Source organism: Anolis sagrei, chromosome 2 (genome assembly GCF_037176765.1).
Source record: "Anolis sagrei isolate rAnoSag1 chromosome 2, rAnoSag1.mat, whole genome shotgun sequence".
Taxonomy (NCBI): Eukaryota; Metazoa; Chordata; class Lepidosauria; order Squamata; family Dactyloidae; genus Anolis; species Anolis sagrei.
The window spans coordinates 188420135-188492223 of NC_090022.1; the positions used below are offsets into that span (position 1 = coordinate 188420135).

The window sequence follows — 72089 nt, forward strand, 5'->3', positions numbered from 1 at the left end:
AGGAGATTCCATCTGAACATTAGGAAGAACTTCCTGACTGTGAGAGCTGTTCAGCAGTGGAACTCTCTGCCCCGGAGTGTGGTGGAGGCTCTTTCTTTGGAGGCTTTTAAACAGAGGCTGGATGGCCATCTGTCAGGGGTGCTTTGAATGCAATATTCCTGCTTCTTGGCAGGGGGTTGGACTGGATGGCCCATGAGGTCTCTTCCAACTCTATGATTCTATGATTCTGCAGAAGTGGTACATATTTATCTACACACATTTGCATGTTTTTGAACTACTAGGTTGATAGGAGCTAGGGCTTGACAGACATGAGCTCTCATGGATTTGAACTGACAACCTTCAGATCAGCAGTTCAGCCAACCTTCAGTTCAGCAGCTCAGCGGCACAAGGGTTTAACCCAATGCACCACTATGGTCCCGGGATACTTGGTATGAAGGGAAAATAGTCTTTTAATGTTCAACCAAATTGTACCCTCTCAATGTCATACAAAAGAGGACAAAGACTTGTCCTTTGCTGCTCCGCTCTTTGGGCAGCAAAAAACAAGTATTTGTCCTCTTCTGTATGATATCTTCCAGAGGTATGATAAAAAAAAATTAAAGAATCTGTTAAACCTAAATCAACTCTCTACCAGAGAGGCTGCCTTCTGTGTCCATTTAGGAGTCGATGTTTTGGTCATGCCTCTTTCCAACTTCTGAAGTCAGGTCATTCTGCTACATTTCTGCATTTAGTATATCATTAGATTGGTCAGGCTATTCACAAATGGGAAAAATTTCCTGGCCTCAGAAGCATCATCACAATACTGCGCCTTGTGCAGAAATACAGGACTCTTTCCCATTTGAGAAACAGTCCTTTAGAAGATAAGTGCAAACTCGGCACTTTCAGTTTTATGGGACAGAAGTGTTCTTTCACTCTCAGAAGTCTTCTGGCCTCTATAACACACTGTCTCTCTGTGCTGCTGAATTTGTCATATGGCAATGACTAATTATGTTTTGATAATCCAACCCAATCCAAAATATTTATTAGCATTCGCTCTAGGCCACTGCAAACAAAATATACAGCCGGATCACAATAAAAGGTCCATTGACTTCGACACAGATCTAAAACGCAGAAAGAAGCTCTTTGCCTCCAAAACTGTTCAAAAAGTACAAACTGGATATTTAGACACTTGACGAAAGTGAAGGCACCAAGATTCCTTACGGTTCTAAGGCCGGTTGAGTCAAATGGGCCAAAACTAACAAAATGAAGTTCAACAGTGACAAATGCAAGATGCTCCACTTTGGCAGGAAAAACGAAATGCAAAGATACAGAATGGGGGATGCCTGGCTCGAGGGCAGTACGTGTGAAAAAGATCTTGGAGTCCTCGTGGACAACAAGTTAAACATGAGCCAACAATGTTTAGCCTGAAGAAGAGAAGGCTGAGAGGGGATATGATAGCCATGTATAAATATGTGAGAGGAAGCCACAGGGAGGAGGGAGCAAGCTTGTTTTCTGCTTCCCTGGAGACTAGGACGCGGAGCAATTGCTTCAAACTACAAGAGAGGAGATTCCACCTGAACATGAGGAAGAACTTCCTGACTGTGAGAGCCGTTCAGCAGTGGAACTCTCTGCCCCGGAGTGTGGTGGAGGCTCCTTCTTTGGAAGCTTTTAAACAGAGGCTGGATGGCCATCTGTCAGGGGTGATTTGAATGTAATATTCCTGCGTCTTGGCAGGGGGTTGGACTGGATGGCCCATGAGGTCTCTTCCAACTCTTTGATTCTATGATTCTATGATTCTAAGGTTCTTGCTCTGTTTCTTTTATTTTATTTTTTCCTGTTTTCACACACAGAACAAGATGGCACAACATATACTCCTGTTCAACAGATGGAATGCTGGTTGGGTATCCTTCACCTGAAATGTTTGGGATCAGAGCTATTTTGGATTTTGGGGTATCTGTGTCAGCATATGTGTACATAATGAGATATCATGAAAGAGAGACCCAAGGCTAAATCTGAAATTCATTTATGTTTCATATACATTCACTGCACATAGCTAAAATGTAGTTTTATATAATATCATTAATACAGTTGTGCATGAAACTAAGTTAGTGCACACTGAACCATCAGAAAACAAAGATGTCACTATCTCAACTACTCATGTGGACAGTTTTGGATGATGAAGTATTTTGAGTTTCAGAATTCTGGGAAAAGGATGATCAGTTAGTACTACATGCTCAGTTGTCCAACCACTACATTGTCACTACAATCTGACACTAAACACTGTGGGGAGAAGGCAGAGGAGAGCAACTAGGAGGCCACATCACCACTCCCCACTCCAAGTCCTTGGAGAGTCACACACAAGCCCCACCACAATCCTCTAGGACAGAGGTCCCCAAACTAAGGCCCAGGGGCTGGATGCGGCCCTCCAAGGTCATTTACCCGGCCCTCGCTCAGGGTCAACCTAAGTCTGAAATGACTTGAAAGCACACAACAACAACAACAACAACAACAATCCCATCTCATCACCCAAAACAGGCCCACACTTCCCATTGAAATACTAGTAAGTTTATACTTGTTAAAATTGTTCTTCATTTTAATTATTGTATTGTTTTTAAGTGTTTTTGCACTACAGATAAGATATGTGCAGTGTGCATAGGAATTCATTCATGGCTTTTTTTTCAAATTATAATCCTGCCCTCCAACAGTTTGAGAGACTGAGACCTGGCCCTCTGTTTAAAAGGTTTGAGGACTCCTGTTCTAGGACAGTGTTTCTCAACCTTCCTAATGCCGTGACCTCTTAATACAGTTCCTCATGTTGTGGTGACCTCCAACCATAACATTTTTGTTGCTACTTCATAACTGTAATTTTGCTACTGTTATGAATTGTCATGTAAATACCTGATTTCATTCACTGGACCAAATTTGGCACAAATACCCGATCTGTTCAAATTTGAATAGATTTGAATAGAGTTGTAGTTGCCGGGATTTATAGTTCGCCTACAATCAAAAAGCATTTGGAATTGAACCAAACTTGGCATACAGTACTCCCATGACCAACAAAAAATATGGAAGGGTTTGGTGGGCACTGACCTTGAGTTTTTGAGTTGTAGTTCACTTATATCCAGAGAGCACTGTGGACTCAAACAATGAGGAATCTGAACCAAACTTGGCACAAATACTTAATATGCCCAAATGTGAACACTGGTGGAGTTTGGGGAAAATAGAAATTGGCATTTGGGGGTTGTAGTTGTTGAGATTTATAGTTCACCTACAATCAAAGTGCATTCTGAACCCTCCCAATGATAGAATGGGGCCAAACTTCTCACAGACAACCCCATGACCAACAGAAAATGCTGTGTTTTCTGATGGTCTTTGGCGACCCCTCTGAAATCCCCTCATGACCTCCCCAGGGGTCTCGACCCCCAGGTTGAGAAATGCTGCTCTAGAACAAGTCTTTCTTAACAATAAAAAATGAACTAGAAGTCTCTTTCTATTCTCTTTCCACTTCAATAAAAAGGCCTCTCCTGAGCTAAAATTAGCCTGGAGAAATGGAGAAAATGTTTTGTACAGTCTCTAGACAGCATTTGGGGCTATATATATATATATATATATATATATATATATATAAATAACTTCTGGAGACTCCTGAGTGCCACTGAGGCTGGATCTACACTGCATATAATCTAGATTATTAAAACAGAAAATCAAGATTATCTGCTTTGAACCGGATTACATGAGTCTACACTGCCATATAATCCAGTTCAAAATAGATAATCTGGATTCTATATGGCAGTATAGATAAGGCAAGAGAGCCACAAAAAGAAAATGGGAATGTGAGCTGCTGGCTGCACTTGCCCACGGTATGTCTAGGACAAGATTACAGCAATATATAGTGCATTATATCTTCAACACAACAATTTTTACAGATAACACTATATGTTGGTTACAAGAATGCACAGATGCCTACTTTTCAAGAAGGTAGATCTGTAAAAAAAATCTGCATCAAGGAGAGGGGATGAGTAAGAGTAGAAAGAGATAATGGGATCGGATGGTGTTCTTAAAAGACCAAACCACAAAGAATCAGGATTTTCATATATATATTCTCTATTATGGTAGACAATAACACCAGTTCAGATATCGACTGTCTCTAGGGCAATTGTCAAACATTCTTCCTGCAGGTTTTTAGTGGAAAGGGTCACTATCGTAATTAAAGATAAAAGATTTCTGAAGATATTCTAAGTGAAAATATCGGGTTGGGGGGGGGGGAGCAGACTGAGAATATAGATTCTTTTGTTATAAAATGCAATTTTCCAAGCCCTGTACATTTGATTCATTTTGATAGGCTTGATCTGTGCATAATATCCAACTCCTAGTTAGCAATGTGCTGCCAGTTATAACTCATTTTTCAATTCTTTTGGATTTGGTATCTTTTGGAAACAACCTCCAGGTGGCATGTTAGTTTAAAAAGGATAGGAACATGCTGACCCATTTGGAGGTATGATAGTTCAAAATAGCCAGGAAATCCTTTTAATTGCACTAGCTCTAATACTATGAAACCTTGGATGAATCACATAAAGGAAATGACAACTCTCTTCTGACCAAATCTAGCCAAGGGAACCCTGTGATAACTTCACCCGAGGGTCAACAGTAGGTCGGGAATTACTTGAAGGCATACTGAAAAAAATGCCGTGAAAAGAAAAAGGGAAGAAAGGCACAGGAGAGAAAATGGAAACTCAAAGACACACAAGATCAAAATTGATATTGCCCAACAAATACGAAAATTACGGGATAGCTTGTAGCACTTCCACAGCACTCAAGGATTGCCTTCCAAATAATTGTTGTATTTCAACTCCTAGCTTTCTGACTTGTCATTGGCTGTGATTTCTAGGGCTCTTAATTTATTTATTTATTTATTTCAGGTACTTCTACCCTGCCCTTCTCAACCCCCTAAGGGGGACTCAGGGCAGCTTACAACCGGCACAATTCGATGCCAACAATTCAACAGATAGAATACATAACAACAAATAACCACAAGTTAAAACATTCAATTAATATAATAACAACTAAAAGCCAATCTAGTGGCCAACGTTCACCGAGTTCTAAAATCCGTAAGTCCATTCAGCATTACTATAGTCCTTTCCAAATTCTGGTCGTCATTACCTTGTCAGTCTGCCAGATTACCCAAAGGCCTGGTCCCATACCCATGTTTTCAGCTTCCTTCTGAAGGAGAGGAGGGATGCTGATGACCTAATTTCCCCGGGAAGTGAGTTCCACAGGCGAGGGGCCACCACTGAGAAGGCCCTGTCCCTCGTCCTCACCAGCCTCACTTGTGATAGAGGCGGGGCCGAGAGCAGGGCCTCTCCAGAAGATCTTAAGCTTCGAGGTGGGACATAGAAGGAGACACGTTCGGACAGAGCTTTAGTCAAAAAACATTTCTGGAAAGTCACATAATTCTCAATACTGGGCTAAATCGAGGTTTGCTTACTGACAGCAGACTTTGCTGAAATTAATGAGACATGTTAGTTATTTTTTATTATTGTAAACATGTTAGTTATTGATCACACTAACAAAGCAATTAGCGCATAATTTTTTCTGATTTACAACACTGCTTTGTAATGAAGTTACTAAAATCTGAGTTACATATGTGTCTTTAGTTATTGAACAAAAATTTAAATATTATTTAAAAGCACACAGACATCTGGCAACATTCAGGTGGTTCACGGGGGGGGGGGGGGGGGGGGGGAATGGGTACCAGAACCATGATCCATTCAGTCCCCAAATCTGGCTGTACATGCTTCTGGAGGAAATATCTTCAAAAAAGAGCTGGGTGGGGTTGTTATATATTTTTTTATTATACTTTCTGTATATTTCTGAGAGAGATTAATACCACAAAACCACAGGAGGGTCTCAAAAAGGAAACAAAGCAGTGAGGGGAATGGTCCAACCAAATGAAGTGAATGTAAAAGGATGCTATTATGAAAAATGAAAAGAATCATATGGAAAGAATTGTCCTCGAAATAAAAGAATTCTTAACCTAAAGCAACCAAAATCATAAAAAGGTAACTAAATTGCGTGTGGTGCACAACAAACAACTGCATCAAGGAATTATTTTCATAATATTGTTACATTTACATTCATTTATCCATTTGGTTTGACTATTTTCACCAGTATTTTTATTTAATTATTTATTTAATTATTATTCGAACTTATATGCCGCCACTCTCCTGGGGCTCGGAGCAGCTTACAAGAATGGCTAAAATCTAACACAATTTAAAAACAATTTAAAACAATTTAAAACATTTTAAAACAAATTAAAAACAGCAATATCAGAAATCAAAGCCCTGTTGAAACAGGTATGTCTTACATGACCTGCGGAAAGCTGGTAAGTCCCGCAAGGCACGGACTTCAGGTGGCAGAGTATTCCAGAGTGATGGTGCCACTGCTGTAAAGGCTCTGCGTCTGGTTGCTGTTAGACGCAAGGTCTTGACACTGGGAATTTCCAATAGATCTTGGTCCTCAGAATGGAGGGATCTCTGGGGTTGGTAGGGGGTGAGGCGGTCCCTCAGGTACATCGGCTCCAGACCATGCAAGGCCTTAAAGGTGAGTACCATCACTTTGAAAGTGATTTGGTGCTCAATTGGTAACCAATGCAGCTGTAGTAAGATTGGTGTTATGTGGCATCTCATCGGAATTCCCGCAAGAAGCTGAGCAGCTGCATTTTGTACCAACTTGAGCTTCCTGATCACCGACAGAGGAAGGCCAATGTAGAGGGCGTTACAGTAGTCCAGTCTTGAGATGACCGTGGCCTGGATCACTGTAGCTAGGTCGTCCCTGGACAGATAGGGGGCCAGACGTCTGGCTTGCCGCAGATGAAAAAAAAGCAGTTGTGCTAACGGTGGAGACCTGGGCCTCCATCGTCAGCAGAGGGTCCAAAAGGACTCCCAGACTCTTTACCAATGATGACGGGCATAGCGCCTCGCCATCCAGGGTAGGCAGCTGGATATCCCCACTGCCCAGTTGACCCAGCCATAGGATCTCCGTCTTTGCTGGATTCACCTTCAACCTGCTGGCACGCAGCCATCCAGTAACGGCCTCGAGGCACTGATGGAAACAATCGGGTACAGAGTCCGGTCGGCCTTCCATCTTCAGCACCAGCTGAGTGTCATCGGTGTACTGATAACACTCCAGCCAGCTGGAAACCTCAAACCAGCTGAGCAAGTGGTTGCATATAGATGTTAAACAACAGAGGGGAGAGAATGGCCCCCTGAGGAACCCCACAAGATAGAGGGGACCTCTCAGAGACCAGGCCTCCCCTCCACTCGCTGTCCACGGTTGTGAAGAAAGGAGGACAGCCAGTTTAAAGCTGTCCCCCTGACTCCAACAGCAGCAAGGTGGTGGATCAAAAGATTGTGGTCGACTGTGTCAAATGCTGCTGTGAAATCCAATAACACAAGCAGCGCTGACCCGCCCTGGTCAAGCTGGCATCGAAGGTGATCCGTGATGGAGACCAGCACAGTCTCTGTCCCGTGCCCCGCACGGAAGCCGGACTGAAAAGGATCTAGTCCAGCTGTGTCGTCTAGGAATTGCTGCAACTGCTCCGCTGCTGCCCTCTCAATCACCTTGCCCAGGAACGAGAGATTCGAAACTGGGCAGTAACTGGAGGGAACCGAAGAATCTAAGTCTGGTTTCTTCAGCAGGGGAGAGACCACCACCTCTTTTAAACCCTCTGGAAAAACTCCTTGCTCAAGGGAGCTGTTTATAATCTTCAACAGAGGGTCACGTAATCCCTCCAAGCAGGATTTCACCAACCGGGAGGGACACGGATCAAGAGAGCAAGTGGTCAGTCTAGCTGCAGCTATGAGCCTATTGACAGCCCCTGCGTCCAGCGGGATGAACCAGTCGAGGATGGGCCCAGCAAGTGGCCACAGATTCTCAAGTTCTCTCACTGTATCAATTGTGGCTGGGAGGTCCCAGCGAAGTAGCGAGATCTTGTCTGCAAAATAGCTCTGAAAAACCTCGGCTGAAGGGGCCTGATCACCACTTTTTGGGACGGTAGGAACCGTCGTTAGAGATCGAATTATTTTGAACAATTTTGTTATACCTCTGAGAAATAATGCTAGAGCAGTTGAATATTGGACTACAACTCTGGAAACCAGAGTTTGAATCCCCACTCAGGCATGAAAACTCACTCAGTGACTTTCCCTTAGCTCAGGGGAAGGCAAAGACAAATCTCACCTTCAAGGGGACTCAGAGCGATCTCACAGGCAGCAATTCTATGCCATAAAACATATAAACTGTAAAATAACATATACAATATGTATAGAATTAAAACATATCAAGAATTAAAACATATCAACATTAAAACAATTATTTAAAACTGCACCGTTCAAACTCATAAGGCTGTTCTAGTGATCATTGCACTAATCTGCATTCATTTATTCACATAAGAAGCTGCTCTATACTGTACAAATTTGGAGCTACAACTCCCATAAGTCCTTGAACATTGGTCATGCTGGCTGGGACATCTGGGAGTTCAAGTCCAGAACACCAGGAGGACCAAAAGCTTCCCAACCCTGATATAATGCTTCTGTTTCACCTTCAAAGATGGGACAGAGCATCAGTCCCATTAATGGTTGTACAAAAGAGGGAATTTCAGCAGGTCTTGATTATCCCAGGAATCTCTTTTATACTTGGAAGATTGTGTTCAGTCCCAGGCATCACAATTCAAGAAGCATAAGACCAAGCTGGAAGGTATCCAAAGAAAGGTGACCAAAATGGTCAAAGGTCTGATAGCCAAGCCCTATGAGGAGTGGCTTGGAGCTAGGAATGTTTAACTTGGAGAAAAGAAGGTTGAAAGGGGAACATGATGGTCATATTTAAATGGATGAAATAATGTTATTCTGAAGATGGAGTAGGCTGTTTTTCTGCTGTGCAATGGATTCAAATGGAACAAAAAGAGATTCCATCTGAATATTATCCATTTGACAGTGGGACACACTAATTTGGGGTGTGATGGGGCTTCCTTCCTCCAGTTTTCAAAGAGAGGTTGGATGCCCATCTATTGAGAGTGCTTCGCTTGTGTATATCTTCATGGCAGAATGTCTTCGGACTGGATGTCCCTGGAAATCTCTTCCAACTCTTCTATGAAACAGAGCCAATAATGGATCAGGAGCCTCAAGCCTTATTTCAGCTGGCAACCTTAGCATTGTTAAAGAATTATTCTCAAATTCAGGGTAGAGAAGGAACACTTTCTCTAAAATTTATAGAGTCTAAAATTTAGAGTCTAATTGGTGGCTCTAAATGTTACACTAAATGTATTAACTCTAAATACATCTCAGCAGCATTGTTGTCCGTATGACAAGGGGAAAGTCCCTCTTTTGAAGGAAAATTGTTGTGTGACTTTTGTGCTGTGCTATAGGACCAAACTAGAGGAAATTCATATGGAGAATTTGCCTTAATTATTTATTTTCCTTTTGGGGTGAGAGGATTCTTAGCCGCATCTTTTGCAGAACAAATGGAATACTTGTTTTTACTTTGGCAAAAACAAAACCAATATTTGGGTCACCGGAATTAAAGCAGGATACAATTTTTAAGGGTCCCTGAACCTTTAATAGTTTTGTAGAAGAGAGCATTTCTGCAGGAGCTGAAACCATTAAAGGAACAGGAGTCCTTTTCTATTGTTAGTCAGGCAACAGAGGCTGAACCTCATACCATCTGTATGTGATGCATTTGGTGAGCTACAAGCTTTCCATTAACATCTTTCATTGCTGGCTACAATTGTGTCATGAGGAGTCCCACAATAAAATACTGCAATGCAACATGCTGCTGCATCCCCCTTTCCCTGGTTGTCCCCAATCAGCCAATCCCTGCTTCTGTGGCATTTGTGTCAAACTCTAGGCCCGCGGTCCAAATCTAGAGCCATATAATATTATGTAGTCTCCCAGATGCTGGACAACAACTCCTGCATTCCTCATCAGGAGACATGCTCGAGGTGATGGGAGTTCTGATACAGTAACATCTGGAATGCTGCAATTTGTTCTGTTTACTCAAGAATGTGGGTTTTGAATTTAGATACAAGGCTTGTGGATATGGTGGCTTTATTTAAAGTGTCCTTTAACCTTTCCCCAATCTCAGAGCCACAAGTCCTGTTGGGTTGCAATTCCCTTTATACAAAGACCACATGGTGGCTAATCAAAAGTGATAGAAGTTGTGGTTCAGTAATATCTAGGGACCCAAACTGGGTAAAAACCAAAGGGCACCAACCACTATGTTAAAAAAAGATCATAGTTGGTCCTCTGTATCCACAGATTCTTTGCCTATGGATTCAATGGCCCTTTGAGGTAAGGTAAAGGTTTTTCCCTGGCATTAAGTCCAGTCATGTCTGACTCTGGGGTGTGGTGCTCATCTCCATTTCTAAGCCGAAGAGCTGGTGTTGTCCATAGACATCTCCAAGATCATGTGGCCGGCATGACTGCATGGAGCGCCGTTACCTTCCCACTGGAGCGGTACCTATTAATCTACTTACATTTGCATGTTTTTGAACAGCTAGGTTGGCAGAAGCTAGGGCTGACAGCAGAAGCTCACTCTGCTCCCCGGAATCGAACCTGTGACCTTTCGGCCAACAAGTTCAGCAGCTCAGCGCTTTAACCCACTGCGCCACCGGGGGCCCTTTGAAGGCAACCCTAAAGCTAGAGTGGCCCTTGATGAAAATGAGTTTGACAACCCTGCTATATGACATGATCATTTTTCACTTAGAATATAGTTCCCACTTTTGCCTTAGAAGGTTTTCGACAAGGTTAAACTTGTGTTATATTTCTGCAGATTTTCAGAATGCCTTTTATACTTCATTTATTTGTTTAGGCATCTTATCTATCTATCTATCCATCCATCCATCTACTTACATACCATATTTCATATCCTGCATTTCTCCCAACATGGGGCCATGCTCTGCTGAGATAAACTCAATGTAAGGCAGTGGCCTATATTCCTAACTATATATTGGTTACATTTTTTAAAGAAGAGACTTCTAGAACAGTCCTTGAAATTTAATTTCAAGTGTGCAGAAACTATCAGGATTTAGCAGGGCAGGTAGTCATTTTTGATGTCTTCCATGTATTCTGTTGTTTGTAAAAGAAATCCCAAACTCTTTTCTAATTTATTGGGAATCTTGAGTTTTTACATCCAACCCTGCCGTCTGGCTCCTTTGGAGAAAAAATGGTACTGTTCTGTTTACCAAGTGGAGGCCACAAGGGGGTGCTAGAGAGAGAAGGACAGTCCAATTTATGGCTGGGAGGGGGGAGTTGAGGGAGGAAAACCATTTTCCGTAATTTTGCTGGTTATTCCCCCTCCCCACTTCCCATTTCATAAACGAAGGTAGATTCCATGACGGGGACATGGGTGGAGGGAATAACAGGAAAGCAAGGGAAAATGGTTTTCCCCCTTCAACCCACTCTTTACCCCCGTAAAATGGACTATCCTTCTATCTCTAGCTCTGCCTTGTTGCCTCCACCAGGATAATGAAACAATACCGAAAAAATATTTAAACTATTAAATGGTATACACGTAGCCCTCTATTTCCATGGCTTCTGAATCCAAGGGTTCAACCATCAATGGCTTAAAAATATCACCCAGTGGTGCAGCGAGTTAAACCACTGAGCTGCTGAACTTGCTCAGCGGTTTGAATCCAGGGAGTGGGGTGAGCTCCCGCTTCTACCAATCTAGCAGTTTGAAAACATGCAAATGTGAATGGATCAATAGGTACCACTTCTGTGGGAAGGTAACGGCGCTCCATGCAGTCATGCCAGCCACATGACCTTGGAGGTGTCTACGAACAACACCAGCTCTTCGGCCTAGAAACAGAGATGAGCATCACCCCCCAGAGTTGGACAGAACTAGACTAAATGTCAGGAGAAAACCTTTACCTTTATATCCCCCAATTAAAAAAAAAATAAGAAAAGCAAACCTTGCTTTTGCCATTTTGTATAAAGAGCACCATTTTATGACACCATGGTATACAATGGGATTTCATGTATGGATGTTGATATCCACAGAGATCTTAAAACCAAAATGCATAATGTATACCAAATGCCCACTGTATCTTTCCTATGCATATTTACTTGAGTGTAGGTCTCATAGAGCAAAATGAGACTTAATTCTTAATAGCTCTGCACAAGGGTTTTGCAAAAGGAAAAAAGGAGAGCTGGCTTGCTGGGTTAAGAAAAGACAGTGTGTTTTATCCTGAAGAACTAATATAAACAGAGTGGCAAAAGAAAAAAATGTATCTGCAATTATTGATGTAAACAGACGGTGGCACTGCTGCTCCACCAATGTGCCTGCATTAGAGAATCCTAATAGGTAAGAAGGGTGGGAGGTGTGAATTCCCACAGAGACCTTGCTGCCTTGTAGGGGAAGACTGGAAAAATTCTGATTTTGAGTCTTTAAATAAGAGGTTTTCATGTACAAGGGCTTTTAAGGATGTGCAGAGAACACTCCTTTCACATCTGAGCATCTATAGTTATCCCTGTGACATTTAAAACTCAGAAGCAGTGCAGGGTAAATTATTCATCAACATCCCCAAGATCCTAACTCTTTAATAACAACAGCAGGAATTGCATCAGATGATGCTTTACTCAGTACTTGGAGAAACTTGTTAACATTATTATTACCACAATTTGTTACATTCCCCCTTCACTTAAATTCAAAGTAGTATACCTGGTCCTCTTTCCCATGTTTATCTACAAAACCACCATGTGAGGTAGGAAAGACTGAGTTCACACTGCCATATATCCCAGTTCAAAGCAGAAAATGTGGGATTTTATTCAGATGAGTAGAAGGGGCCTTAGAGTTCAATTAAGTCTTTGTTGATTCCTCCACACTTTGAAGAGGTCAGGCCTTGGATGGCATGTGTCTGCCTGCATGGGTTGGACTGGATGGGATTGCAGGGTGGGAGTTAGAGTACATCTGGTGCTCCAGGGTAGGAGTTAGAGTACATCTGCAGAATGGGCTTAAAAGTACATCTGGGAATGTAGGGTAGAAGTTACACTACATTGGGGTTGCAAGGTGGGAGTTTAGAGTACATCTGGAGTTTCAGGCTGGATGTTAGAGTACATCTGGAGTTGCAGGGTGGGAGTTAGAGAACATCTGGCATTCCAGGGTGGGTGTTAGAGTACATCAGGGGTCCCAGAGTGGGCATGAAAGTACATCTGGAGTTTCAGGGTGGGAGTTAGAATACATCTGGGGTTCCAGGGTGGAAATTAGAGTACATCTGGAGTTGCAGGGTGGGAGTTAGAGTACTTGTACCTGCAGGGCATTGAGGATTAGGGTAAGTAGAAGATGTTGAAAGCACAATGCCTCCTCATGCCCATCCTCATGCCCATCCTCATGCCCATCCTCATGCCCATCCTCATGCCCATCCTCATGCCCATCCTCATGCCCATCCTCATGCCCATCCTCATGCCCATCCTCATGCCCATCCTCATGCCCATCCTCATGCCCATGCCCATGCCCATGCCCATGCCCATGCCCATGCCCATGCCCATCCCCATCCCCATCCCATGGTCTTCCTCACACAGATAAGAAGAACCTACCAGGTCTCTTTATAGCCCTACCCAAAGCTTCCTTGATGCATTGCACCTGATACCTCTGCAGGGCAGGAAGGACCTGCGACCTCCAATTGAGGAGGAATGCCCTGCACATTCCTTTCCATGGATCGCACTGGAAAGACATTCACCTCCTCCCTATCTGGCACACTCTGCCCTGTCTCTCCAGTTCATCTACCAACCTTCCAAGGAAGGCACTGTTTCGATTTGCAACTTCCATTTCTCTTTCCCACTGCCTCATCTGCATCCCAAAAAATTCCTTCTGCAACCGAAGATTATTCCTTCTGAAGTGCACCCTGTCTTTCTAATTGTATTTTTTAAGGTGCTAAAGGGACTTTCCACACAGCCCTCTATCCCAGAATATCAAGGCAGGAAATCCCACAATATCTGCTTTGAACTGGGTTATCTTAGTCCATGCTCAGATAATGTGGGATTTTCTGCCTTGATGGTCTGGGATATAGGGCTGTGTGGAAGGGCAATACTTTACATCAGGGTAAGCAAGAAGAAACTCTGAACTGCTATTGATCCCAGTGTGTGATCAATCGCAGCCATAACATTACTCCCTTCCATACATACTGCTGAAAGAAAGAAAGAGCACAGAGTAACCAGGATTGGGTTTTTGTGTGTGAAATAATTGTGAGCTTCATTCCTAGGTCTTCTTCTAACTGAAAACAACACCTGGCCTTTGAAAACTTTGATTGCTAGTGAATGAAGAGAAAAGTCTTTTGCTCCAAGCTCAAATGAGAGGATCTTCTATTCCAGTAGAATACAAAGAGTTTCCCTGGAGTCTCAGGTTTGCTTGTGTGTGGGGGAGGCACAACAAGGGAGGGGGCAGGGAAAAGAGAAGGGTGGCAAGAAAGGGATGTGAGCAGATAAAAAGCCCAGGTGCTTTGACTTTGCTTACAGTCATGAGTGAGGATTAAGGAGTTAACCCAAGCCTTCCCAGGAAAAGGCGAAACTTGAGATCTAAAGGAGGAGATGCAGCTGTGGGCAAAGCAGCCCCTTTCACCAGAAAAAATAAATTCTTAGAAGGCTCTCTTCTCTGTTACTGCTGGAATCTCATCTCCCAACCAGTGACTGCAGTGTGCAGGGGCATAATTTTGAGTGCTAGATGGAAACTTCTGGAAACAGTAAAGGTAAAGGTTTCCCCTGACATTAAGTCTAGTTGAGTCCAACTCGGGGGGGGGGGGGTGTTCATCTCCATTTCTAAGCCGAAGAGCCAGTGTTGTCTGCAGACACCTCCAAGGTCATGTGGTCAGCATGACTACATGGAGCATCATTACCTGCCTGCCAGAGCAGTACCTATTGATGTATTAACATTTGCATGTTTTTGAACTGCTAGGTTGTCAGAAGCTGGGGCTAACAGCGGGAGCTCACCCTGCTCCCCGAATTCAAACCACCAACCTTTCAGTCAGCACCCGGGGCCTGTACTTCTGTAAATAGTAAGGGGAAAAATAAATTATTGCATAGGAGCTTCAGAGTTGGGTGAAAGATAGCTCCATCTCTGGCTTGGAACAAGGAACAAAGTACAACAAATCTCTGGCTAGGTTTTTCAATTAATGCTTCAGCAAGGACACATCACTTCCTCCCAGGGATCCTAATGGCAGCCACTCAGGGTGAAGTGTGCTGGTTACTGGAGGCTTTTTCAGTTAGTTAAGCAGCCCTTTTTGCCCCAAATGCTCAATTAAGACACATCTGGCTGGCTGGCCAGGTGGAAACCATGGGATTTACTGGAGATCTATTGGGTGAGAGAAAGTCAGAGTCAGTGCTTTACAAAGATTCCTGTTTTTTTATTTGTTTGTTTCCCGAAGCTCACCTATCTGGACAAAAAGTGGGTACTAAAGAGAGTTTAACCAGGTTGAAGAGGAATGGTTTTCAGATTGAAGGATACTCCCAACAGCCTTGACCTCTACCACTGTTTTGCTGCATTTTTATAAGTCAGGTACATAGACACACAAAATGGACAGAGTTTTTAAAAGGACAGCTACTAAAACATATGGTACATAGGAATGGATACAAATTTGAGACAAATTACACTTTTAGACATCTTACTTTTTTGAGTCCAAAAGAAATGTTTCCCAGATCTGAATATTTTCTTAAATTAAGTGTTTTGGTTACATTAATATCACGTCTTTTCTGTAGTGAACTCAAGGCAACCTCCATGATTTTTTCCTTTTTTTTTTTTTTGGTCGTGTCAGGAGCGACTTGAGAAACTGCAAGTCACTCCTGATGTGAGAGAATTGGCCGTCTGCAAGGACGTTGCCCAGGGGATGCCCAGATGTTTTTTGATGTTTTACCATCCTTGTGGGAGGCTTCTCTCATGTCCCCACATGGAAAGCTGGAGCTGACAGAGGAAGCTCATCCGCGCTCTCCCTGGATGCTAACCTCTGACCTGTCGGTCTTCAATCCTGCGCCACTGGGGGCTCCCAACCTCCATGGTGCTCCCTCCCCATTCCACAATTTGTCTTCACCACAACCCTATGAGGTACGCCAGGCTAAAAGAGAGAGATGTTGATGCAGGCTTCCCAGTTCATTTCACTCCTCAATGGAGAGAAAGTACAGTGTGTTCCCAGTTCAGCACTCTAACCATTATACTGGCTCTCTGTGATATAATCAAGTATCCCATTTCCATTGCATCTGATCTCGTAAACAATCAACAATTTCCTTATTGCACCACACCAGCATTCACCCACCAACTCCAGTGATCCCCATATTCTGAGCAGTGGCACAAAAGGTAGTGAAAATATCCCACAGTCACATAATCTTCTAGATACAGTGGAACCAGGCATGTAGCTGGGGAGGGGAGGGGCTTGAGGGGCTTCACCCCCCCCCCCCAAATTCTCAGAGTGGTCCGCGAGAAGGCCTTACTGGTACATTATTTCAACTGTTCTGTTTATTCATATCATGATCTGATCACCATGCTCAATATATCCCATATGCATGGGGGTATTGGGGTAACGATACAAAAGGTTTGCTAGGGTAGACCCTCTTTCACTCAGACTCAGCCCCCCCCCCCAATCAAACTCAGCTCCCCCCAATCAAAATCCTGGCTACGGGCCTGTCCCACGTAATCCAAAAAACTCCAAAAGCAGACTCCAACCCAGAAAAATGGGCAGAACAAGAACTCATCTTCTTTAGGCTCACGGGGAACCAAAACTGTTAAGGGAAACACCATAGGTATGTTAATTATCTCGTCAATGCATGCTAATGGCCATGGTTAAGGAAATAACTGCATTCTTTGTATTGTCGAAGGCTTTCATGACCGGAATCACTTGGTTGTTGTAGGTTTTTTCGAGCTATATGGCCATGTTCTAGAGGCATTCCCTCCTGATGTTTCGCCGCATCTATGGCAAGCATCCTCACTACTTCTGAGGATGCTTGCCATAGATGCAGGCGAAACATCAGGAGAGAATGCCTCTAGAACATGGCCATATAGCCCGAAAAAACCTACAATAACCCAACTGCATTCTTACCCAAACAACTGATTCACCTAAGCAGTATTTGCTTAGGAAAATACTAGACACCACATGAATTGGCCAAAAGTAGTTTTGTTATTCCTTAAAGTGATACAGGAATTTATTGGGCCATTTTTCCCAGGACATGCTACTGATCTAGAAAATAGGGGGGGGGGGGGGGGATTTTTTACAGAGCTATAAAAATTTGCAAGGCAATACCAAATATATCCCTGAAAGTACAACTGTATCAATAAGTCAAAACTATACATACCCTTCACATCCAACATTTAAAAGGGTGACTTCAAAATGTGGCTACTGCTTATGTGAAGTTACCATATGACAAATGTTTATTGAAGTGGTAGATTTTATCATCAGTTTTGTTTCAGCTCTGGGATGTATGGGGACAAGATCGCAGAATCCTCTTAATCCAACCCCTTGCTGGAACACATAGATAAAGCACTCCAAAGAGATGCCCATCATGCCTCTGTGTATAATCTTTCAATTAATTTGTTTTTCTGTGTCAGGAGCAACTTGAGAAATTGCAAGTCACTTCCAGTGTGAGAGAATTGGCTGTCTGTATGGACATTGCCCAGGGGACATCTAAATATTTTATCATCCTGTGGGAGGTTTATCTCAAGTCCCCACATGGGAAGCTGGAGCTGACAGATGGGAGCTCATCCCTTTCCCCGGATTCGAACCTCTGACCTTTCAGTTGGCGGTTCAGCCGGCATAAGAGTTTAACCCATTGTTTGTTCTACCCAGCCATCCATGTATCTGGGACCAAGTGATGGAAAAAGACAAGCAAATAACACCACTGGGGCTCCTCTTCAATGAATGAGAGTCCACCTCTTCCTAAGGCAGCCCATCCCACTACTCTTACCATCAGGGAAATCTTGCTAATGCTTAGATGGAATTAATTCTTGCAATTTGCATGCAAGTAAGATGATGTATACATGTCATCCTTAAAAGTCAGGTAGCTCCATTGCTTGGAAATTTATTCTTTTGGCCATGTTCTTCAATTGTCTTATATTGAGCCAAACCATTTAATTCAGCACTGCCTACCCTGGCACACAGTGACACTATTGATTCAGTCTTTGTGCCCTTCCACACAGCCATATAATCCAGACTATCAAGGCAGATAATCCACAATATCTGCTTTGAACTGGGTTATCTGAGTCCACACTGCCATATAATCTGGTTCAATTTTGTTTTCGTGCCAGGAGTGACTTGAGAAAATGCAAGTCGCTTCTGGTGTGAGAGAATTGGCCGTCTGCAAGGGCGTTGCCCAGGCAATACCTGGATGTTTTGATGTTTTACCATCCATATGGGAGGCTTCTCTCATGTCCCCGCATGGGGAGCTGGCACTCACAAAGGGAGCTCATCCACGCTCTCGCTGGATTCGAACCTCCGACCTGTTGGTCTTCAGTCCTGCCACCACAAGGATTTAACGCGTTCAATGTGGATTTTATACAACTGTGTGGAAGGGTCCTTTCCTAGCTCTACCAGGAATAAAATGAATGCAAAATATGCCCTCTGTCACTCTGCTATGGCCCTTCTCCTCCTTGATCAAACACTGTTGACCAAGCTTTCTCCTTTGTCCTCGTGCCAATTATAGAATTGCTGCTAAAGGGTCTGGACAAATGGAGCCTCATTTTTGCACCTCAGTCCCAGACACTCTTGCACAAATACCAGTCGCCTCCCTAACATAGTTCCTTTTTGTTGATTTGTTTGTCTTTTTCCATCACCTGGTCCCAGACACCCGGATGGCTCAGTGGAACAAACCTGTCTAGACTTGAAGGAGTCACTCTTTAGCAAAAAATAATGCACTCTCTCTGACAACAAACAACTCTTGCCAAAGTGAGAGGATGCCGGATATGTCATAGAGAAGAGAAACATGTGCCTCTTTGTACAATGGGAGATGGGAGAAAATATTCACCCCCAGTCAGAGACACATGCACATATATGGCTACAGTACAAACCACTGGCACGAGTTGGGGATGGAGTTGTTTGTTGTTGAATGCCTAGCATAACATTCCACATTTTAAAAACCAGCTAAAAGCAAACTGAGAAAATAACTCTCCTGAAGCTGGTTAGCATCTGTTTAGTCTACATAACTTCAGAATCAAAATAGGGAAGGGGGGCATATACAGAGGCGGCCCTAGGTAATTTTCAATGGTAAGCAAACAGTATTTTGCCCCCCCCCCCCCCCAACCAATCACTGATATATATTTTCTGTTCGTCGTGGGAGTTCTGTGTGCCATATTTGGTTCAATTCCATCATTGGTGGAGTTCAGAATGCTCTTTGATTTTAGGTAAACTATACATCCCAGTAACTACAACTCGCATATGTCAAGGTCTATTTTTCCCCAAGAGCGCCTCAAGAGCGCCCCTGGGCAAAATCAACTATACTGCAAATGCTTACTTTGCGTAATGGGTTGAGTTGCCCCTGGGCATATAACTAAATATTTATCTGCATTAGAGGGGACCAATAACAGAACTACACAATCGACCTTCTTTAAAGCAGGAGTTCTCAACCTGTGGTCCATACACCACTAGCATGGACACCCAAAATGGGTCCGTAAATGGGTTACCAATTTTTCCCCATTTTTGTTTCCTTCCGGTAATTTTGCAAAGGATTTTAAAATGCATTTTATCCTGGAAAGAATGCCACTAGCTTTCATTTAACTTTCAAGTATTTATGACCCAAGAAATTACAAGTTTTGGAATGGCAAGTTCCACCAATGGGACCCTTGTGCAAAAAAACAGAGGGTCGCTGTTTATGTTAGTCTCTTGCAGCAAAATATTTTCATTCAAATTAATAGATTTTCCTTGGATCAAACTGTGGAGGGCTGTAACCCACTTCACCAGATCATTCCTGGAATACTGCTGTCAGATTTTTCCATCTGGAGAGACTGTCCTGTTTGTCCTGAGTAGAATGCAGTAAGGTCCCTTCTACACTCACGGCCATATAAAATCCAGATTATCTACTGGATTATTTGACAGTATAGACTCATATAACGTGGATTGTCTGTTTTTGTAATCTGGATTATATGGCAGCGCAGAAAGGACCTAAGGTACAGTTTACAAATGTATTCTGGCATTCCTCAGTTGGATCTGAGCATAGGGGCTTTAAAAAAAGTCCCTTGGCCTCTTGTATGTATTTCAGCCTGATGTTGATCGCAATCTTATATTGGAAAGTCAATGTCTGAAAATAACTAGGGCCCCTTCTACACTGCCATATAATCCAGATTATCAAAATAGATAATCCACATTATTGGGTTGTTGTAGGTTTTTTTGGGCTATATGGCCATGGTCTAGAGGCATTTTCTCCTGACGTTTCACCTGCATCTGTGGCAAGCCACTCTGGGGCCAGAATAAAGAAGGGGAGCCAGGAGGACATTGCCATCTTGTCCCCTGTGACATCAGCACCCCTCCCCTAGCAATAATGTAATATTATGTAGTACTAGTGTTATTAATGATGTAATAGTACTATGCTAGTTATGTATTATGTAGTATGTTGTATGTACTTATGATTTGTAAGCCGCTCTGAGTCCCCTTCGGGGTGAGAAGGGCGGCATATAAATGTTGTAAGTAATAAATAAATAAATAAATAAATAAATAGTGAGGTCTATTAGAACTAGGAAAGTGGGTTTATATATCTGTGGAATGACCAGGGTGGGACAAAGAACTCTTGTCTGTTGGAGCTAGGTGTGACTGTTTCAATTGATCACCTTGATTAGCATTTGATGGCAGTGCCTGGAGCAATAGATGCAGGTGAAACGTCAGGAGAAAATGCCTCTAGAACATGGCCATATAGCCCGAAAAAACCTACAACAACCCAGTGATTCCGGCCATGAAAGCCTTCGACAATACATTAATTCCACATTATCTTCTTTGAACTGGATTATGTGTGTCTGCATTGGCATATAAGGACGGTTTTAAATGGTGTATTTTAATATTGAGATAAATGTTTTTAATATTTATGTATGTGTATATGTCCCGGCATTGAATATTTGCTGTATGTATGCCCTGAGTCCCCTTCGGGGTAAGGGCGAAATATAAATGTTTTTAATAAATAATAAATAAATATAATCCAGTTCAGAGCAGATAATATGGATTTTATATGGCAGTGTGGAAGGGGCCTAGGAGAACATTTTCACCTCCTAAAACATTGCTCTTGATTTCAAGAAGGCTAGTGAACAAAATAATTTTAAAGGCAGTTTCCAATGGGAAATAGCTGAACAAGAATGAGGCCCCTTCCACACTGCCCCTATATCTCAGGATCTGATCCTGGGATGTAGGGCAGTGTAGAAGGAGCCTGAATCAATACATTCACCTCTGTCCCCTGAGGCTTTAATCGTGACAAAAAGGCTCATTGTCATATAACTAATAGACATTATGAATTTTTGCTTGGCCATGAAAACCCACTAGGGGACCTCAGAGGAGGACAAAGGCAACCCCTTCTTAACTAATTTTGCCAAGGAAACCCCATAGTAGGCATGCCTTGGACAGAGCCATCTGGAAGGAGCTGCTGGAGCTGCTGGGATGCTAGAATCAGATGTCAGGGCTCAATTGAGATGCTGGGGCCAGATGTCTGAAACAGGTCCAAATATTGGAACCTGGCCTGGGCATCAGAGACTGAGGCTCCTTCTACACTGCTATATAAAATTCAGATTATCTGCTTTGAACTGGATTATATGGCAGTGTAGACTCATATAATCCAGGTCAAAGCAAATAATCTGGATTATATGGCAGTGTAGAAGGGGCCTGGGTGGACACAGAGGCCTCAATCTCACCAGGAAATTAACCCTCATCTGTCTTGCCTCTCTGCCCCAATCTTTTGATCAGAACCTAAACCCTCAGATAGCATAGCTTTACCATACCTCCCCCCCCCCTTTTTTTTTGGTTTGGGTTTTTTTTTTTTTAATTTTCAACCTCCATCATTACGTTTTTGCTCTATATGGGATTGCTCTATATGGGAAGCACCCTTCAAGCCACCACTAAATATTTGTTATGTATATAGTTCAGATTGCTTACTGTATTGTAATGTGTGTATTGGTATGCAGGTTTCCTTAACTCTATGTTGTGGGAGGGGCTGCAGACCATGCGACCAGATCTGGGATTTGTTCAGACTCAGACTCCATTTTAGAAACTGTATGCTTTTAGAAGTCAGTAGAAACAGAATGCTTTAGAAACTGTATTAGACTCTCAGGCCTGGGATATGCTTTACACTTTGGACTGTTGATTCTAAGAAAGATGCTCTGTGTTATCTGCACAGAGAAACTACTTCAAATCCTATCTGTAACTGGATTGCTATGCAATTTACCTGTATGCTGAATACATGAAGTTTGTGAGTAAACCAACTATGTTACTTTAAATGAAGACTACTTTCTTTTTGGTCTCTGGATAGCATGATATAACCAGTGGTTCTCAACCTGTGGGTCCCCAGTTGTTTTGCCCTTCAATTCCCAGAAATCCTAACAGCTGATAAACTGGCTGGGATTTCTGGGAGTTGTAGGCCAAAACACCTTGGGATCCACAGGCTGAGGACCACTGAAAACCAAGATGATTGATGGGAAAGTAGATTTTTTGGGGGCAACTGAAAAGAACACTTCTGAAACTCTGCTGTTTTTTTGTACATTGGCATATCTTTGTTCCTAACAGTTCAAAGGGATATGTCGGTATATCAGTCTAACAACTGAAAAATCTAATCGCCTTGCATGAATGCTAGTGGATATTTACCACTAAGGAGAAGGTTGACTCAAGGGAGTTCTCAGGAAGATCATACTTTACAAAAGGTCACGATCTCTAACAGGTTCACACCTTTCCAAAAGTTACCTGATTTCCCCAAAAGGTTATTTATTTATTATTTATTTATTTACCTTACTTCTATACCGCTGTTCTCAGCCCGAAGGCGACTCACAGCGGTTCACAACAAATACGAACAGCAAAAATTCAGTGCTACAGTATAGAAACAGTAACAACCTAACCCATTACACAATTAATAAACAGTTACTACAATACCCATTCACTGTCGTCTCGTCATCAAAAGCATGTTCCAGATTCGTCATCCATTGTTCCATTCCAGTGTTCATTAACCAATCATTGCACTAATTATTCGAATGCCTGCTCAAACAGCCAGGTCTTCACTTTTTTGCGGAATACCATTAGAGATGGTGCTAGTCTAATGTCCGTAGGAAGGGCGTTCCACAGCCGAGGAGCCACCACCTAGAAGGCCCTATCTCTCGTCCCCGCCAGCCGAGCCTGAGAAGCAGGCGGGATCGAGAGCAGGGTCTCCCCGGAAGATCTCAAAGTCCTGGTGGGTTCATAGGCAGAGATGCGGTCAGATAGGTAGCTTGGGCCAGAACCGTTTAGGGCTTTAAAGGCCAACGCCAGCACTTTGAATTCAGCCCGGTAGCAGATTGGTAGCCAGTGGAGTTGGCGCAACAGGGGGGTTGTATGCTCCCTGCGCTCCGCTCCTGTTAAAATCATGGCTGCCGAGCGTTGAACTAGTTGGAGCTTCCGAGCTGTCTTCAAAGGCAACCCCACATAGAGAGCGTTGCAGTAGTCTAAACGGGATGTAACCAGAGCGTGGACTACCGTGGCCAAGTCAGACTTCCCAAGGTACGGGCCATTTTCCTGAATGCCATTTTCCTGAGCTTTATACCTTTTTACCTTTTAGGGCCACATTGATGTAACTAGTGATCTCCTACCATTGTTTTCTTTTCTGAAGGCAACTGTGGCACGTTTTCTGATGCCCTTTACGTGAGATTAGAAGGGAGGTGTCCTTCAACCTTGCCCATTATGTAGCCAGAGGCTGGCCTCCCATTCCCATCCTTTCTCCCCCTCCCCCCCAAGGCAGGGCCTTGCAAAGGGAACCCCATAGAGAGTGATGGGTGGCTGCTCAAAGGCCAAGAAAAGCCATTCCCTTCCTGAATGAGAAGGCCATCCAACTTGATGGGACCCTCCCTTCTGTTTGAATGGGAACCCATTTGCAAGTCTGGGAAGCCCAGGAGCAGAGGGGGAAGGGATGCTGCTGGGCCACTAAGCCTTACCACCTTCTTTTTGCATAGTCCTGGACAGGGTTGCTGCTGTTGCTTTGCCCCTGAGAGACAGAGCCTGGATGTCAGCTTCAAAATTTGGTCCTGCTGCCGAGGCAGGCGCCAGGGGTAAGTCAATCAATATATATGCAGTAGGGCATCTACACTATTGAATTAATACAATTCGATACCACTTTAATTGATTTCAGGCCCTTCCACACAGCCATATAACCCAGAATATCAAGGGAGAAAATCCCACAATATCTGCTTTGAACTAGGTTATCTGAGGCCTCTTCCACACAGCTGAATAAAATCCCACATTATCTGCTTTGCACTGGGATATATAGCAGTGTGGACACAGGGCCCTTCCACACAGCCCTACATTTCAGAATATCAAGGCAGAAAATCCCACATTATCTGACTGTGGACTCAGATGACCTAGTTCAAAGCAGATATTGTGGGATTTTCTGCTTTGATATTCTGGGATATAGGGCTGTGTGGAGGGGCCCTCAGATAACCCAGTTCAAAGCAGATATTGTGGATTATTTGCCTTGACTTTCTGGGTTATATGGCTATATGGAGGGGACCTCAGCTGAATAAATTTCCACATTTTCTGCTTTGAACTGGAATATATGGCAATGTGGACTCAGATAACCCTGTTCAAAGCAATATTGTGGACTTTCTGCCTTGATATTCTGGGTTATATGGCTGTGTGGAAGGGTTCTGAGTCCACATTCAGATAATGTGGGATTTTCTTCCTTGGTATTTTGAGTTTATAGGGCTGTGTGGAAGGGCCCTGGGTTATCTGAGTCTACACTGCCAGATATTCCAGTTCAAAGCAGATAATATGGGTTTCTGCCTTGATATTCTGGGATATAGAGTTGTGTGGAAGGGCCCTGAGTTATCTGCGTCCACACTGCCAGATAGTCCAGTTCAAAGCAGATAATGTGGCTTTCTGTCTTGGTATTCTGGGATATTGGGATGTGTGGAAGGGAGCTCAGCTGAATAAAATCCCACATCTTCTGCTTTGAACTGAGATATATGACAGTGTGGACTCAGATAAGCCTGTTCAAAGCAGATATTGTGGATTTTCTGCCTTGATATTCTGGGTTATGTGGCTGTGTGGGAGTTGTGTCAAAGGGCCCTGAGTTATCTGAGTCCACACTGCCCCATATTCCAGTTCAAAGCAGATAATTTTGGTTTTTGTCTTGGTATTTTGAGATATAGAGCTGTGTGCAAGGGCCCTGTTATCTGAGTCCACACAGCCAGATATTTCAGTTCAAAACAGATGTGGTTTTCTGCCTTGGTATTCTGGGATATTGGGCTGTGTGGAAGGGTCCTGGGTTATCTTGAGTCCACACTGCCAGATATTTCAGTTCAAATCAGATAATATGGTTTTCTCTTTTGGTATTCTGGGACATTGGGCTGTGTGGAAGGGCCCTTGGAATGCTGGGATGTGTAGTTCAGTGAGGCACCAGCTTTCATGAGGCAGGGAGGCTTACAGATCGCGTGGAACTCCAACTCCCATGATGCCCGTGGCGGCCAATGTGATGCCAAGCTGCACTAATTCGACCGTGTAGATGCAGCCTGGAAACAAAACCCCCCAAAAAGCGGGGGGAGCCCAGGTGGTGTGGTGTGGCAGCTCGAGGCCAATCCTGTTGCATCTCAACTCAAAAGGAAGGGGCTGGTGGATGAAGGTGAATGTATATATATTTAAAAATGGGTGCAAAAGAAATTGGAGATTCGGGGTTGGCTTTGCAGATCCTCTTCGTTTAATTTTGTTTAGAATGCGTGTGTTGCTTTAACATATTTTTTTTTGTTGCCAAGAGGTGGTAGTTCAGTGCAATCCAGGAAAGCCAAACCAGTTTCCCGGATGTTCCTTCCCCTTTAAAAAAAAAAAAGACTTTGAAGGACTCCAGGCCTCTCTAAAGACTCCCGATCTGCATCTCCACGTGAGGTTTAGACTTTCTTTTTGGAGGGAGGGGGGTGTTGCAGTTTTTCCCCCCTGGGGGACCCTGATCCCATGCTTTTCCCTTTCTTTCCTCTGCGCCCCCCTCTTCCGCTGTCTTCCCTGGCAAAATGTGAGCTCCAAGGGCGGCCATTCTGCGGGGAAATGTGCCTTCCCTTCATGAGACCCTATGTGGAAACTGGGCTTGGCTTTGCGGAACGTGTTCTGTTTGGGAAGGAGGGGTTTCCAGCCCTGCGAGGGTTTCATGTTCGCTGGGGAGGGGCTGCAGAGCAGGAGGGCCCATTGCCGCATGCCTGGCCCAAAGGTTGGGCAAGTTCAGCAGCCTTTCCAAGGGGGGATCCAGACATTGATTGGTGGTTGAAAGCCAGCAGGGGCTACTTGCCCTCCTGCCTCTATGGGGTGGCCCCAAACGACCCTGAATAGCTTATACTTTTGGGTTTATGTCTCTGCATGCAGTGCCCCCCTCCCCAAATGTATGCACCCTTGATAGTTTATACTTCTAGGGCCCTTCCACACAGCCCTATATCCCAGAACATCAAGGCAGAAAATCCCACGTTATCTGCTTTGAACTGGGTTATCTGAGTCCACACTCAGATAATATGAGGTTTTCTGCCTTGATATTCTAGGATATAGGGCTGTGTGGAAGGGCCCCTAGCTAGCTATCTCTATCTATACCACTTTTAAAATGTAGACAACCATAACAGTTTATTATTCTGGATGATGATGATGATGATTATACAGCCCAACATTTCTTTTTTTCCTTGGCATCTTGGGCCCCTTCTGCACTGCATATAAAACCCAGATCATCTGCTTTGAACTGGATTATATGGCAGTGTGGACTCAGATAACTTAAGTCCCCTTCTACACAGCTGTATAAATCCACAATGAACTGGATTATATGGCAGTGTGGATTCGGATAACCCAGTGCAAAGCAGATATTGTGGATTATCTGTCTTGATATTTTGGTTATATGGCTATGTGGAAAGACCCTCAAATCCAAATTGAACTGGATTATCCAGCGGTGGATAGCCATATAACCAAAATATAGCCATATAACCAAAATATCAAGACAGATAATCCACAATATCTGCTTTGCACTGGGTTATCTGAGTCCACACTGCCATATAATCCAGTTCAATGTGGATTTATACAGCTGTGTAGAAGGGGACTTAAGTTATCTGAGTCCACACTGCCATATAATCCAGTTCAAAGCAGATAATCTGGGTTTTATATGCAGTGCAGAAGGGGCCCAAGATGCCAAGGAAAAAAAAAGAAATGTTGGGCTGTATAATCATCATCAGCATCCAGAATAATAAACTGTTATGGTTGTCTACATTAAGGCCCCTTCTACACAGCTGTATAAATCCACATTGAAGTGGATTATATGACAGTGTGGACTCAGATAACCCAGTTCATAGCAGATATTGTGGATTATCTGCCCTAATATTCTGAGTTACATGGCTTTGTGGAAGGGCCCGCAAATCCAAATTGAACTGGATTATATGGCAGTGTGGACTCAGATAACCCAGTTCAAAGCAGATATTGTGGATTTTCTGTCTTGATATTTTGGTTATATGGCAGTGTGGAAGGGCCCGCAAATCCAAATTGAACTGGATTATACGGCAGTGTGGACTCGGATAACTATGGCCCCTTCTACACAGCTGTATAAAATCCACATTGAACTGGATTATATGGCAGTATGGACTCAACACATTGAGCAGATCTTATGGATTATTTGCTTTGATATTCTGGTTATATGGCTATGTGGAAGGGCCTTCAAATCCACATTGAACTGGATTATATGTTAGTATGGACTCAGATAACAAAGTTCAAAGCAGATATTGTGGATTATCTGACTTGATATTCTGGCAGTGTGGAAGGGCCCTTGGCCCCTTCTACATTGCCATATAATTTAAGATTTTTCAAGGCAATAAATCCAGATTATCCACATTCAACTGGATTATATGAGTCTACACTGCCATATAATACAGTGTAAAGCAGATAATCAGGATTTTATATGAGAGCTCTTCTACACTGGGCCCTTCCACACAGCCCTATATCCCAGGATATCAAGGCAGAAAATCCCACATTATCTGAGTGTGGACTCAGACAACCCAGTTCAAAATATATATTGTGGGATTTTCTGCCTTGATATTCTGGGATATAGGGTTTTGTGGAAGGGCCCAGTGTAGAAGAGACCTTATATAACCCAGTTCAAAGCAGTGTTGAAGGGGCCTTGGTTTGTAGGCCTGTTCCTGGGGTTATTTGGGGTGCTGATTCAGATTTCATTAGCTAGATCACATCAGCTCTAAGGTCCCTTTCACATAGCTGTATAAAACTGAATTATTTGGCAGTGTGAACTCAAATCTTTTATATGGTTAGGATTTTTTTTATGGACAAGCAGATACAGACTGCAGATGGCATATTTTGTGTATCAGAAATGAGACCCCTGCTATACTTCTATATGAAATGCAGATTATTTGCTTTGAATTGGTTTATATGGCAGGGCTTTTTTGTTTGTTTGTTTGTTTTGTTTGTTTTGTCGTATCAGGAGCGACTTGAGAAACTGCAAGTCGCTTCTGGTGTGATATGGCAGTGTAGATTCATATAATCCAGTTCAATAATGTGGACTATCTGTTTTGATAATATGGATTATATGGCAATGTAGGAGGAGCCCCAGAGCTGATAAGAGGGAACTGGTGTCATTTTTGGCATCAGCAGGTCAAATGTACCTAGAAACTGGGCTAATATTTGAGGCACCCAAATGTGTGTTGGTCAGTGTTATAGTAGACCTGGTTGACACAACCAGATGCCCTCTGAGTGTTTTCTTGGGCCCTTTCTACACTGCCATATAATCCAGATTATGAAAGCAGATAATCCAAATTATCTGCTTTGAACTGGATTATCCGAGTCTACACTGCCATATAATCTAGTTCAAAGCAGATAACCTGGGTTTTATACACCAGTGTAGAAGGAGCCTTGGACTTCAGCTCCCAGAATTCCAGAGTATTGGAACAGCTAGCTAGGGCTTCAGTGAATCGGAGTCCCAAACATCTGGAGAGCCACGTTGGGATTGTTAGATGTCAAATAAATATAATTTCTGGTTGCTTGAGAGTTACTAGGCCTGGCTCATACTATACTCTTTACTATACCATGCCAACAACTCTGTATGGACTTGATATTCATGTTGAAATACAGTAAGTGAAAGCAAATTAAGACCTGTAAATGTTATACAGTTTGTCTACAGTCATACAGATTTTCTTTATAAGAACTGCTTTGTGAATGCTGTATGTCATATTAGTTAAATGGCAGTCAGATGGTGGAGTGTTCCGGCTGCTTGAGTTAACTGAGGCCCCTTCTACACTGCAGTATAATCCAGATTATCAAAGTAGATGATCTGGATTCTATATGGCAGTGTAGAAGGTACCTGAGAGTCTGCTACATTATTGTTTGCAATTGTTGCCTCCCCCTCCACAAATAGATACAGCCTTAAATAAAAACCCAGCAGTACAGAAGTGTGGCAGAATAACAAGAGAAACTTTTAAGGGAGGCGTGTCACTTTGTACTTCAACAAGGCGAGCAGTGCCATATTGCACAAGGAGGGTAATTTGTAACTGTGGTTGAATTGTCATTATAGCATTTATTTCTGAAGACAACTCTATTGGTTTGGTCTTCTAACCATCATAGCTATAGCTAGCTACTATTAGCAGTTAGAGGATGGATACATTTTTGTATTGAGACTTTGTATCCACACATCTGAATGAAATCTCACATTATCTGCTTTGAACTGCACTATATGGCAGTGTGGACTCAGATAATCCAGTTCAAAGCAGATATCATGGGATTTTCTGCCTTGATATTATGGAAGCCCTTCTGGACAGCCATATAACCCAGAATATCAAGGCAGATAATCCACAATATCTACTTTGATCTGGATAATCTGATCAACACTGCCATATAACCCAGTTTAATGTGCATTTTATAAAGCTGTGTGGAAGGGGCCTGGGTAATATAAGTGTGTGAAAGGGCCCTCGGGCCCCTTCTACATTGTCTTATAATATCCAGATTATTTGATTTGAACTGGGTTATATATTATATAGCAGTGTAGACTCATATAATCCAGTTCAAAGCAGAGAATGTGAATTATCTACTTTGAGAATCTGGGGCCCCTCCCACACAGTTGAATAAAATCTCACATTATCTACTTTGAACTGGAATATATGGCAGTGTGGACACAGATAACCCAGTTCAAAGCAGATATTGTGGGATTTTCTGCCTTGATATTCTGGGTTATATGGCTGTGTGGAAGGGCCCAGAGTCCACACTGCCATATATTCCAGTTCAAAGCAGATACTGTGGGATTTTCTGCCTTGATATTCTAGGATATAGGGCTGTGTGGAAGGGACCTAGATTATATGGCAGTGTAGAAGGGGCCTCAGTATGTATTTGTGTGAAAGGGGGTGGGTGCCATTGCCTTTATAGCACTACCTGAGTTCTTCCCATTAGGATGTCGGGACGGCCACTGTCGGGATGATTATTATTGGCTAGTACGTACTTATTTTCATTCAGCTGGGAGGGTTACAAAACTTCCAAGAAAAGTTCTAACCTAAATGATACGGTGGTATAACCCTGAACCAGTTGCCAGATTTTAAGTGAAAAAAAAATTACCAGTTTTTAAAAGTGTGTAAAATTAATTTGGCATTTAACAGTAGAAATGAAGGAACCGGCAAAAACCACCATTGCATATTCCATACAGAATTCATAGGGTCCCCATAAATCAACATTCAAAGCACATACACACATATGCACAAAGTCAATCCAGATGTTACAGCAGTAGTGGTGTTTTGTCACACTAGGCCAGGCATCCTCCAGCTGTCTGGGCTTCCAATTCCCAGAGTTCCTGACCATTGAACAAGGTGGCTAGGGCTTTTCAGAGATGGAGGCCCAAACAACTGGAGGGCCACAGTTTGAGGATGCGTGCACTTAGACATTGCCTCACATGAGCTGAAAGAGGAAAGGATGGAGTAAGGCAGAGCAAAATATAATGCAGCTATGGTAGGGAGACAGATGTAAAGGCTGTTGTTATCCTTCTAGCTTGACCATAATTAGTTACCACGTATATGCAGTAACAGTTTGCCAAACAGTCTTAAACTGCCAGAGGAATGGTGGATGTTGAACTGCAACTCCCAGCACTCCTATTGGCAATGGTCATTAGAGCTGCAAGGACATTAAATTCCATGGCATTCAAAGGGTCGTTATTCCTAACTCTACTGCAAGAGGATATGTGTCTTTGTGAGTTTCTTAGATCTAAAATCCAGTACAGGGGGAAAGCAGAAACATTGCAAATGAGTGGAGACAAGTTTTATGGAAGGAGAACATGTGCTTCTTTGAAGGAAATGTTGAACACATAGTAGACACATAGGTTTTGAAATGTTTTTTGGAATGACAGGTTGGCAATCCTATGCCGTTTCCACCATAGTGCCCTCCAGATGTGTTAGGTGGCAGTTGTTTGTTTTCAAAGACACAATGGCTAAGAAGGATGGGGTTTGTAGTCCAACAGTTGTGGAGCAAATACCAAACTGCAGTGCAGTGGGGGCCCTTCCACATAGCCCCATATCCCAGAATATCAAGGCACAAAATGCCACAGATTCTGCTTTGAAATGGGTTATCTGAGGGCCCTTTCACACAGCCCTATATCCCAGAATATCGAGGCAGAAAATCCCACAATATCTGCTTTGAACTGGGTTATCTGAGTCCACACTCAGATAATGTGGGATTTTCTGCCTTGATATTCTGGGATATAGGGCTGTGTGGAAGAGCTGTGGGTCCACACTCAGAAAATGTAGGATTTTCTGCCTTGAGACGCAGGGATATAGAGCTGTGGGGAAGGGCCCTGAATTAACCTGTTATTGAACTAAAAAGTGTTAGTTTTCACTGTCAGCCTGAAAACTGGGCCTACACATTGTGGAAGGTTTTGCCTTTCATCTCAGATTTCCTTTGAATGATTTGCCTTTCATCTTAGATCTATAGATGCTGCTGTTGGTTACTTGTGAGGTTAAAAGAGTGCTTGTACATGCTCAGCCTAATTTTATTTCGTGCTTACGTTATTTTTTGAATTCATATCCACAGATTTCCCCTTGGCAAACCCCTCCACCCCAAATATCGCTATTTTTATAGAGGGCACCATTTTACTATGCCATTGTATATAATACGATTTGAGCATCCATGGCTTATGATATAACAAGAGCCCACTGTACCTCATTAAAAATAGTATTATAACTACAAGGAGAGGAAGTCACCCACATGGAAGGTGGCTGTTGGTTCTGGGAGTTGTAATCTAAATTGAATATGTCTGGCCTGATAGATTCCAGGAAGAACTCTAAAATGAAGAACCAAGGGACAAGCTTTTGATTTATTTTTCTTCTGATTTCCTTGGCAGCCTCCTTTTTTGCCATGCCGAGGCAACGAGGGGAGAGATGGAACCACCAGGAGACCGTGGTCTTCCTCAGCCTCTTTGGGGAGCTGGATGTGCAGAAGCAACTGAAAGCCTGCCACCGGAATCAAGCCATCTACGAAGAGCTTGCTGACCGAATGGCTGAGTTCGGCTACAATCGCAGTGCGGCTCAGCTGCGGACCAAAGCAAAAGATTTAAAGCGGCAGTACAGGGACATTAAGAAGGACAATGGCCAGATCAGTCAGGACGACTCCTTCTGGCACTATTACCATTTCCTGGAAGATATTTGCCAAGATGAGAATGATGTGGAACCAGAGCCGGCTGCATCCCCAGTCTCTGCCGTTAAGAAGAGTAAAAGGCATACCGAGGAACTGAAAAGTTTGCCACAATCTACAGAGCAATCATTGTCTGACCAGACCCAGGAGCCTGAGCTACCCTACAGTAGCTCTAGAGCCTCACAAAGACTTTCAGAGGATTCTCTTGGCACTTCTGGCTCAGGGTCCCCTGCCACCAAAGCATTACGTAAGTGTGGGTCTTTTATTTCAACTTTGCTCAAGGGTGAGAAAAGTGGCTCTGGGGGTGCCCACTGGGTTCTGAACACAGTTATTTACTCACCCAGACTGCACTTTTCTGGAGTTGTAATTTTCCTTTATAAACAGATTGCAGAACCCAGCCACTTGTGGGGTTTTGTTTTGGTTCTTGACATTTATGGCAGTGAACACCAGCATGGTTTCAGTGCTACTACTATGATTCTGGAAACCAGGGTTCTCATCTCTGCTCAGCCATAGAAACCCACAGGATGGCCATGGACAAGTCACACCTTGCAACCGTCCAAAAGCCTGTGTTAGATTTGGGTTAGGGTTGCCATTTTGGCAATACCATTGGCCCTGAATGCACTAAAACTGCTCACTGGTCTTTATTGTGTCAACTGACTAAGAGGATAATTTGTGGGCCCCTTGAGAGTAATTGAAGTGCAACTCCCATCAAATTTGTAATAGAGAGCCGTTGTGTAATGGTTTGAGATGGACTAGGGCCCCTTCCATACAGCTGAATAAAATCCCACATTATCTGCTTTGAACTGGGAATATGGCAGTGTGGACTCGGATAACCCAGTTCAAAGCAGATACTGTGAGTTATTCTGCCTTAATATTCTGGGTTATGTGCCCCCTGGTAGTGCAGCGGGGTTATACCACTGAGCTGCAGAACTTGCTGACCAAAAGGTTGGCAGTTTGAATCCAGGGAGCAGGGTGAGCTCCTGCTGTTAGGCCCAGCTCTTACCAACCTAGCAGTTCAAAAACATGCAAATGTGACTAGATCAGTAGGTACCATTTCTGCTGGAAGGTAACAGCGCTCCATGCAGTCATGCCGGCCACATGACCTTGGAGGCATCTACGGACAACCCCGGCTCTTCAGCTTAGAAATGGAGTTGAGCATCAACCCCCAGTTGGACATAACTAGACTTAATGTCAGGGGAAGCCTTTACCTTTACTATTCTGGGCTATATGGTTGTGAGGAAGGGTCCTGGGATTCTGAGAGACCAGCGTCCTAATCCTTGCTCAACCAGAAACCCACTGGTAACCCTGGAGCAAGTCACTTTCTCGTTGTAGAGGAAAGCAATGACAATCCCCCTGAAGTAACCTGGCCTCTCTGTGTGCATAAAATGTGTAGTATATTACAGTATTGTTATTTATGAATTTTAATACACAGGCTCTGCTAAATTATCCCATTTTAAAGAACTGTAGCCAGCACTAGTAGCTGCATAAACCCATTTTCTTTTATCTGGGACTTGATCAGAGAGGAAACAAACAACAAACATCCACTCCTATGTAGGATTTTGGGAGGGGTGTGTGTGTCAAAATTGATTGAAAATACTACGACTCTAAAGTTCATGGGAGCAGCAATCCAGCAGCATCTAGAGGGCCCCATTCTACCCTATCCTCAGTTGAAATGAATTGTTTGCCTTTTTTAGGTTTCTGTAGCCACAGCTGAGTATTGGGGGCTGTGTTTCCCCCTGCTCTTCCTCCCACATTATATTGTGTAAATAGAACTATGGTGACATTTAGTGAGAGAAAACAAGGGTTGTCATAACCAAAATTCTATTTGAACATCAATCTCTTTTGATATCATGACTCCCAAGTGTGTGTACATCTGTGCATGTGTGTACATAGAAGTGTGCATCTTCAGGGTCTCATACACTTAGGGTGACCCAATTAATTTCATAGGGTTTTCTTAGGCAAAGAGTACTCAAACTGGTTTTGCCAGTTCCGTCTAAGTATTGCTTGGTGGTCTCCCATCCAAGTAGTAACCAGGGCTGATCCTCTTTAGCGTCTTAGACAACCATCCATAAACATTAAAGCAGAACTCTGCACAAGCAAAACTTTGCAAATTCACCTTGAAGCACTGCATATATAGGATATGTTTTTCTTTCTTCCTACAGCAAGAAAACGGCAGCGTCCTGCATCCAATGCAACAATTCATCTTGCCAAGATAAGAGCCAGGAAGGGTCGTTCAGTGACACAATTTTCCAAAACTTTCTTGCGGTTAAGTAAAAACATGGATCAATTCCAGCAGTCCTTTCAAAACTACATGGGTTTTGAAATGCAAGAGAGAGAGAAAGTTCAAAAAGAGGGTTCTAGAACCAGGAAGGAAATCAGATCCGCTGCCAGTCAAATGCGGGAAGCCATTCTGGTCCAGGCCGAAGCCATTAGCAAAGTTGCAGATGCAATAAACAGGTACAACGATCTTCTTGAATGCTTTGTCTCAGAACCAAATTCACAGCGAGGAGGGAAGGACGTCTTTCAAGATGGTGAAGGGGCATCCAAACAAGAGAGAAATTCTTTGTCCCGTGGATCCGCTAGGCGGGACTCATTTTCTGGAAGTAGCCCCAGTTTCTCTAGTGAAAATTCATTTGATGGAATTATGGGATAATGAGAAATTGCATCCAAAATTGAGTGGTCATTTCCCACCCCTGCCCTGGTTCCCTTTCAGGATTTTCATACCTTTAACTAGAATTCAACACATGCAGGGAATGTGCTTTCTTATATTCCCAGATAACATGCTGCTGTTAAAGCGTAGGATCCTGCTGATGAAAATTAATCTTTTAAAAAATGTTATTTCTCAAAATGATACATGTACACAAATTGTAAAACATACTGTGGTTTGAAGATGTTACTGAGAATTCCTACTTTCTTGTATTACGCCTCTCTTTTTACCTTTCAACAGTCCAAAATGGAATTTTCCTTGGAAATGCTTTGAGGGTTTTTTCAATGACTTGGACAAAATTCACATCAGCTAGAAGCCATACGGCTATCCTTGAATGGTGATTTTAATGTTTATTCTTGTAAATGCAAAAAATCTTGTTTACATTAAAATTCGTTTGCCTTTAATATGATGATTGGAAAGGTGTATATATAAGAGGGAAGGAAAACTGAACTCAGTGCAGAGGTGAAATGAGTACTAGCTCCAGAAGTATGCCTGTGTAAATAATGTCAAATATATGGCCGGTCATTCTGAATCTTGGCTCATTCACCTAACATTTTATCTATATTTAACCATTGCCTATTTAAATGTGTTTGCATTTCTTGACTGATACATGATAGTATTTGATAGATGACACGCAATGACATTATTCACCAGAGCTGATTAAAAGACACACAATGAGATTTTGGATAATCCCTCCAAAAATCTACTGAATTACTGGGACCTTTCTAGTTCAGCAAAACTTAATTTCATTGATCCAGTGGCTCTACTCAGTTTGGTAATTCTTGGATCAGGGTGGGAATCATGTGGCTGACCTTATTGTGATTGACAACTCCCGACAGCCCTCAACAGCAGTCAGTGATGAAAAACGTTAGGACTTACAAGTCACAGCATAATCCCAATCTTTTTTAGATGTATTTTGATGGGAATAGTTAAGAGAACCAGTCTACCTCCTCTTCCTTTTGTTTTGGGAAGCCAAGAGTTGCTAATGGCATATAATTAAGTTTGTCATTCTGGTCTAGGGAAGTATGAAAACAGCACACTATAGACGTGGAGTTAGCAAACGGCAACCCTGGGAGTAACCCACGGTAAGTATGGATTAGGCAACGTCAACTTGGTGAATGGTGTTGGTTGGGGAATAATTAGTGGTGTAGTCCAACACATCTGAAATATACAAAAAGGTGTGTGTGTGTATGTTCTGCAAAGTTTATGCAGAAAGACCAATCCAAATGGGTACTGTTTTACCCTCTTCCAATGGATGAAAGAACTTTGCCGTGAGGTAGCAGACCACTACTAAAAGTATGTCATATCTGCACATCTACATATCACACCCTTTGAAAGTGTTAATTGTTTTTAAGACGTTAAGCAAGTGGCCTTTGAGTGTCACCTTTTAACATTACCCTTGTTTGTGCAAAAACAATAGGTCTTGCAGCACCTTAAATACTATTAGATATTATTTAGCATACAATGATATCACAAACTATAAAACCTTTCTTCAGTGGGTGAAGAATCTGTTGGTAAGTGGGGGGGGGGGGGTCAATGGAAAGTGAACTGTTTAGAGACCGCTATTACAATAGAAATCACAATTCTCATTGATTCACTCCCTTATGTGTTCACCCTACCACATTTACAGTAATCTGTCAGCAGAAGCAACACTTTGATAAGTGGGCAACAGGTCATGAAAATCTATACCAAATCAAATTCATCAGATGCCACAATAATTTTGCTTGTTCTTTCTGCAACTGGCATCTTACCCCTGGCCTTGGAAAATTGCACTGACTTTACTAGGATCCAGATACGGCCCAGAGAGCAGTAGTTGTTGACTTGAGTTAGAGAATGTTGATGGCTTCTGTTGCAGAGAAATTCCAAGTTAGTTATTTCTGAACAGTTGTCCATTTTCCCATTTGGCAACACAGATTTGACAACACGTGAAGCTCTGTTAAACTATTCACAGTTTGCCTTGTATCGTTTATTTATTAAACAACTGTTCTGCATAATTTATAGTACAAATCTCTACATACCTACTCAACAGGATGTTCTAGAGATACCACTAGAGCTTACTTCCAAGTAATTCAGTATTAAATGACAACCTCATTCTGGTTTTGTTTGTCATGAGGAATGGCAAAGATCTTTGTGTGATTCTAAATCCTGATCCCTGGAAGAAACATCTGGGCACTTCTCTGATTACAACAGGCCCTTCAAGTATAACTCATATAACTCTAGGACTAGATCAGAGGTGGGATGTGTATGTTGCTGAAGGGCAATTGTAACATTCACAATTGGCTATGCTGACCCGGGAAGATGGGAACTGTGCTCCAACACATCCTGGAACATTCAAACCTTTAATATCCATCTTGGTTTTAAAAAATAATCAAAATTCTTAAGGAGCTCAATTCTGCTTTTGAAAATGTTTCTAGAGAACAGTGGTTCTCAACCTGTGGGCCCCAGCTGTTTTGGCCTACAACTCCCAGAAATCCTAACCAGTGTACAAGCTGTTAGGATTTCTGGAAGTTGAAGGCCAAAACATCTGGGGACCCACAGGTTGAGAACCAATTGTGGGAGATTGCCCAATGTTTCTTTTCCTGCAACTCCTTCAGCTCTAGGCAACATTGCCAGGGATAAGGGTTTATGTGGTTTGCAATCTAAAAACCTATAAAGTCATATGTTGCCGATCCCTCTTAAAGATTCAGTGCCAGCAAAATTAATGTCTAGCCTAAGCGCCCTCTCTGCAGAACTCTGTAACGCAAAGTCTGAATACTTCTGTTTACAGCTGTAGAAAGATGGTCCAGTAAAACAGAGACCAATATCACTGAACTGATCTATGAATAAAAAATGATGGCAAATTGTCGTGTGTAACCACTGATAAAAACTGGGTAAGACTCCCAAGTTTCCAAATCACAGGAACTAAAAAGACTGTGCAGCTTCCAGTTCTGGGTGACTTACTTTCAAAAGGATATACACAAATGAACAGGTTTAGAATAAGGCAATGAATGATAACCAAAGGTACAGAAATCAAGTAATATGGAAGAGTGGGGTAATGGAATGTTTGACCCAAAGATTTTGGGGCTGAAAGGGACAAGATGACGCTTCAAAAGTAACCACATGAAAGAGGGCAAAGATCTATTTTCTGCCAGAAGAATGCCGGGATAGCATTTCTTAAATCATAAAAAAGGTATTTGGATTGAGCACTAGGAGAAACTATTCAAGAATGAGACCAACAGCTAGGTTACTTCTCTTGCTGGATGCATTCAATTAGCAGCTCACTGAGGCATGGGCCAAATAAAACACATCAAGTGGCTGTAAAGGGCCGTCACTAGCACTAGGCACTTTCCTAACACTAAGGATATGGATCGAATCCTTTGCAACAGGCAGTAACCACGTTGAAAGACTGATCCAGGCTGGATGGTGCATGGGATCCAGGTCCCACATAGTTTTGTAAGAGCGAAAATGCCATTTATCCAGATGGGATCCTTGTGCAAGGCCCATGGGCAGAACTGGAAATGGACTCCAAAGGGCAAAAAACCCTTTTTCATACAGCTTTTTGGATTAAAGTCTTGGAGAGGACAAAGTGGACAGATAGTATCAGATATGATGATATTTTCCACCGAAGTATGCCATTCTGAAAACAGTCTTGCCCTTCATGCTGCTTTCCCTTCCCCAATGCTAGTACCGACTACTGAAACAGTGATGAGACTAAGATCAGGATATGAGATACTTCAAAATCTGTGGTCATGTTATATTTTGGTCAGTGCGAGACAGGGAAGGAAGGCAGACAGGGACACAGTAGGTCAATGGGTTGCTTGTGGCTCTTCATCGCAGTAGCGACCACTTGATCTGTTCCTTTGCTGACTGCAGTACCTACAAATAGAAGTGGAAGGGTGAAAGGTTGAAGGCAGTTCAGTCACCAATTCTCTTCAAATACAATCTGTATTATTCTGGATCCTGCATAAAACCTGCGATATTTTGGTTGCTATGTAGAACACTGAAACTCCTGTTTTCTCTGTCCTGTGAAGTTTTATCAACATGGTATCAAAACTTCTCTACACAGATAATGCTAAACCAACCTGATGTCCTCCAGATGTTTGGGAGTTGCAGTTTAATCTATCTAGAGCTTACCGGGCTAGAGAATGCTAGGCTCAGGCAGAGTGGTTAAAAAAAACAGTGAAAGTTCTCACCATACTTTGGGTCTGTTTCGAACTAGCAAGTAAAATTGTGGTACAACTGCAGACATGTTACCTAGGTGGTTGCTCTGGGAATCTCCTCCCAGGTCATTAGTGTCTTGAGAAGTAATAACGAGAAAACTTTGCAAGTGAAAAGAGCGCAGTATGATAACATCAGCATGCTCTGAATAGGATTTAATGAATGAAACCCAAGGAGACTAAAGTGGAAGACATACCTGTGAGACTGTTTGTTCTGTAAGAGGGACATCCTCTCCCTGAAACAGGAAGGAAAAGTTTCAAAATAGGCCTTTTGACTTGTAAAGGAGAGCATAGTCTTAACACTCAACTATGCCATTATGTACTTGTAGTTTCCATCCCCTGGAGATTGTTCTAAACACCACTTAATTGATCAAGGTGTGTTATCATCCCCTTTTCTCCTCCAACTCCCCCCCCCCCAATTAACTTGCTGCTTTCTTCAGCTAGAAAGACAGGCTAAGTCAATTCTGTTCTTTCTGATTTTATAATTTATTTATTTCATTTCTACCCCGCCTTTCTCAATCCCAGAGGGGACTCAAGGCAATTTACAAATCTGGCAAAAATTTAACGTCACACAGATAAACAATAAAACACATCTCATCAAAATATAAAACAATCTAAACATATAAGCAATTAAAATACAAATCAATCAGATTTTTTTTTGTCAGGAGCGATTTGGGAAACTGCAAGTCGCTTTTGGTGGGAGAGAATTGACCATCTGCAAGGATGTTGCCCAAGGGATGATTGGATGTTTTAATGTTTTATCATCCTTGTGGGAGGCTTCCCTCATGTCCCTGCAGGGGGAGCTGGAGCTGACAGAGGGAGCTCATCTGTGCTCTCCCCAGATTCAAACCTTCAACCTGTCGGTCTTCAGTCCTGCGGCACAAGGGTTTAACCCACTGCGCCACTGGGCTCCAAACAGATTAAAATCCATCTAAATGCTGAGTCATGATCTCATACCCACAATCGCTTTTTAAATGGCTTATAAAATAATGGTGGAGCTGGTATAAAAGGTCTCTAATTGGACCAGGAGCTGACAGAAAGTATTCTGAGATAAACAAAATGTATATGGATCTCCAAAATAAAACCAGCAAGAACAGAAACAAAATCTGAGAGCATCTAGTCTTTTTAAAAACAGTCTGGATGCTCCCTTAATTTACTGTCAGTCTATTTAAGATTAATTTAAATATAAATACAAGTTTTAAAACATTCTGACACAAATAGGTGATTTTAGTTGTTAGTAATGAGCATGAGAAATTTTAAAGAACTTACATATGAAGAACAATTTTAAAATTATTTTCAGTCAATTTTAATCTATTTAAATGCATGGCAGCCACTGTAGAATTCGGACACTAGAAAACCAGGATCTGAATCCCAGCTTGACCATGGAAATTCATTAGATGACCTTGAGCAAGTCACACTCCCTTAGTCTGAGAGGAAAGCTAGGACAAATGCCCTCTGAACAAATTGTGCTAAGAAACCTCCATGATAAGGTCCTCTTAGGGTTGCGCTAAGTCAGAAATGACTTCAAGGCATACAACAGCAAAACTAATATGTATACGTGTGTAAGTGTGTGTGTGTGTGCGCGCACGCACTTGGACTACCTGAAAAGTGTCCCCCAACCCAAGAGCTATGTAGCAAACTGCTCAATTCAGAAAGGTGCTGGACAGATATGCAAAGGAGGGCTGAGATGAGGCCCACTTACCCGCACAGCAACTCTATGTAACACCTGTTGGGGGTCACTCTCAAGAATCACCCTGTAAGACATTGAAAGCAATTACCCTCTGGGTTGGGATACATAGTCCACTGCAGAAATTGTGAGCATACAAACCACACCTAACCATCAGGGATGCAAATTCTGTTCAGAAACCTTTACACAGACACTCTCATAAGCATACATGCACCAGGTTGTCATTAGATTTGGAAATATTTTGGACTGAAGGAAGAAAAAGAAATTTTCATCCAACTGATCTCTAGTCTTCTAATGTACACTGCAGCGTGGACTCACCCTCCATCCACAATTTCATCCACAGCCAGGAAAAGGCCCTCCATGTTCTCCAGGAGTGCTCTCTTCTCCACATTCTTCCTGCAGAAGAAACAACAGAATACTGCTCACTGACAAACTGGGGGTCTAAATAAGTAAATAATCAATGCCAGTACTGAGAACTGCTCTACCCAAGAGTCCCCAATACAGAGGTAGACATTGTTGACCACAGTTTGAAGCACTACTGTGTAACAGGCCAAGAGCTAGCAAGTAATCTCAAGATGTTCATTTCTGTAATGGATGCCAGTGCTTACAATATGAACTATGAGACACTCAGAGCACTTATAATCCTAGACCAGTGCTTCTCAACCTGTGGGTCCCCAGAAGTTTTCCCAGAAATTCTAACAGCTGGTTAGGCCAACCTGTGGTCCACGGACCACCAGCAGTCTGCAAGAACTAAAATATGGTACATGTCCTCACCGTTACTACACCATTGCAACAAGAGTAACTAGTCTCGTGAAATCCTCTTATAATGCTGAGGCAACAGGGATGTTGGAAGGGTAGAAGCTGACTACTCATGAAAGGCATGACAACAAGCCTCCTGATTGTTGCTTCTCCTCCTCCCTCTCCCTGAGTGGAGTTGTTCCATGTGGCTCCTGGATACATTGGATAGACCACATCAGCTCTAGATTATTAAATATGGTTTTCTATGGGTGGGCAGCTGGAGACTACTGGATGGCACAAGTTCTGTATCAGAAACTAGAGCTGATGTGGTCTATCCAATGTAATTTTCTGAATCAGCACCCCAAATAACCAAACTGAATCTAAAATTGACCAAAAACTGATTCGTAACCCTTTTGGTACTAATGTTGGAGAGTGGTCACTGTCAAAGTGGTCCCTGGTCAAAAAAAGGTTGGGAACCACTGCCTTAAATGGAGCATATATACTCTATGCACGTGAGCTGACATGCATAAATTCCCTAATCTGGATCAAGAATCTAAGTAAACTAGGCAATGTGTACTTATTTGTTTATTTGTTTATTCATTACCGTTAATATACTCCCAGCTATTCCTAGTCATGGGGAAGGAAACTAAGGTATTCCAAAGAGCTTGTCAGTCCTGTTTTCCTTGGCCACAATTAGAACACTCCCAGAGTCACCACCTAGGTAACAAAGTAGCCGTTGTTCCTCTTTCTCTTTTTGCAGAACAAAAATTTGGACTCACCTGAAGCCAGTTCTTTCCCTTACATTGTACCAACATGCCTAGCCAACAGGGCACATACAGATACCAAATTATGCCAAATTTCTAAAGAACTCTGGCATCAAGGCAGCATCCACTAGCTGATGGCTTCCCATGCCAAGCTGGAGGTCTCAACACTAGCAAATTGCTGTGAAGTAACATCCTCAACCAGAATCACTCCCCAACAAAGAAAGAGAAATGAAGTTTGATCTTCTTTTTCCTTGACTAACATTTCTTACCCAAATTCCCACAACTGAGTGCTTAAACCATTCTTAGGGTTTTTGTGAGAAAGCTGAAAAAAGGAACATTTTGAGTAGAGTCAAGCATCAGTTTCCATATTGCAACTTTGTGTATCAAAGGTTGCATCAGAGCAGGGGGAAATTTATTTTTATACTACAACTTTAATGGCCATGCTGGCAAGGGAACTTTAGGAATTTTAGTCCAAACAAATAATTTTTCCAGCCTCTGGGGAAATCCAGAGTCTGTATCGGACCAGGATTTAAGTATCATTAAGTGTACACGAGAGTAATTTAACACAATTCATTCCACATTTTGTTTGGACTTTAATTATTAAAGGTGAATGTGATCTTGGTATGGTAGCCATTCCAAACACCGGTATCTTTAAGGCATGATGTTTGCACTTTCATAGTGTTCTCAAATTTCACCCTGACCAAAGTGAGAGGATTCAACCTCCACCAGAAATGAGATTCTTACCTCAGCATTTGACTGAGTGAATCGAAGAGGCAGTTGAGCACAGCCATCAGCATCAGCTACAAAGGAAACACACACAATCACTACACACACATGCACACAAATGAATGAAGTATTTTGGGGTTGTACATGCAGACAGGCTGCAGCAAGGATGTGAAGCCCGTAGAAGGGCATGCTATGGCCAGCTCATTCTTCTCTGTTAAAGCAGAGTCTCTTTCAACCCAAAGGCCAGATCCAGCTTATCAGAATCCCTTGAGGACCACATTCCAAATGAAAATGGTGAGATCAAAAATGCCAACATGTTTTATCTTAAAGCTCTTATTACCACTTACTAAGCCTCATTAGAGGCTTTTACAAAGTTAAATATATAAAAGCTAGCAATCCAGCCAATGATAGTGTCATGATAGAGGCTTATGACCATTTAATGGAAACTAAATCTTTATAGGACTGTGAGGCTGGGGCAACAGTTCTTGTATAGAGTGAAAGTATCGGTAACAGCAGGCATGCTTTGTGCCTGAAGAAAAACTGAATCTTTCCTTGAATGAATACAATTTAATAGAGGCCTCACATGGAAAGCAGGATTTTCTTTTTCGTGTCAGGAACGACTTAAGAAACTGCAAGTCGCTTCTGGTGTGAGATAATTGGCCATCTGCAAGGATGTTTTACCATCCTGTGGGAGACTTCTATCATATCCCGCATGAGAAGCTGGAGCTGACAGACAGGAGCTCACCCCGCTCCCCAAATTTGAACCACCTAGCAGGATCATAGAAGCTTAGAACTGGAAGAGACCACAAGAGCCATCCAGCCCAACCATTTCTCCTTGCTATGTTGGAATAACTCACCTCGTTTTCATAGGAACTGCCGATGACATAGAAATACAGGTCAATGCTGCTCTTGTAAACGACCGTCAGTCCCTCTAGGAGAGCAATCTCACCTGAGGAGAGTGAGGAGATAGGGGACAAAATAATGCAAAACAAAGCTGGAAAAGCAGGGCATAAAGACATTCCAAGTGTTCAAGGAGAATGGCCACGGTCACCTTTTCCTTAGGGATGTCACTGTTTGCCTAATTTGTGAGGTTTTCAAGAGTTGGGAAGACTGCAACAGTTTCTGTGTATTTTTCTATGATGTTTTTTATTTGGGGACCTATCGTGGGGGGAACTAACTTATGCAACTTATTATTTGTACAATTTTTTTAAAAAATCTCAAAATGAAGTGTTTTCTATGCAAAACCCAAGTTTTTGTGTAAATAATTTTTCACAAAGAAATCTCAAAATGCAACTCACAATAGTTCACCATTTTCTTGAGCAGCGTCTTGACATACACTGAGACACACTTTCTTGCTGTACATGAGACAAGTTATAAATACTCGTTTGATCCCTGTTTTCCCAACAGTATCTGATTTAGTAGCACCAACCGGAGTTACAGGGTTCTTTTGCCCCATTAAAAGAGCAATAACGTATCCACTGAAACTGGACTGCAGTAGTACACTGCAACTGAGATCAGGCACTGCTTTTGAGCTACTGCCAGATATGATATGTACAACTGTTCCAGCAATCATGTCCACTTACAGGACACACGACAAAAGTCAGCTACGCACTGCTATGCCTCTTTAGTGTGAAATCCACCTACCCACTTGTAGTCATGAACAAAACAAAGATATTTATTATAGAAGGGTATTTGCTGAAATCAAAGGATAATTTGGCCACTCCAGAGGGCCATAGAACATTGTTGTACTGTTTGTTTTCATTATGGCATTGAATGTTTGCCACTTTTTTGTTTGAAAACCGCCCTGAGTCCCTTTGGGGAAACAGAGTGGGTTATAAATAAAGATGATGATGACGACAACTATTGTTCTTGTTGTTATTGTTGCTGTTGTTGTTGTTATTGTTGTTGCCGCCACTGCTGTGGCTTACTACAAACAATACCATGCAAATTCCAGTTTTGTTTTGCCTTTCCAGGTATTTGTTTGGGTTAGGGTTAGGGTTGTTGTTGTTGTTGCCACCACTGCCGTGGTTTACTACAAACAATACCATGTAAATTCCAGTTTTGTTTTACCTTTTCAGGGATTTATTTGGCACCAATTTTTTAAACATCCCAAAGCTATTGGGTCTGATTTAAAATAAAAAAAATCAGCTGAAAAAAGGCCCACAACTTTGCAAAAGAGTCAGTGGATCCTTACAACGTCCATATATGGACCACAGCCCAGATATTTCCATCCTGAGTGCTATCATTAAGAGCCAGAAACCTGAAAGGAATGTTTCTATGTACATATACAACTCCAAAATCGATTCTTACACTCTACAGACAAAGCTAGAGGAGAACAAATTCAACCATCTTCTCAGAGGAAGAACAGCATATCGGAAATCTGGCAAATCACACCAACGGCCCTACCTAGTTCAATACCTTGCATCTTCCCAGGGACTAACCAGGTATCTCCAGGAAGCCCACAAAACCATTAAGGCAACACCTTTTTCTCCTCAATCATTGGTGTTTAGAGATAGCCTGGAAGTGAGACACAACCATCAGGATAGTCTTACTACCTCATCACACTAGACTAGCATGAATCCACTTTAAATCCGGTTTCTGCCTCCTGCATAATTCTGCGGTTTGTAGTTTAGTGAGGCTGTTAAAGGCTTCTCCCAAAACTACAAACCCCAGAATTCTGCAGGAGCAACCAGATTTAAAATGAATTCCTTCTCAAGTGTGATGAGGTCCTTATCCTTCATATATCTATCTGAATACCCTTTTAAGCTATCCAACCTGAGAGCCAACACCACATCTTAAAGAAGAAAATACCATTTTAAACTACACACCACTTTGTGTGCAAGTACTTTTGTTTATTTGGGTTCAAATATCAGCTTCATTGAAATGGGGTCTACTTTCATTAGAGAGGAAGAAAAAGTTATGTCTACTTTTTTGTATTTCCATCTCCCATACTGGGCACATTTTTATAAACCTTTGTCATGTTCCCTCCTTTTACTGGCCTTTTAGATGGGAGCTTCCCTCCAAAGATTCCCAAAAGGATATCAGAATAAGATCATTTAACCTATTCTATGTAGCCACCCCAAACGCTCCTGCCATAGTGCTTCCCAGCAGAACCTACTATCTGTCCGGTGAGTCTTGTTGAAAATATTCTTCTCAAAAGCCTTTTGCTCCTTGACAGTGGGGTAAGTGTCATCATAGTACTGCAGAGGAAAAGAAAGGTATGTTACATAAGAAAGTGAGGTTTAACTACTATTCAGCTGAGCTTTAGAACCGTATTTATTCACGGAGACCATAAATGTCATAGAAAGTCTAAGATTGTGGCTATCTCCCCTCACTTTGCATAGATGAGGAAATGAAGCAGAGACAGAGCAATCTGGATGAAGGCATGTCCCAGTCAGAACTCAAATAGAGGATAACTAAACATTTCAATAGATGACATTGTTTTAGCTATGAGTTCTGGATAGAGGCAAGATGGCAACACAGTGATGTGAAACAAAAGTTTCTGCTGTAAAACTTCTCTAAGATCAATCATTGTAGCAAAATAATCTACAGATACAAAGTTATCAAGAACTACATGGGAGAAACTGGTGGTATCTACTTTTCCAAAGAAGCATGCATGAACAAATGAACTAACTTCACAAAATGGCTGAGTGCTCTTGCTGACAGCAAAAGCAGTACACATTGCATAAGCATCAGTCATCCGAGTTAAAATATGGTTCAAGTTGCCTCAAAAGGTATAGGTGGATTGAGTAGCATCTTGCTCCAAAAGCAGAAACATGGTTGAAAAAAATACATATGAGGATCCCGGGTCTGCTAAATCTAATTTTTTTCAAGCAGAGCCTGGAATTATTTGCTTCCTTGGACCCAAAATACTTTTTTAAAGGATTAACAGAATAAAATGGTTTTCTAGCCAAAATATGACTTCTGGGGCCCATTTTGACCCCTAAAAACTGTATGGAGAAACTACATTCCTAAACACAATAAGCAGCAAGAATACCACTAAACTGCATGTTACAGCATCTTAAAACATCAAAAATGTCACTTCCAAGTATCACTGCAACCTCCAGAGGACTGGAAGAGACAAAAACAAATGGCTGTCCAACCCCTGCAGCTTACCCACTCCTGTCCTAGAGCCTTTCCCTTCCCAGGCATTCCAAATATCAAGGACTTTTACCTTCGCAAACAGACGGTCTCCATCATTGTCCAAGATCAGGGTGGCTTTGACTGTGTAGAGAGAGGGCTCCTGCAAAGGAAGGCACAACTGAATGGTTCTATTCAATCAACACCGGCTGCCTTCTCCATCTAACAGTGCCTCCCAGAGCTTTCTTGGTGACTGTTCCTTGACTGTGGAGCTCAGACATTAGAACCAGAACCTTTGTGAACACCGGGTTTCCCAAAATGTTATACCAATCATTGAGGTATTGTTCCTGCCGGGCGCAAATCAATATAGATGGAATGTCCATGGCTTTACATACAGATGGTCTTACCACACTAGATCTGAAAGAGTACAAAAAGATTTTGGGAGGGGAGTACCCAAAAACAGTCTGCAGAACTGTGACCACATACATGAATAGGGTTGACTTTGTGGGGTCTTCCCCCTCCTGATCAGGACTCTTACTTCTGTGCATGGGAAGATTTATGGGAATTGCATCACTTCCATGATTTCCCTACACATACTCTCTAATGTGGGAGTGCATCTCATGAGATCAGTTCCACTAGTGCAGGAGTATATGAAGTGAACCTCTCCAAACTGAGATTGTGAAAAGGTAGCCTGCAGAAAAAACATATTTCCCCATTTGCATCCAGAGTTGTGTCTGCATCATTTTAAATAGGCTTCATCATCACCTTCCCTGCATGAGGACACACCTGTTACAAACACTGTAGAGTACAGGCTGACTCTAACAGTACTATGCCTAATGACTGAAAGGCTGGGAAAGGAAACTATCTATAGCACAGGGTGCGTGAGAAAATTCGTTGGAGCTGATGGCTTAAGAGGCTGGGAGGAAAATTGGTCAGTCCAAAAAACAAGTCAGAAAGTGACCAAATCCAAAGTATACAAGATTTAACATAAAAAGAGATTCCACAAGTTCAAACATGTACTCAGATAGCATCGCCATCACCAAAAGAAGTTTTACAACTGATTGCTATATCTGATCTTCTCAGCAGGTCAACCTGACCTCCTGGCCATGAATCCTTCGCCTGAATCCCCAACACTGTTCACTTAGGCCCACTTCTAGCCATTCAACACCAGAGGGAGCCAAAGGATAGTGGTGGAGAAACTTCTCTGGATAAAAAGGGTATCTTGAGATGCAAAAAAAAAAAAAAAAAAAAAAAAGGAAAACAGCACAGTCTGATGGCCTATAATATTACTATGGGCATAGCCTTTTCCAAACCACCTGATGTGGTATTATCTGCAAGTGGATTGTACTAGTGCATCATATACTTCCTCCTTTCTTCCTAAACCCCTTCCTTTTTTTGTTTCTTTAAACAGGTCCAGATAAAAAGAATAGCTGGAAGCAAACCTGGGTCTCCTGAGTCTCTAATAGTTGTCAGCTTACCCAATAGGGCAGGCTGCTCTTGTAAAAGTGCCGTTTTCCTGTACAAATATGAAAAGTCTAGGACTACTGGCCTTTTAAGCATTACAGTCAGCCCTCCACAAATGTAGAGGTTAGGGACATAAGGTCCCAATCGAAGTGGGAAAATGAATATATTTTTCTAAATTTTGTGTCTATGTCCATTGGTGTGCGAACACCAATAAAAGGCTATAATATAAATAAAATACTGTAAATAAACATGCATGTGTGTGTACACACACACACACACACACACACTTTTAATCACCTGAGGGTATTTTAGGTCCTCCACCATGACTTCTGCTACAAGCTGATCACAGAATCACACTGGAGAGTCTAAAGAACATCTTAATCAAATCCATAACTAATCAAAAGTCAAAACTGCACATGTGGAGGGCAGACTGTATTGAGAAAGTCAATAATTAGTAGGTGGCTCCTTCTTGTATGCCATTCCAGCCAATGACTACTACTCAACACACAAGAACAGCACATGAAGTGCTCTAGCTAAGTATAAATCTGCATGATGGCTACAGATACACCTTCCACACTGCCAGGTCAAAATAGGACCTATACATTTCTATATCAGTCCTTCAAATATTAGAGAATATAAAACCATAGGAAAAAATTGCATGAGGTTTACCTCCCTGGAAATGCTGCCAATACTGAGCTCCAGGATCTTGTAGTAAAAGGCAGCTTGCTATACCCTCCAACATCTCTTCATATAAGAAGAAAAAACTGACAAAAAAATCCTGTATGCTGGATGCTGGAAAGCTCTCGAGACAAAGTTCTGTGATGCACTGACTTCCACATAGCCACAGTCAGAGTGTATAACAGAACTTCACCTCAAGCGCTGCATTAACTCCTTTCTAACAGGTCCAATTATGGAGCAGACAGGCAAATAGATTCACTACACATGTGAGGTGAAGCCTGAATCTCCTTCCAGATATGCCCCTCCACTGAACCAGGCCACACACTCACATCTGATTTCCAAGAACAACTGAAGAACAGAGACAGAAAGTAGGGCTGTCCAACCACGGAAAAATTTGTTTCTAAACTCGATTAGTTTTTAGGGGTTTTTTGCGTTTCGTTATTTAAAAGAATTCTGAAATTTTTCTTTTAAAAAGTTCGATATTTACGAAATTTCGGAAATTACGAAACAAATATGAAACAATTACGAATCGATTCGTTAATGGCGGGCGCGATTGCGCAATACGCTAAAAAAAACCTCCAAATGGGACAGGGGGAACTTCTGAAGCTTCCCTCTCACTCTGTTGTTGACTGTAGGTGTAATAATTTATTTTTTTATCACTGATAAAACAAACAGCAACTATAAAACTTGCACCAGACATACGGAAATAATAGCGAAACAATAACGAAACGATTTCGAAAACAATTACGAAACGATTACGAAACAATTACGAAACGAATTGAAAAATTCGTTTCATTTTTTAGTTGCTCCTGAATGGTTCAATATCGCTTCATTATAAAAAAAAATAACGAATTTTTAACGAATTACGAAATTAACGAACGAAACCGCCCAGCCCTAACAGAAAGCTCCAAATTGGTCTCTGGGTACAATGTAATTACACTGCATTTTGCACCCACAGTTCTCCCTCCTGCAAATAATACTCTTTTTTGGAGCAAATTATTCGCATTTCATGAGCACCACAATGAGTTGGGAATGTTCACTGGTAATTCGCTGCTGGGAATCACCACAGTAAGGGTCATCCAGTCATAATTCTAAGAGAAAATAGGCCAAATTCTAGAATTTTTATAGAGTGTATGAGCCAGGGGTTACTCAGTCCTACGTAACACAGTGATTTTTGTATAGCGTTCCTGGGAATTTCTCCAGAGTTTTATCAGATGTTGCTGAGATTAGACAATCACATTAAGAAATTTTTCCGTAATGTATTTATTTATTATAGTTATATACCGCCCCTCTCAGCCCCATACAGTTTATTAACACTACACAAATCTCCTGGAACTGAAGGAAGGAGGAAAGAGAGGAGTTTTGACTTCCCAGAACTTCATCTTTCAGAAAAGTCTCAGCCACATGTCTAGTGGCAAATGACTGTGGGAATTACAATCCAAAATCATAGACCAAAAGTTTCCTGATATTTTTAACTATCCTAAAAAAAATCACATGTACTCTGAAGGTGTGTTTTCAGCTCTTGCAGGCCCCACATACCCCATTAACTATTTCCCTAACAGACTTCCCAGAATCCTCAGTTACAAGCAGCAGATTTGTGGCTGGGATTGCAGGAGTTTCCTGTCATTATAAAAGGAATGTAAGAAAGGTTTTTGCTTTGTAGAAGGTTCTTCAATGAAATCAACAGAAAAATTGTGTGCTTCATGCAAAAGAGAAGAGAATGTGAAAGAGTATTAGGATCAGCAGCAATGTAGTCAAATTAATTCTCTCCCTCCATCTTTCATATTTCCAAACTCCTCCTCTCCCTCTTCTCTGGCAAGACAAGAACATCTGCAATGGGAATTCTCCCTGCTCTCCTATAATATTTCACCAGCCTGCTAGGCAATGCTTCCACTTGAGAATCCTCATTTTAGAGAAGGAAGGCGAGCCAAAACTCCACAATGACGCCCTGTAAAACTACATGCATGACAGTGCAATGCCATAAAGGTAAGCAGCCAACCAACAATCCACACAAAAAGCATCAAAGGACAATTGTGTCATTGACATGCACTGAATGAATGTGGGGCATTTCCATCCTGTTTTACTTTCAGAGAAAAGGAGAGACAGCAAATATGTTTGAATAGGTTCTCACTATATAACCATCCAAGGAGAATGTATACACCTCTTTTCCAGAGAAAGAGAGAGAGAGAGAGAAGCTTCCACTGGAGACACAGCAAATAAACACACATTTTAAATCTATAATGAGTGCTGACTGGAAGGCCAGAAGCAGCATAAATTTCTCTCTGGAGGTTTCTAGTTCAAGCCAAGGGCTGCCTTGAGCAATCAACCATTAAAACAAGACGTTAAGAGTTACTGCACAGTTTATTCTGATCATTTAATTCTGAAGTTTCAATAAATTAAACTTCAATCAATTAAACTAGGTGTGCAATGGCCCAGATGGTCAGCATGATAGCAGCAGCGTCTGCAGTAAAGATTTTACAGCTGCCAGGACCCTGTAGAAGGGTAGCAATAGGTGAGGGAGACAAGATGGCAAGAAATATGTCTGCGCCTGTTTTATTTGCAAAAGGCAATTGGAGAGCCAGGAGGAGGAGGCTGGGCCAGGCCATTCCTACCAGGCCACCTGGGGCAGCACAGCTCACAGACAGACAAGGGAAAGCCTTTCCTGGAAAGCAGGGAAAGCACATTGCTAGGATACAGTGAGGCCTGAGCCACACGCTTACAGCATGGATAGAAATGCAGCCTCTGAAAATCAACATGTGCTTTGCAGGAAAATGGCATCGTGCATTTTCATCAATGTAGCAGCCACTAAAGAGCGTGTTCTCTATAGAAGATGACATTCTCTGTTTTTAATTCAAAATCCTCAGTCCTGGAGCAGGAAAAGAACCTCTTTTTCTCTTTTTTAGGGGCAGCCTACACCAACATAATGTCCTCCTATGTTGAAAGTACAGTGAGAACCCATATCCGTAGAATCACTTACCTGTGCCTGGAGAAAGCGATCTCTCTAGGATTTTGCTAAGTCCATCAGATTATACTATGGATACGCTTTTCCTGAAAGTCATCAAAGTTGTGCACAAGGACGTAACAAATTCCTAGAGGTTGTCTGTCTATGGCATGCTTGGACTGGAAATCAGGTAATTTAACGGTGTTCATATCTGCTGTTTCAAGTAATTATGGTCCAGCCAGGAATACATCACCAGTGGGCATGAGGGTCTTACTGTATATGGAGTTTTCCCATTTTATCCTCACATCTACACAGCAGTGTGTGTTAGGTTGAGAGTTACTAGCCTGAGGTTGTTTCCATAGTGACTTAAGCAACAACTGGAGGTTGCACAAGTGGGGACATGTCAGACATTAGACTTACATTTAATTATCAGTTTGTTATAAAGTAAAATCAGAAAGCAGTTGTTGCGACTCTGAACTTTTTGTTCATTGAGCATGCAAAATGTTTACATTACTTTGATGTTGTTCACCACCTGCAACAAGGCTAATTTTATTTGATTATCATAAGGTAATAATAATAAAGCGTCACCTACAGTGGTTAATAGATGAGAAGAAGTTTCTCCACATTTAGAGCTATTTGGTTGCTGTTCGGATACAATACTGAAGCAGAAGTCTAGGTCCCAATATAGTAGTGCTAACCTACCTAGATTTTAAAATTTGTGAAGTAATATACATAACAACCTATAAAGGAAGGGGGCATAATAACATTAAGCTCAAAATATTATTTTACATGGAGTCGTTCTATTTTATCCTCACATCAACACAGCAGAGTAAGTCCAGAAGTAATGATCAAAAGCCTGTTTATACTTCTGTACATAAATAAGTCAGTCACTTACAAATTATTGATCTCATGCCTTCTTTTGGCTCTTACAAATTCAGAAAAGGTTTACAACTCAGTCGGATACATTTTCATTTAAGTAGGGCATGATCCAAGTCTCCAGCCTTCTGGCACTACTTTGTTGTTGCTGTTGCTGATTCATACAAACATGCCCTGTCCAAGGAACTCAGCAATAAGAGAAGTATGGAGCAGCACTAACAGCCTCATTCTGTTATCCCTTTTTTAGAAATGGCACTTACTGAGAACTAAAGGTAAACAAATGGATAGTGGCAACACAGGTATGAAGGAAGTAGGCTAGTAAAAGCTTACTGTTCACTGATATATTTGTCAGGACCCAAAGCATTGATTTGTTAGGACCCAAAGTACTCAAGTGTTTTAACCAGACAATTCCTTTAAAGAAGATGCTGAATATGTTGAAATAGTTATGCCACGGAGAAGTCGATCAGAATTGAGACTGCAATAAAGACATCAGAAAAAGGCTAGGATTTGAAAGGGTAGCTAATGCTATGGAGGAACTAGACACCAAATACTAAAGTAATGATTGCTCAAGCCATCATATTTCCCATTTCTATGTATGGATGTGAAAGCTGGAAAATCAAGAAAGCTGGGAGGAGGAGGAAGAAGAGAAGGAGGAAGAAGAAGAGGAGGAAGAGGAGGAAGAAGTCGTCATTTGAAATGTGGTGCTAGTGAAGTTTGGTGGATATGGTGGACTGCTAAAAAGACATATGAATGAGTCCTAGAGCAAATCAAACCTGAACTCTCCCGAGAAGTCAAGATTGCTAAACCGAGACTGTTATACAAATCATGAGAAGGTATGACTCATTAGAAAAGACAGTAATGCTTGGTAAGGTGCAAACACTTAAAGACAAAGTCCACATTCCAGGTGGTTAGACTCAAGCAAAAAAGCCACCAACTTGAGCCTGAAAAATCAGATGAGGATAGAGTGAATTGGTGGTCTCTCATTCATAGGGTTGCCATAAGTCAATGTACAGTTGGCAACAGTTAACAGCGAAGTCCATAATCTGTACAGAACTAATAGCTCAGCAACTAAACAAGGCCCCATCTAAACTGACAATTTAATTCAGTTCAATGTTCGATTCAAACTGTAGCTGCCTGATAACAAACTCCTACAAAAGTACACAAAAGAAAGCCCTTAAGCTTTGTGTAGTCACTATCCGGGCCTCCAACTGGTTCCAGGATTTCCTGGAACCAGTCAACACTGGTTTGAAACTGCATTAAACAGTCATTGTAGTTTGGATATTCTATGAAGTAAAGATAAGTCTACAACAATCATATGTGTATGGCATCGCAATCTTAAGAATGTAGTCTAAAGCTGTAAGATATAGGACACCAGCAACCTTTCCTCCTAATGTGCAATGGATTGGCCCAATATTTGTGCCCAATGACAACTGTTTCTTATTTTCCTAGACCCTCTCTAACTTGCAGATCAGCACCAGCCCATGGACTACTGCTTTGGACAACACTGCCTCTAAGTCCTGTAATAATCAAATGCTTGGTGAGTCATGTTAACTTCAGCAGTGGACACATACACACAGCCCTCATTAGTAATTGTCTGAAGCCCCAGCATTTCCTATAACAGTTTCAGGTTCTTTTAATATAGGGTTACAATGCTGCATTACAAATGAACACAAGCAACAACTTCTATGGAGGATCTCTGTGAGGAAAACTAACCAAGGCCCCTTCCACACAGCTGAATAAAATTCCACATTATCTGTTTGAACTGGAATATATGGCAGGGTGGACTCAGATAACCCAGTTCAAAGCATAAATTGTGAGATTTTCTGTCTTGATATTCTGTGTTTTATGGTGATGTGGAAGGGCCCTAAGGCCTCATCTACAAGGCCATATAATCCAGTTTCTGAATCCAATTTATCTGTTTTGAATTGTTATATGTTATATGGCAGTGTAGACTCATATAATCAAAAGCAGATAATCTGGATTCACAAACTGGATTATTTGGCAGTGTAGATCCAGCATAATGGGAGACCAATTATGGTGACAGGTTGAGTATCCCTTATTTGAAAAGCTTGAGACAAGAAGTGTTTTGGATTTTGGAATAGCTGTATTTGAATATACACCCAACATGTGGTATCTTCAAAAGCAGGGATCCCAATCTAAACATGAAATGTATATACATTGCTGGTGGTATTTTAAGCACAATATTTTTAATAATGAAAGTAAGTTCACAGAACACAGTTTGTCTGTACATAAGGTTTTAAATTCTCTGTGTTATTGTTTATATGTGAGTTATATTAATTGCACTGTTTATTTGCTTGCTGTTTTGGTTTTACTGATGTGTTGTTGGGCTTGGCCTCATGTAAGCCACCCCGAGTACCCTTGGGGAGATGGTGGTGGGGTATAAATAGTTTTTTTAAAATTATTATTATTATTATTATTATATTGTCTAAACTGAAGCACCCACAAAGAGGACAATGTCTCAGGTACTCAGGTGGATAATTTGGGAGTATTTCCAGATACCCAACAAGGGATGCTCAACCTGTACCAGCTGATGGACTCTTCTCTTGGGAGTGATCTCCCTTTTCAAGGAGGCACAATTGAGATGAATAACATAGAATCATAGAATCAAAGAGTTGGGAGAGACCTCATGGGCCATCCAGTCCAATCCCCTGCCAAGAAGCAGGAATATTGCATTCACATCACCCCTGACAGATGGCCATCCAGTCTCTGTTTAAAAGCTTCCAAAGAAGGAGCCTCCACCACACTCCGGGGCAGAGAGTTCCACTGCTGAACGGCTCTCACAGTCAGGAAGTTCTTCCTCATGTTCAGATGGAATCTCCTCTCTTGTAGTTTGAAGCCATTGTTCCGCATCCTAGTCTCCAGGAAAGCAGAAAACAAGCTTGCTCCCTCCTCCCTGTGACTTCCTCTCACATATTTATACATGGCTATCATCTTTTTGGATTGGCCGATTTGTTTCGCCTGTCACCCATGGGGATTGGAAGATGCTGGAGAAATGTAGTTCCTAGTTTATAGGGAGCAAAGGGGCACTTTATTCCTGCCTTATAATAGTTGGGAGTTCAAAGGATCCATTCACTGCAGAGGCAATGAGTGCCTTGACTAGACTTAAAAACAGTTTTGTCTTCACATTTCTGCTCTATGGTCATATAGATAAGGCTACCTCTTCAGCTGCCACGGCTCCCTGGGAGTTGTAGTTTTACAAGGCCTTGCCAATGGTCCTCAACATGTAGGTCCCCAAATGGGGCCTTCAACTCCCAGAAATCCTAACAGCTGGTAAACTGGCTGGGATTTCTGGGAGTTGTAGGCCAAAACACAATGGTTGGGAACCATTGCTTGGGCCTTCTTTGGCCAGAGGGCTGGGACCTCACCAAACTACAGCTCCCAGACTCCACAGCATTGAGCCATGGCAGCCAAAGTGGCGTCAAGCTGTCTTTAATTCCATAGCGGGGGAAGCGGCCCCTCTGTTCCCTGCTGGAGGCCCCCTTCCCAGCCCAGGCCCGGACCCAAGGAGGCCCCCAGCAACCGGCGACGGGCCCCGCCCACCGGGTCCCGTCTCCATGGCGACGGCGCGCGCCCTCGCAAGGCCCCTTCTCCCCCTCTCTTGCCCCTCCGGCTCCTACCAGGATCAGCGCCTCCATCTTGGTCGCTTCTGATGCCGACGTGGAGCACGGACCTAGCTTGCACCGGATTGGCTGGCCTCGGGCCCGTCTCTCCGTTAGGCCCCGCCTTCGCCGCGCTGAGCGACTGCTGATTGGCCGCCTCTCGACTTCCTCGTCTAACCTGCCACCTCTTTCACCAGGGCTGCCTTTTCCCTCACTGCACAACAGGGAGGGGGCGTGGCTCGCCTTGAAGCCCCGCCTCCGTTTGTGATTCGAAAACGAAGCTGTCACTCACTTGCCCTCGCTTCCCAGCTACAGGAAGGAAAGAATGCGCCAGTTTCCATGGTGAAGAGGGAAGCTCTTAAGGCAGAGGCAGGATTGGGGCCTGGCTCAGACACGTGCTTGAAATTTATTTTATTTTTATTTATTTGTCGTGTCAGGACAACCAGTCAAATTATATTACATTTCTAACAGAACAAAGCAAACAAACAGACAAAATACAAAATGTGTGAGTTTGGTCGTTGATTAAATGTCCTTTGACCAGTATCTGGCCACTTGGAGTGCCTCTGGTGTTGCTGCAAGAAGGTCCTCCATGGTGCATGTAGCAGGGGTCAGGTTGCATTGCAGCAGGTGGTCAGTGGTTTGCTCTTCTCCACACTCGCATGTCGAGGATTCCACTTTGTAGCCCCATTTCTGAAGGTTGGCTCTGCATCTCGTGGTGCCAGAGCGCAGTCTGTTCACTCAGTTTTCTGTGTGCCCAGGAGGGAGTCTCTCATTTGGTATCAGCCATTGATTTGAGGTTCTGGGTTTTAGCCTGCCACTTTTGGACTCTCGCTTGCTGAGGTGTTCCGGCGAGTGTCTCTGTAGATCTTAGAAAACTATTTCTAGATTTAAGTCATTGATGTGCTGGCTGATACCCAAACAGGGGATGAGCTGGAGATGTCACTGCCTTGGTCCTTTCACTATTGGCTGCTACTTCCCGGCGGATGTCAGGTGGTGCAATACCGGCTAAGCAGTGTAATTTCTCCAGTGCTGTAGGGCGCAGACACTCCGTGATAATGTGGCATGTCTCATTAAGAGCCACATCCACGGTTTTAGTGTGGTGAGATGCGTTCCACACTGGGCATGCATACTCAGCAGCAGAGTAGCACAGCGCAAGGGCAGATGTCTTCACTGTATCTGGTTGTGATCCCCGGGTTGTGCCAGTCAGCTTTCGTATGGTATTGTTTTTAGCACCCACTTTTTGCTTGATGTTCAGGCAGTGCTTCTTGTAGGTCAGAGCATGGTCCAGAGTGACTCCCAGGTATTTGGGTGCGCTGCGATGCTCCAGTGGATTCCTTTCCAGGTGATCTTCAGAGCTCGGGATGCTTCTCTGTTCTTGAGATGAAAGGCACATGTCTGTGTTTTAGATGGGTTGGGGATCAGCTGGTTTTCCCTGTAATAGGCAGTAAGAGCACCTAGAGCTTCGGAAAGCTTCTGTTCTACCATCTCAAAGCTCCCTGCTTGAGCAGTAATGGCACGATCGTCAGCATAGATGAAATTCTCTGTCCCTTCTGTTTGAAATAATATCATACGAAAGCTGAATGGCACAACCTGGGGATTTATTTATTTAGTGTCAAAAGCATTGCATAAATTAGTATCTATATAAATAAAAATATAATGTTCGTTTGTGGGATTAACATAACTCAAAAACCACTGGATGAAATGACACAAAATTTGGACCCAACACTCCAAACAGACCAATGAGTGACCATCACTCATACTCCCCATCCAAAAAAAAAAAAAAAAAACCAGTGGAAAGGACTTAAAACCTCCCAAAAGATAAATGACGAAAAGATAAATTACATACAGAAAAAAAGGGAAGGAAGAGGGAGAGAAGGAAGGGGAAAAGAAAGAAGGAAACAAAGAGCGAAGGACGGAAAGGTAGAGAAGGAAGAAAGAGGAAGGATGGAAAGAAATGGGGAGAGAAAAAAGGAAGGAGAGAAGGAAAGAAAAGAAAGGAAGGAAAGAGGGAGCGAAGGAAGAAGAGAAAGAAAGAGAAAGAAGGAGGGAAGGAAAGACAAAAGGAAGGAAGGAAGCAAAAAGCAAAGGAAGGAAGGAAAGAGGCAGAGAAGGAAGGAAGAAAGGGAAGGAAAAGAAAAAGGGAGGAAGGAAAGCAGAAGAAGGAAGGAAGGAGAGAAGGAAAGAAGAAAAGGGAAGGAGGGAAAGAAGGAGAGAGAGGGAGTGAATGTTGGCCACAGCAACGCGTGGCAGGTACAGCTAGTCAAACTGATAAAAATAGAAAGAGCGCAGGCGGCTAAATATCTTTTGACTAAAAATGGGCCTCCAACAATTTTTCCTCTGTACATGAGGCAGGGCATAGTGGACAAGCATACAGATGCAGAGTTGTATGTTCACACAAGGTGTGGGATTCTTTTAGTTAGTGCCATTTTGCCAGATTATCTTTTGATCTGCCCACTCCGCTTCTGAGTCTATTCAGGGACTTCCAAGTTGCCCGCTCTTGGAGGAAGACCCTCATGGAGGCCATCCAGTTGGAATTTCTTCGTTTAGCTGCCCAGAGGGATACCCTTGCTGTTGCTGGGGGGACGCCAAGAGGAGTGGTAGTTTTTTTTGGGGGGGGGGATAGCTTGTAGAGTTTGTCAACAGGTGTAAGCTTAAGACATCCTGTGATTATTCTGCATGTTTAGTTCAATGCTATGTTCACCGGCTTTGCATGGGCAGACTTATGCCAAACTTATTCCAAACAGGGCAGGCAAGGCATACTCGGCAGTTGAGTTAGACAAGGCTAGGGCTGATGTTCTTATTAATTTTGGGTCTGCACCCCATGTTCTGCCAGCACATTTCCGCAGGATGTTATTGTGTGCAGCTACTTCGTGCTTGGTGTTCAAGCAGTGTTTCCTATATGCTAGTGTTCGATCTAAGGTGACACCGAGATATTTAGGATGGAAACAGTGTTCAAGCCCTTGACCTTCTCTTGACCACAACCTGGAGATCACAACCAGAGACAATGAAGGCATCTGCCCTTATGCTTTGCTACTTTGCTGCTGAATACGCATGCCCAGTGTTATTATTGTTATTATTAATAATTATTTATTACAGTCTATGACCAGCACACTACAGAATGGAGCCCAGGGGTCCAAGGAAGGAAATCGCAGTTCCCAAGTAAGTCAGATAAAAAAGCAGATTTGTAGTTTAGGGAAGATCCAAGCAGTCCATAATCCAGGAAATAAAGCCTGACTGGAGGAAAGGATAGTAGAGGCAAAAATGAAGTACTTTTGCCACATAATGAGAAGACAGGAAAGTTTGGAGAAGACAATGATGCTGGGGAAAATGGAAGGAAAAAGGAAGACGGGCCGACCAAGGGCAAGATGGATGGATGGTATCCTTGAAGTGACTGGCTTGTCTCTGAAGTAGCTGGGGGTAATGACGGCCGACAGGGAGCTCTGGCGTGGGCTGATCCATGAGGTTACAAAGTCAGAAGCAACTGAATGAATAAACAACAAATATTAAAAGATATAAAGCTCATAAAAACAGTTCAACTAAAATAATACACCACTCCCAAAGCCCATTAATTAAAACATTTAAAAGCCTACCTGAGCAAAAAGCCATCAGACTAAACTACAAGACTGTAGAATTAATGCAACTTGATATCACTTTGGGCCCTTCCATACAGCCCTATATCAAGGCAGAAAACCCCCACATTATCTGAGTGTGGATTGAGATAACCCAGTTCAAAGCAGATATTGTGAGATTTTCTGCCTTCTGGGATATAGGGCTGTGTGGAAGGGCCCTTTGACTGTTGTGGCTCAATGCTATAGAATCACATGAGTTGTAGTTTTACGTCTTTAGCTTCTCCAACAAATAATGCTGGGGGCTCACTAAACTCCAACTATCATGATTCCATACTATAGAGCCATAGCAGCTAAAATGGAGTCAAACTGCATTAATTCTACAGTGTAAAAGAGCCCCTCTTGTGTCCCCACCAACAATGCTTGTGATGATGGTGGGGCTGTGAAGGGCTCCTTCTGATGATCTTATATTATGGTACATTGTTTCCAAGCCTTTGTGCTGTTTTTGTTTTGTTTTGGTTTTTTTTGTCATCAAAAAACAGGGAAATGCCTCTTTGAGAGGTTAGAGGCAGTAAGAGGTTTTTTCAGCCCCAATATGCAAGTGTTTAGGACCATATACCTTTAAGGTTTGCTCACCACTGGAATGCCTCCACACACACCTATGATGATTTCCTAAACCTTTGTTTTAAGGTCTTTTGTACAGATACCATTCAAGCCAACCCCTATCTGTAGAAGTGTAACAAAATCTTCATAGGTGTCTCGCCACCAGAGGGCAGATGAATAACTTCAAAGGAAAGCCCCTAGAAATATTCATGAGGCCACATGGTTTCTGGAAGTGGTGCATTTGCAGACAGTGTTGAAAAATCTCCACTGCTAGGAACAGCAAGAAAAGCAGGGCAATCACCAGCATTGAAGGACGATTCTCTGCCATCAACTTCACTGAACTGGCCACATTGTTCGAAGGCCAGATCCACATCTTCCAAAGTAGTTACTTTACTCTCAACTCAAGGACGGAAAACAGAATGTTGGACAGCAAAAGAGATGTAAAGATGGTTTTAAAATTAACCTTAAAAACTGTGTCATAGACAAAGAGAACAGGGAAGCCCTGGTACTCGAATGTTGTAAGTGGAAGTCAGCTGTGACCAACAGTGCTTCAAAGAGGCACGAATGGAGGGCAAAAGGGAGAAACATGTCAAGAGGAAGGTGCATCAAGCCAACCCTTGTTGGGACCACCTTCCATCTGGAAATCAATGTCCTCACTGAGAAAGAATATGAAGATCAGGAATAGGTCTCTACAGTCACCCACAAACTCATCACCAAGACTCTACACTTGGAAGATCATACTTAGCCACTAGAGATAGCCTATGATGATGATGATGATGATGATGATGATGATGATGATGATAATGATAATGATGATGGTGATTAATTGCAATCCCCATGAACTCAAACATCTTCAGAAGACACACAATACATATGGAAAATTCTGTGTTCTTGCGGTTGCCAACTTAAATTTCCATATGCCTGGACATTTCGGTTGATAACCCCTTTGTTGTTTTGAACCTCCTTGCCATAGCTGCTGTGTGCTTTTTGATGTGGAAAAGGGGAAGCGCATCCCCAATAGGTTCCTATTAACTGCCATCAGTGTTGGGAGGAATTCAACCTAATTGTTCATTTTCTTTATCAGCTCTAGCTTCACGTTGCTGCTGCTGTTTATGTTAAGAGAAGGCATGGGACACAGACAAAATACCTGATTTAGGATTGAAATGAAAGGAATAGCTGTTTTTCAGCTTTCTTCTACCTCCCTTCAGTATTGATGTTTGTTAATTTAGTATTACTTCCAAATGGAAGTAATGTAGCATGGCTGCATGTATTGTACTAGAACTACAGTCAGTTCCCAAGTTACAAACATCCGACTTACAACTGACTCATAGCTATGAATGGGGGCGAGACAACAGAAGGTGAGGGAAATGTACTCAAAAGGGAAATTCACTCCTGAAAAAGTTATCATGGGAAAAAGTTGTCTCCACTGAAGCTTCCTCACCAATCCTTGTTTTCACAACAAGCCAAATTTTTCAAAATCCAATTCTTTCAGGGACAGAAAGTGAGGTGAAATCTTCTGAAAAAGAGCACAGATAGCAAAACAAACACCACAGGGGTGTTAACCCTTCCCTATGCCATCCAAAGCTAATATCTATATATTTTTGGCTGGAGTTACACTTAAAAATACACCTGTTCTGACTTACATACAAATTCAACTTAAGAACAAACCTACAGAACTTATCATGTTTGCAATTTGTGGACTGTCTGTACAGGCTTTCTTCCTTTTATATTTACAGTCATGTTGCAGTTCTGAGGCAGCGATCATGGTGGAGATTGTAGCCATCCTTGTCACCATTGTCATTCAAAACTGACAAAAAATTGACAGTGGTTTTGCTTTTGTTCTTGTTGTTTTGTTGCCTTTAAATCGTTGGAGCATGTAAGAATTCAATCTCTATAAGTGAAAGAGATAATGGTAAGCCAAAAGATGGAAAGATACAGGGTCACACAGCATTACTCAGCATCTGACAAACCACAATAGAAAAAGAACTCAATAGGGATAGTTGTCATAGACCATTGTGGGGAAAGTAAAAATAAATCCGATTTTTCTGACATCTCAAAAAATAGCAAATTTATTGTGGTAAAGTAAGATTTTTCTAGGTCTAACTAAAGGGAATTCTATGGCATGCATACCCAGGATTGATCATAGTGTCATCCAGAAGGAATAGCAAATTCCTAGAAAGGATGCCTATTTACATCCACCAGCACAATGCTATGGCATGTTTGCACTGAACATCAGTAATGTGAGTATATTTGGTCATTTCTGCAGTTTCACGTAGCCATGGTCCAGACAGGAACATAGGACTTGAAAACGTAATAATAATAATAATAATAATAATAATAATAATAATAATAATAATGCAGAAGAGAAAACTGGCAAAAGAAGGCTCTCCATGGACAGTTCCTGGGAAAAATTGAGAGCCAAATTGACAAAGAAAAAACATGGCTGTGGCTCACAAATGGGACTTTGAAAAAGGAGACGGAGGGCCTGATTCTGGCAGCCCAAGAACAAGCCATTCGAACCAATGCCGTCAAAGCCAGAATTGAAAAGTTAATGACAGATCCCAAGTGTACACTCTGCAAGAAAGCAGATGAAACAATAGATCACATCCTCAGCTGCTGCAAGAAGATTGCACAGACAGACTACAAGCAGAGACATAACACCATTGCTCAGATGATTCATTGGAACTTGTGCCACAAATACCATCTGCCTGCGACAAAGAACTGGTGGGATCACAAGCTGGAAAAAGTTACAGAGAATGAACATGTCAAGATACTCTGGGACTTCCGTATTCAGACAGACAGAGTTTTGGAGCATAATACTCCTGACTTCACGATCGTGTTAAAAAACAAAGTATGGATTGTCAAAGTTGCAATCCCAGGTGACAGCAGGATTAATGAGAAACCACTGGAAAAGCTGACACAATATGAGGATTTAAAGATTGAACTGCAAAGACTCTAGCACAAACCAGTTAAGGTGGTCCCAGTGGTGATCAGCACATTGGGTGCAGTGCCTAAAGACCTTGGCCTGCACTTAAACACAATCGGCACTGACAAGTTTACCATCTGCCAGCTGCAAAAGGCCACCTTATTGGGATCTGCATGCATTATTTGCTGATACATCACACAGTCCTAGACGCTTGGGAAATGGTCAAACGTGTGATCCAATACAACAGCCAGCAGAATATCTGCTGTGGACTCATTGTGTTGTGTTTCAAATAATAATAATAATAATAATAATAACTTTATTTCATATTCCACTCTATCTCCCTGGAAGGACTTGGGGCGGATTCCAAACATGAAAGGCAAACATTCAATGCCCAAATACAACAACAATATATCCATACTAACAAAAGTTAACAGCCCAACATTTAAACACAAATTATGACTTAACAATTAACATTAAATAAAAAATGCAGCCTGTTATAATGGACATAAGACAAAGCATCAAACATCGCACAGAAGCATCAATTTCCCAGCTCCTTGGGGCAAACGTGGATGTTCCAGTGTGCCTTTGATTAATTGGGTCATCAACTGATTTGGCCCTTCTAGCCCTAATTTAATTATCTGTTTTTTGCACTTTACTACCAGCCCTACCCTTGCAGTTGTATTGCACAAGCCCTTGCCCCACCCTCTCAGCTCTGAACAGACTTATTGTGCTCAGCTATTTGTTGTTGATGGTTTATGTTTTTATGATTTTTTTGTCTTTATTTATTACAATGCAATGTATTTTACTGTGTTGTATTTTAATTCTGTTAGACTGGGCCTGGTCTCCATGTAAGCAGCCCCAAGTCCCTGGTAGGATATAAGAATAAGCTGTTGTTGATGATGATATTATTATTATTATTATTATTATTATTATTATTAACCCAGGCTTTAAAAATAATTAATTAGATGTATTTGGATGATATTTGGGCTCTTTTTTTGAAGCTCCTATGGAATTTTTGCTTTGTCTCTTGGAATAGGATGTTGTGGGGAGTGGGAGGACTTCCTGGCCCAAGTGCAAGTCAGGACATGTCCTTTTGCCAAGCCATATAACTGAATTACAAAATGAAAGAAGTTCAGTGGGTTCTCTGTTGCACAATGTATTGGGCAAACAAGAGTCTTTTTCTCACTTATGTTGCTGTTGGTGCTTTCCATATTTTCTGCAGAGAGGAAAGACCCAAGCTTTTGGAGTAGTATGGCATTCCATGTATAGTGATATCTTGAGTTAAGAGTTGATTTTGTTCTGTGACCGAGTGATATCAAAATTAGACTACAATTATATAAGGCACTGCCTGGCAAGCATTGCTAACAAATTGGTTCCAGATTAAAGACAAAAGACGGAGGTTTTTAATGCATTTTAGTCAAGAATGGCTGCAAGCAGGACTCCTCCCAAATACAAGCATACCCAACATGGACTGTGCAACCATTTTATACAGTAAGGTGTCCATACATTAACATTGTCTACATTTGATTTTCCCTCCCCTGCAGGTGATTGGTTGGGCGTTGAGGCAGGCCAGCCGCTCCCCTCAGTCCTGATTGGCCAGAAGATGGGCTCAAGCTGGCTTGCTTCCAGATTGGTGCAGGCTCTGATGACATGCTGGGGATTCCCTCCCAGCTAGGTGGGAAAAGCCCTGGGACACCAATCAGCCACTAGAGGGTATTCCTTTGGGTGGAGAGGAGTCTCCAGGAACTAATGCCCAAATTTGGTGAGTTTAGGACCAGGGACTGTAGGTAGCAGGATTATATAGATGATGAGTCTGAGATGGGTGCTGAGTTCCCAAGCCAATTCCCAGACAGGACAGACAAAGGGAAGATCCCAATCTATCGGGATGGCAGGGTGCTCAAAGGTTCCTTTGTCTAATGTCCTGTGTGGCTGATGTCTCAGGTCTCACCGGAGGGGATCCCAGATGGTAATCATAAGTCCAGTAGCTGGGCTGCCGGTGAAATACTGTCCAAGTGATAATTGTCCCTCCTATACCTCTTGTCTGAGGTGGCAGGAGAAAATTTTGGGTCGATGGCCTCACCTTGGGTTAGTGTCTCTTGTCTTCAGAAATATATTTAATAAATTTATAAGAATAAAGTGGAATAAAATATAGTTCATAGTTAGTAGGATACAAGAGAGAAGTAAGGGTCTGGAGGTGTTGAAATGGTGGCACAGTGGGCTTGTTGAAGGGGTTGGAAAGGTTATTTCCTTTTTCCTTTTAATCACTTAGCTTCTATACTTGTGCATATATTCGTATTAGCAAAGAGAAAAATGGAGATGTAGAACAAAGCGGAGTCAGGGATAGAGGATATCATGAAGTCCATGAAAGAAGGCACATTGTAGCATCATAAGGATATGTTTCATTTTGGTCAACTGGATACGTAGTTGTCCCTAGAGACACCTCCCACCGTGGGCCATGGTCCATGAGGCAAGCGCTGGTTTGGACTACCACTTATTAAAGAACCTAAGTTCTGAGCAGAGCGGAACCGGTTGCCTGTTAAAGATTCCTGGACTCAAAAAGAGAAGCTCTTGGTTGGACTGGGCTACATGCAATCTGCGCTCAGTCCTGGCCAACACATGTTTAAGAAGACCTGGCTACCTGTGAATATACACTGATCCAGACCAGTGCTTGGGGTGGGATGGGGAATGCTGTGTTTGACAACACAAGCTCCTAACTCAAATCGGTCTTATCTCAATGTGAATTTTCCATTGAAATGCATTAAAAATACAAACAACTGGCGGTGAGAAAACAGGAAGTGAGAGAAACTGACCCCTTAGCAGGGAATTTAACTCCTGGACAAATTATTGTGGGGAAAAGGTGTCTCAACTGAACTTTTATCCCCAATCCTTGTTTCCACAACAAGCCACATTTTTCAACATTCAATTGTCATTGGGACAGAAAGTGAGGGAAAATATTCTGAACAGGGGCACAGACGGCAAAACAAACACCATGGGGGTGTTAATCCTTCCCTATGCTATTCCAAGCTACAAAATCTATATTTTTGGCTGGAGTTAAATTTTAAAAACTGTTCTAATTTACAAACAAGCATATGTTTGTGATGAGAAAACTATTGACTCACTGACAAGGTGCAATATCATGAGCATTTCACATTTGGTAGCAGTTAGGATTGTCTGAAAATACATTGCTCAGAAAGGACTGAAACTAAACATTGAAAAAGAAAGTGAAACAGAAAACAATGATATGCTTCATTGTTAGAATCTGTGTAACATTCAAAAAATTGAACAGATCTGGTAATGAATAACTTTGGAATAACTCAAAAAACAAAGTTGTGAAGGCCCGCTGCTTTATGTTGTTTTATTGGTGTGTATACATGTATGAGTGCTTTTTGTTGTTTTATATTGCATTTTGGAGTTTAATTTCATATAACACACAGAAGCTTTGAGAATATAGAAAGTCAAAGCAAAAGTAGTGGGGAGTAGTAAGTGTGAGAGCAAGCAGAAGTGGAGCTGAGCTGAAGCAGTGGAAAAGCAATTGGAAATACAAGGAAGAAATTGTAGAACTGACGACTACAAAAGGTAGGGCAAAGAGGCAAGAAAAATCACAAAACAGAAACAGAGTAATGGGGGCCTGATCTGTGGGAGAAAATTTTGAGGAGAAAGGTTAAGCACGAGGCAAAGACCTGTAGCCCTGAAACCTGAGAGGAAGATAACAAGAAAAGTCTAAGACTAATATATCTTAAGGATGATGATTAGATAACCTTATTGGAATCCCATTTATTCGATATTTCAGTGTTTCTCAAACTATGCTCCTCCAGGACTTCAGCTACCAGAAGTCTCAGGCAGTTTAGCAGTTGTTAGGAATTGTGGGAGTTGAAGTCCAAAACATCTGGAGAAGCACAGTTTAAGAAACTGCTTTATTTGTTTCACTACTGCTCAACTGGGCCTTGCTTTAAATCTGAACCAACCTCCCCCCCCCCCATATTAGGATTTAATCATATTTTAATATGAGGAAAGGTTTGTATATTTTTTTAAAAATGTATGGTTTTAGTGGCTTGCAGTTATTAGTTGTTAATCCCATGCTTAAAGCCTTAGCACTCGACCAAAACATGTATGGGATAAGACAGGCATGGGCAAACTTCAGCCCTCCAAGTGTTTTGGACTTCAACTCCCAGCCAGCTTATCGGCTGATAGGAATTGTGGCAGTTGAAGTCCAAAACACCTGGAGGGCTGAAATTTGCCCATGCCTGGGATAAAACATTGAGAGGCTGTGATGGTGGAAACTAGCCTGAAAGATCAAAGACATCCACCTGGTGGCAGCAGAAAGGTTCCTGGGAAAGGAAATAAAGGTCCTGTTGCAGAGGACTGCAAACACTTTTGACACACCCCCTACCCCCATCGAGAGATAAGGCTAGGCCAAACTGTGATGGAAGTCATAACTTCTTTTGTAGTTTAGCACCTGGATGCTGCATCCAAATGGCAGATAAGGCCAGATGCTATGAGACAGAGCAAAGTCAGAAAGCCTTGCAGGGTGAATTTCTAGGAATTTCAGAGCCATACTGATGAAGATCCACTCTATCATATCCATCAGAAACATGGAGTGCTGATATGTGACAACTTTCGGCTAGGATATTGTTCATTGCAGAGGCAATGTCTATGCATCACACGCCATTTCCCTATCACTGGCAACGATGCAGCCTCAAAAATTGTGTGTGGATATGTTTCAGCTTTTCAGCTCAATACCATTTGGAAATACTGTGGCAAGAACTCCAAGGAAGTGAGGATGCTGGACAAGCGAGTGTTGAATTTCTAACTTCGTGTAGCTTTTGCTACCAGGAACATTCTAAAAAGTCTGGATGCCACTCAAGAGGACAGGGGCTCCTATAGCTTTGTAAGTGTGGGAAAGAGGGCATTTCAGCTAGTGAACGTTGTATAAAAAGCAACGTCCTCAAATTTCTTCTTCCATATTATTTTCATGTAGTCATTGACAAGAGAGTATTTGACTCTCTTGACAATTACAGAAACAAGGATTGCCAGAGTGACAACTGGAGCAGGCTCCTGAACTTTAAATGATTGTGTAAAGAAGGGATTTCAGCATGCAACCAAGTAACACCTGCTGAATTTCCTCTTCAATACAACCATTAAATGTATAAAAGCCCTTCCCAGTTTTTATACTGGAATGCCTTAGAATAGAGATCTAATTCTCTCACACCAAGTGCAGACATATTGCTCCTCATCTGGGTGTCTGTTGCCAAGGTTTAGCTTACATACAACTCTGTATCCCTACACCTTTCTTAGCAGAAATGAACTGTTGACTCTGTTGTTTCCAAAGTGGTTCCCTGAAGGTGCTTTTTCATTCTAGTATATCAGGCCACAATAATAATCTTTGAAGCTAGAGGGGAAAAAATAAAAGCATGGTTAGAAAAGCTTTGACTCCCCAGCTGTTTTAAACCACAACTAACGTAACCCCATGCCAGTTGCCAGGTTGATGCAGATTCCTTTAAAACATCTATAATAATAAAAATAAGATTTTCTTTGTAACCCGCCCCATCTCCCCAAGGGAACTTACTTTGCAAAAGATGCCTCCTACTCACACACCTATGCCAAAACAGCCAAGGATGTTCCTGGCCAAAGTATTTACAGGGATCTGGGTGAAAGGTGGCCAGAAGCCTAACCCGACTCAGATTTGGTATGATTCCTATTTGGATCATGTATCTAACCCTAACATCTTTGTTGTCTTCAAGAGCTGTCCATGCTAACCTTACTTCTTGATCTGCTACAAAAAAGTAAAACACCTATGGTTGTCAATGCATAGATAGAAAGCCTAGAAACAAAAGAAATCACAATCCGCAAGGTCTATTAAAATACAAACAAGTGTTCATCAAAGATAAATAATTATTTCCTAAAAGTGTGAAGGGGCTGTACACACTTATGAAGAACTTGCTGAAAGTTTGGGGAAATGATCAGGCCTCTGATGAAAGGTGAGTTCCTACCACCAGGAAGGTACTTGAACTGACCATTTAAAGTCAACTTGCCTCAAAATACTTTACAGCGTGGTTTTATTTATTTACCACACTTATACCCCATCCTTCTCACCCCGAAGGGGACTCAGTGTGGCCTTACAAAGGTAACAATTCAATGCTGTATATACATAAATAAACAAATGCATTAAAATCCAACCAATTAAAACATAAACATTAAAACATCAGTTAAAATCACACAATCCAAGTCATATTCCAGAGCCAGCCTGAGATGTCATTATGTTATTTTATAGTCTCTTATTGCACTGCTCCCATTTACTGACCAAAAGCTTGGTCCCGGAGCCATGTTTTTAGTTTTTTCCTGAAGGTCAGGAGGGGGAGCAATCTAATTTCACTGGGGAGGGAGTTTTACAGATGGGAGCCTGTTTCTTGTCCCCACCAGTCGTGCTTGCGAGGGGAGTGAGACCATGAGCAGGCCCTCCCCCAACGATTTTAGTCTCCAAGGTGGATCATAGCGGGAGATACATTGGGACAGGTAAGCTGGGCCAGAACCATTTAGGGCACTATAGGCTAAAGCCAGCCTTCTGAATTGTGTTCAGTAGCAGACTAGCAGTCAGGGGTTGTATGCTCCCTGTACGCCACTCCAATAAGAAACCTGGCTGCCGCGCATTGGACCACTTGAACTTTCCGAGCTATCATCAAAGGTAACCCCACATAGAGCACCTTGCAGTAGTCTATTTGGGATGTAACAAGAGTATGGACCACCATGGCCAAATCTGATTTCCCAAGATATGGGTTCAACTGGCACACAAGTTTTAATTTAATGATTAGCACGCATCAGTATAAGGCTGCTGGGAAAATCAAGTCTGCCACCCCTACGCCATAGTTATTCCTGAGGATTACAGGGAAGCTAAGCAGGGAAGAGGGAAGCTTTGAGAGTGGCAGGTAGCAAATGATACTTCTGGACCCTGTCTCCGTTCAAGCACTACTGAGCATCCTTTGGCTCTTGGGGTGCATCTTTAAAATGGTGCAGATTGGCACCATTTTAAAGATGGACTCAATACTATTGAATCCTGGGAGTTGAGGTTTGGTGAAGCACCAACACGCTGGCAGAGAAGACTAAAGGTGCTCCATTTCTCTATCATGTCATTTTGGAACTGTTTATTTTACTTTGTCATGTAATGTATTTATTTTGATGGTATTTTTTTTTGCTTCTTTGTATTTTATTTTGCTGTACTTGTATTTTATTTTGTTGTAATTTTGGGCTTGGCCTCATGTTAGCCGCCTTGAATCCCCTTTGGGGAGATGGTGGTGGGGTATAAATAAGGATGATGATGATGATGATGATTATTATTATTATTATTATTATAGGTCCATCCACACAGCCATATAACCCAGAATATCAAGGCAGATAATCCACAATATCTGCTTTGAACTTGGTTGACTGAGTCCACACTGCCAGTTCAATGTGGATTTTATTCTGCTGTGTGGAAGGGTCCTAAGACTCCCTTTATTACAAAGCATAGAGTAGTTAAAGCGGTCTCAAACTACATACATTCTACAGTGCGAATGCACCCTTGGAAAGGGGGAAAAAGAGGAAGTATGATCACATGATAAAGATGGCAGGGGTAGTCACACCTATAATGGCTATGGTAGGTATTTATTTGGTGCATTTGTTGACCGCCGTTCTCAGCCCTAGGGTATTGTGGTAGGTGTGGTATATGCTACACCTGAAATTTGGATTCTAAATAAACTATTGTTGTTGTTGTTGT

The 72089-nt window shown here is 42.2% G+C and overlaps 2 protein-coding genes across 4 annotated transcripts; one reads left to right on the forward strand and one right to left on the reverse strand.

Annotated features, from left to right (window-relative positions):
• The first annotated feature begins 25617 nt into the window (after positions 1-25617).
• LOC132767690 (uncharacterized) lies at positions 25618-35878 on the forward strand. Of its 3 annotated transcripts, none has more exons than XM_067464268.1 (3): positions 25618-25766; positions 32478-33014; positions 34930-35878. In XM_067464268.1, the coding sequence occupies exons 2-3, from the start codon at positions 32492-32494 to the stop codon at positions 35418-35420; spliced, it is 1014 nt and encodes a 337-aa protein (XP_067320369.1). In that variant the 5' UTR covers positions 25618-25766; positions 32478-32491; the 3' UTR covers positions 35421-35878. The 3 variants fall into 3 exon arrangements, with proteins under 3 accessions (XP_067320369.1, XP_067320370.1, XP_060618890.2); XM_067464269.1 differs by lacking the exon at positions 25618-25766 and adding an exon at positions 25924-26026; XM_060762907.2 differs by lacking the exon at positions 25618-25766 and adding an exon at positions 25925-26021.
• A 1528-nt stretch (positions 35879-37406) lies between these two features.
• On the reverse strand, positions 37407-57368 carry COPZ1 (COPI coat complex subunit zeta 1). Its single transcript, XM_060762906.2, has 9 exons — positions 57263-57368; positions 47760-47828; positions 46704-46785; positions 44443-44534; positions 43604-43659; positions 41676-41753; positions 41373-41424; positions 39868-39906; positions 37407-39329 (listed from the first exon to the last, which is right to left on the reverse strand). The coding sequence occupies exons 1-9, from the start codon at positions 57278-57280 to the stop codon at positions 39282-39284; spliced, it is 534 nt and encodes a 177-aa protein (XP_060618889.1). The 5' UTR covers positions 57281-57368; the 3' UTR covers positions 37407-39281.
• Positions 57369-72089: the final 14721 nt, after the last annotated feature.

What these genes read in the sequence shown, in the direction of transcription:
- LOC132767690 (XM_067464268.1), top strand. Translation starts at nt 32,492, where the DNA reads ATGCCGAGGCAACGAGGGGAGAGATGGAACCACCAGGAGACCGTGGTC. An exon ending in CCCTGCCACCAAAGCATTAC is followed by an intron (nt 33,015 to 34,929) that starts GTAAGTGTGGGT and finishes TTCTTCCTACAG; the next exon opens with CAAGAAAACGGCAGCGTCCT.
- COPZ1 (XM_060762906.2), bottom strand. An exon ending in GAGACCGTCTGTTTGCGAAG is followed by an intron (nt 46,786 to 47,759) that starts GTAAAAGTCCTT and finishes TTTCCTCTGCAG; the next exon opens with TACTATGATGACACTTACCC. An exon ending in CAGAACAAACAGTCTCACAG is followed by an intron (nt 39,330 to 39,867) that starts GTATGTCTTCCA and finishes TTCTATTTGTAG; the next exon opens with GTACTGCAGTCAGCAAAGGA.